Consider the following 72,089-nt stretch of genomic DNA (forward strand, 5'->3'; position numbering starts at 1 on the left):
AAAGCTAACGCCTTCCCAGAGCAGTTCTTAGCCATGTTATCCAATGGTAGGTGGATAACATGGCTAAGAGCATTAGCTCGGTAATGCATGAATATCGCTGACTTTTCAGCTGTATTCATGCATTTCGCACGATTTTCATCGCTTTTGAGATAAACCTTGATAATAGCAAGGTTTATCTGCAATAAAAATCGGCGGAGCTCGGCGATAATAATATTGCCGCTAACCGTGTTAAGCGATAATTATCGCTTAATCTTGGTAATATGCCCCTGAATTCATTATTGATGAGTTGACTGGGTGAGTTAGTGAGTGAGTGCTTGATGAGTGGATGACCGGGTGGTTGGATGAGTCAGTGGCTGAATTATTGAATGAGCAACTGATTTGCTTTGTAGCTGGCTTGAGAGAGTTACTGAGCGAGTGATATTTGAATAAAGAGGTGAGTGAGTGAGTGTGTGAACAGTGTATGTGTATTATTGGCTAGTTGATGGATGAGCAAATGTGTGTGTGGTGAGTGTATGACTGCATGGTTGGACGAATGAGTGGATGAATGGATGGATGAGCAACCTATGTGCTGAGGACATTGATTCAGAGACTGTCAGTGTTCTTTAGACTCTGGCAGGCAGTCAGCAGGCTCAACAGGTCTGCAGCAGCTTCACTGAAAGCACAACACTTTGCAGAGCAGGCGCCATGTTTGCTGCTCTTGCTCAAAAAAGTTTTTTGTCTTCAAGAAACAAACTCCCAAAGAGGGAGTTTGTCTCTTGAAAACAGAAAAAATGCACCACTTTTTTACAGCGAATTGCACCATTTGTAGTAAATGTAAATCGCAAATCTCGTATAAATACGCAAAGTGGCATATAGGAATACAATTGGGAATTTGCAATAACAAGCACAATTTGAAATTATGGGAACTAAGCCTGTGTAATTTACATTTCATCTAGGCCAATTAATATGTGTGTTTCCTTATGGTTCTCACTTTTTTCTTTGAATACACAACAGAGTACTTTTTACCAAACAAACCTGCTCATCGGCATGGTACCTCCAGCCTCACTCTGAGAGCCTCAAAGCCAGAAAAGCCACCTCTCCCATACTACAATGGGAGGGGCAGGGTAGGGGGTAGTAAACTATGGATTACAGCTGATTAGAGATAAGTAAACATATAAATACATTTTGTTGCACGCACTGTATCGCATTTGGCGATGCAGTGCGCACAATGAAATTTGTTTTATTTATATGTTTACTTACCTCTAATCGGCCGTAATCCATAGTTTACTAACCTCCACCCTGCCCTTCCCCCACCCCACGTCAGCGCCCAGCAGCAGTCCCACCACGGGCTGCTACTGTCCTGGCCCTGTTCCCCTCAGGAACAGTACTATGGGTAGATCGACTCCCAGGTCTATCATAGTGGTCCGTGGCTTATCATGACTGACATAGTCAAATGCAGAAGATAGGCCTATAAAAGCCAATAATATGTTTTCTCGTTTAGTCTGGGTATATTTCCCAATTACAAGATTAAGATTTTGTCCCTGCTTGATCATCCCCAAACCTGTATAAAATCCATATTGTAAATCTGAGAGGATTTCATTAGATTCTGATCATTCTTGTAGTCTGTTCAAAATAGTGTGACCAAGAACCTTAACTAGCAAATCCAATAATGAAATTGGTCGATAAAAGGCAGGGTTAAGACGCTCACCTTTCTTATAGATGGGGACAATAAGTGATTCTGACCAGGCTTTCAGGAGGCTTACACTGCAACAAGTTCTTAGGTCCAGGGTGAAAAGGGGGCCCCACAAGAGTAAATTAGCTTTAGAGAGGTCAATCAATCAATCAATCACGGCATTTATGAAGCGCGCTACTCACCCGGGAGGGTCTCAAGGCGCTGGGGGAGGGGGTATGTTACTGCTCGAACAGCCAGGTCTTGAGCTGCTTTCTGAAGGAGAGATGTCCTGGGTTCGCCAAAGGTGGTTGGGGAGGAAGTTCCAGGTCTTGGCTGCCAGGTAGGAGAAGGATCTTTCTCCGGCGGTGGCTCTGCGGATGTGTGGTACGGTAGCGAGGGCGTGGTTGGTCGATCGTAGCTGGTGGGTGGGCGTGTAGAAGGTCATGCGGTCATTGAGGTACTTGGGGCCCAGGTCGTGGAGAGCCTTGTGTGGGTGGGTGAGGAGTCTGAACGTGATTCTCTTGCTGATGGGGAGCCAGTGCAGGTCTCTCAGGTGTCCGGTGATGTGGCTGTGTCGGGGGATGTCCAGGATGAGTCGTGCGGAGGCGTTCTGGATGCGCTGGAGTCTTTTTTGAAGTTTGGCTGTGGTTCCGGCGTAGAGGGTGTTCCCGTAGTCCAGTCGGCTGGTGGCGAGTGCCTGGGTGACGGTCTTCCTGGTTTCAGTGGGGATCCATCTGAAGATCTTGCGGAGCATGTGCAGGGTGTTGAAGCACGAAGATGAGATGGCGTTGACTTGTCTGGTCATCGACTGGGAGGAGTCCAGGATGAATCCCAGGTTGCGTGCGTGGTCCGTTGGCATGGGAGTGGTGCCCAGGGCCAGGGGCCACCAGGAGTCGTCCCAGGCGGAGGGTGATGATCCCAGGATGAGGACTTCCGTCTTGTCTGAGTTCAGTTTAAGGCGGCTGTTCCTCATCCAGTCGGCGACGTCTTTCATCCCTTCGTGTAGGTTGGCTCTGGCGATGGTGGGGTCGTTGGTGAGGGAGAGGATCATTTGGGTGTCGTCGGCGTAGGAGATGATGTTGAGGTCATGTTGGCGTGCGATGGCTGCGAGGGGGCTCATGTAGACGTTGAAGAGTGTTGGACTGAGTGAAGATCCTTGTGGTACGCCGCAGATGACTTCGGTGGCCTCGGATCTGAACGGGGGGAGGCGGACTCTCTGTGTTCTTCCGGCGAGGAACGAGATGATCCACTCCAGTGCTTTCTCTCGGATTCCGATGTTGCTGAGGCGCTTCACTAGGGTGCGGTGGGAGACGGTGTCGAACGCCGCAGAGAGGTCCAAGAGGATGAGGGCCGCTGTTTCCCCGTTGTCGATCAGGGTTCTGATGTCGTCGGTGGCTGCGATTAGGGCGGTCCCGGTGCTGTGGTTGGCCCGAAATCCAGACTGCGAGGGGTCGAGGGATCCATTTGTCTTGAGGAAGGCGGCAAGCTGTCTGTTGACGGTCTTCTCAATGACTTTGGCCGGAAAGGGAAGGAGCGAGATGGGACGGTAGTTCTTGAGGTCGTGGGGTCCGCCATTGGTTTCTTCAGGAGGGCGGTAAGCTCGGCATGCTTCCAGCTCTCCGGGAAGGTGGCGGTGTGGAAGGAGGAGTTGATGATGTCCCGGAGATGGGGTGCGATGATGGCGTCGGCTTTGTTGAAGACGTGGTGTGGGCAGGGGTCGGTTGGGGATCCGGAGTGGATGGAGTTCATCGTGCGGGTGGTGTCTTCGGTGTTGATTGGGGTCCAGTTGCAGAGGGTGGTGGTGGCGGGCGTTGGTTCGGCGGTAGGGTGCGTGGTCTGTGCGTCGAAGCTGTTATGTATGTCGGCGGTCTTGTGGTGCAAGAACGTGGCGAGTGAGTTGCAGAGGTCTTGCGAGGGAGTGATGTTGTTGTTTCCGGCGCTGGGGTTGAAGAACTCTTTGACGATGCTGAAAAGTTCCTTGCTGTCCTGGGCGTTGTTGTCCAGTCGTTCTTTGAGTGCCGACTTCTTGGTGGCGCGGATCAGCTGGTGGTGTTTGCGGGTGGCGTGCTTGAGGGCGGTCCTGTTGTCTGTTGTCTGGTCGAGCCGCCAGGCTTTCTCGAGGGTGCAGCAGTTCTTCTTGGATTCCTTGAGTTCGTTGGTGAACCAGGGGGTTTTCTTGCTGCCGGGTATGCTGGGAGGGTTCTTTAGTGGTGCGAGGTCGTCGGCGCAGGCGGTCAGCCACTTGGTGAGGTTGCTGGCTGCTTCGTTTGGGTCCGTTGTGTTGGTGGGTGTGTTCTGGCTGAGGGAGGCGGTGAGCTGCTCGGCGGTGATCTTGCTCCAGCTCCGGTGGGGAACCTGTTTCGGGTGGTGGTGGGTCACAGTTTTTCTGAAGCTGAAGTGGACGCAGCTGTGGTCGGTCCAGTGGAGTCCGGTGGCGTGGCTGAAGGAGATGTGCTTGCTGGATGAGAAGACGGGGTCAAGCGTGTGGCCGGCGTAGTGGGTGGGAGTGTTCACCAGTTGCTTGAGTCCGAGGTTGGCGAGGTTGTCCAGCAGGGCGGTGGTGTTTCTGTCGTTGTTGTTCTCCAGGTGGAAGTTGAGTTCCCCTAGGAGGATGTAGTCGGCGGAGGGCAGGGCGTGCGGGCTGATGAAGTCTGCGATGTCTTCGCTGAATTGTGTGCGTGGTCCCGGGGGTCTGTAGATGAAGGTGCCTCGGAGGGTGGTCTTGGGGTCAGTGTGTATCTGGAAGTGCAGGTGTTTGGCGGCGGTGAAGGTATTGTCAGAGTTAGTCGAGATGCGGATGGTGTTCTTGTGTACGATGGCGATGCCTCCTCCCGTCTGGTTGACGCAGTCCTTCCGGGTGATCTTGTATCCGTCCGGGATGGCTATGGCGATGTCGGACACTGAGGAGGCGTTCATCCAGGTTTCGGTGAGGAAGGGGACGTCCGGTGCTGTCGCGTCGAGCAGGTCCCAGAGTTCCACGGCGTGCCTGTGGACGGAGCGGGTGTTCAGCAGGATGCACTTCAGGTGATTGCTGCTGGTGCTCGACTTGGCGGGGCTGGTGCAGGTCTGGGGGCAGGTGAATCGGCAGGCTTGGCAGGTGAAGGGTCCGTGGGGGCGTCTCGGGGTGGCTCGGTAGCAGGCAGGGTTCCGGCCGGCATTGAGTGCGTTGAGGGTGGCGGCGTTGTAGGTCCGTCGAGTAGTCTTGCATCGGCGGGAGCCAGGGGTCCTGGCGCTGGGCGCGGTCCAGGCACGGATGGGCGCAGACGGGCGCAGACGGGCGCAGACGGGCGCAGATGGGCTTGCCTTTGGCGCGCCTTCGGCGCACAATCAGCGCGCCCGCTGCGCGTCCGCGCGGTCCCCATTTAAGGCTAAGTGGGAGGGAGGAGCAACTCGGAGGCGGGAGCGGCGAGGACACGGAGCAAAGGGGGCGTGGCCGCGTGTGAACGGCGGAGGGAAGCGGGGCGGGCAGGCACAGGGGAAACAACAGTAACAAGATGGGCACAACTATACTAAATACAAATACAACAGCAGATACGGCGAACAGCTGGGGAAAGCAGGCACAGGGGAAACAACAGTAACAAGATGGGCACAACTATACTAAATATGAATACAACAGCAGATAGGGCGAACAGCTGGGGAAGGCAGGCAGGCAGACGGCACAACGAGGCTGCGAGCAGCAGCAAGGGGCACACACACAGCTGGTGGCCGTGCGGCGCGGGGGTGTCCTGAGAACCGGTCACACTCATCTGCGCCGCGCGGTCGCCATTTAAGGACAAGTGGGAGGGAGGAGCAGCTAGGAGGCGGGAGCGGGGAGGACACAGAGCAAAGGGGGCGTGGCCGCGTGTGAACGGCGGCGGGAAGCGGGGAGCGGGGCGGGCAGGCACAGGGGAAACAACAGTAACAAGATGGGCACAACTATACTAAATACAAATACAGCAGCAGATACGGCGAACAGCTGGGGAAGGCAGGCACAGGGGAAACAACAGTAACAAGATGGGCACAACTATACTAAATACGAATACAACAGCAGATACGGCGAACAGCTGGGGAAGGTAGGCAGGCAGACGGCACAACGAGGCTGCGAGCAGCAGCAAGGGGCACACACACAGCTGGTGGCCGTGCGGTGCGGGGGTGTCCTGAGAACAGGTCACCCCGAGGTCCACAGGAAGGCCATCAGACCTGGTGGAAACACCTAGCCTTTAAACTTCACATCAACAACAACACTATCATGGACTAAGCCCTCTTCAACCTACCACCAGGACCAAGGGGACATTTCAGAAACACCACCACAGAACTCATCCTCCAAGATCAGTTTAAGAAACTGGAGCAGAATCTCCAAAGAAGTCTGGATTTCAACTGCCCTCAACTCCTGCAACTTCAAGATGACTTCATAAAATCCGTCATGCAATTCAAAGCTTGGATTGTGTGTAGAATTCCTGGCCCCACTCAAAACCACTTCCACCCCCAGGACAAGACCACAACCAAGTTGATATACAGAAGATCTCAGACTCTCCACGTGCCACTGCAAGTGGTTCAACTGCCACTGGCGACACACATAATCTCTACGATAGAAGAACCTTCAAACCAGTTCTCGGACACTACCACAAGCACATCAAGGACACCAAGTGCTCAGCCCTGACTGAGCAGATCACAAACAATGCCAACAACACTATAGAAATCTTGGTAACTGTGAAAAACATTACCTTCTATTCTATCAGCTCTGCCACTATCACCCTCTCTCAGATCATCTGCAACCAGCTCTCCCACGTATTCCAAGATAAAATAAGCAATATCTGCAAAAACTTAGACAGCCAACCAGACCCATTAACTCTTATCACCCACAAATGCAATGAGACGATCCACGTAGGAACCACCTTGACGTGCTGGCCCATGATCTCCATGATCAAAACAGTCTCAACCATGCAACTGATCCACTCAGGAGTCCCTTCGGACTCCTGCTCCCCCTTCATCTTCCCCAAAAGTATTGAACTAGATCTGCTCTACCCTCACCCCTATCCTCAACATTCCCTCACCTTTGCTACCATCCCCATAGCCTCCAATCACATCACTATTCTTCTCCTCCTGAAGAAACTGTCAGCAGACCTAAAGATATTGGCTAACTACCGACCTATGACCCTGCTTCACCGCCCAAGCAAAAACCCAGGAAAAACTCAACAAGACTGTCAGTCAACCTCATAGACAACCATCTCCTCGAACCCTCTCAATCAGGCTTCAAGACTAATCATAGCACCAAAACGACCCTTGTAACTACCAGCAACCGAATTCGCATGATCATGGACGGAGAAGACATAGCAGCATCCTGCTTGACCTTTTCCATGCTTTCGACACTGTCTCCCACCCCATCCTCAAGCAGCGCTTCCCCGACTCTGGAATAAGAGGACCTGCACTCTGATCGATCTGCTCCTTCCTCACAGGATGATCACAGTTAGTTGACCTGCCACCTTACATCTCTATGGCCACCGCCCTTTTTGGAATTGTCTCTCTCTCTGCAGGGTAAAACCATAACATTTAGCTTTCACCACTCCTGTTTTCTGAATTTTGCGTTTGTTGACCTTAGGACTCTGCACATGTTAACACTGCTAACCAGTGCTAAAGTGTCTGTGCTCACTCCTTAACACATTGTAAAAGTGGTCTAAACCTGATTGGTACAATTAATGTACCTATTCATGCCTAGAAAAGTGGTACAATATGTACCCAGGGTCATGTAAATTCTTTACTACTAATAGCTTTGCAGCATTTATTGTTCCACAGACTTAAGTAGCCTTTAAAACCTGTTTCAGAAAAAATAGACTATAGCAACGCTCTACGAGGGCATCTCCATTCACCTCACTAAACATCTTCAGGTCTCCCAGAATGCAGCAGCCAGACTCTCCCCTTCAATTACATTACAAACCACCTCAAAAAACTCCATTGGCTCTAGTTTACAAACGTGTTCTCTTCAAACTTCTCACTCACACATACAAGGAGCTATTACATTTTGGCCCCACCTTCCTGACCAGCTGCCTCAGCCTACGCATGCCATCTAGAACCCTCTGCTCGCCGAGCCTCCTGCTTGCCTACACACCCACATCTGCAGATAACAGTCTGTGGTCAAGCCTCAAACATCAGAGGTGCTGGCTCTGCCCTTGAGTTTTGCAAGAAACTCAAAAGCTGGCTCTTTAACTGTTTCCAAGTCAGGACCCGGCATATCTCCTGGCATCAGGATACCCTCCTCAAGCACCCTTCAAATAAAATTAACATACAGCATAACAAAACAGAACATAACATAAGCAAGACCGATTGTATTGCCAATTTTTGTTTCCTCAGCCAGTAAAATTGCAATGTTTTTCTGCTGGGTTTATACTATTCAGTCATTCCAGTGGACATCTATGCATTGCTCAACAGAAACCACCTGTAATTATTTAATTTGAATATCTCCAGGCACATTGGATACGCCACGAGAAACTGCAGACAAGTTAAAATGAAGAATGACATTTAGCTCAGACTACATTATTATTTCAGTGGATTTATCCCCGCCAGCCTGTCTGAGAGCTTCGGTTTCCCCAGAAATAAGCCTTTAATGTGTAAAACGATTCCTGATTTGTGGTGGGTGAAATTTCAAACTTTTCCCTCAAAGATGTCCGAAGTTCACATATCCTCCAGGTTGTAATGTTTGACGAGAATTATATATTGTGGGAGAAATTTGTACAAAGAAGAGTTTTTTGCGAGACAATCTGCTCACAAAAATATTTTTTCTTGAAAATTCAAGGCCTTACTGTAGTAGCCTTGAAGTGTGCAAAGATTCAAAGTTATAAAAAATCCCTTTGGTACATCCTTCTAATAAACACACTTTTTGGACAAATTATATAACTTACGCCTTATTTAACTAACTTGCTCTGCCTAAGAAATGTTTTCCAGAAAGCAGTGATCTCAATTCACTTGTACAATGTGTGTGTGTATAAAAAGCTTTGTCAAAGGTAAACTGCCATATAAAAGAAACTTCCATATATTTTCCGTCATAGCTGGGTGTAATTAGAGTGAAAATGACCTCTCTATGTGAAGAAAAAATGTAAATTGCACAAATAGCAAAAATCATAACCAATGCCACAATAAAAGCTTTTGGTTAGTTTTCTAGTCGTGTCCCCAACGAATCTTTGTTGTCATAGGCAAACGGATCATGTGTGTGTTCCATGACATAGGCCTGTCTTACGGATTGTGGTTTTGTTGGAATAGGAGGCACTCCCAATGTGCTACTCTCATAGCGATGAAAGGCACCTACCTTTACCAGGTATTAGGCAGCATGAGCATGGTGGTGGCAGCAAACTGAGTAGTGATCAGGTCCTCTTTACCTGTGTAATTGCATTGAGGCCTACAGGCTCACTCATCTAAAGTCCCAGTGTCGTGTGTTTAACTCACCATTGTCCTACATCAGTTTTGTGTTTAGTGCCGCACGGCATTTGTGTGGTATCCATGTGCTGAGTGTATGTGTGCCTGTGACTGGTACAATGAAGGGACAAAGCTGTAGAGTATGGTGCGCCTATATTGTCTACATGGGGTGGGTGAATGTGTACCTGTGAGTTGTACAATACATAAAGGATGTAGCGCTGTATAGTCCATTTATATTAAGTGAATGCACTGGGTGTATATGTGCCTGCGAACGGTACAGTCCATGAAAGATACAATACAGTGCAGTAGGCATATGTTATATGCATGCGCTGGCTGTTTGTATGCCCGTGAAGAATATAATACATAGGAGGCTCTGTAATCCATTTTGGGAGACCCCGGGCTGAATGGAGAAACATGAGTAGAAGAAGTAGAGGTATCAAAGCAGACAGATTTGTTTATTGCTGCATTACTGTAAGCAGAGTGGGAACTCACTGGAGGAAGGGAGAGACAGGCTCTCCACTACACTTAAAGGGTGCTCTTTGATTCAGAGAGAGAGGTCACAATGAAGAGGCCTGGGCACATCTCAGGAAGGAGATGTGGCTGATTAGAGAATCATAAAGAGTAGGGCTTAGGCTCTGTGGTAATCCTTTGATACACATATTACTGTGGCTGACATCCAGGTGTGAACCTCTAGTCACCCCCATAGCCTGTGTTGTGGGGCTATCAGATTTGAAGCCACTCCTGCTGTGACAGGCTGCTTTCTGTTGGAAAGGAGAACAGAGTAGAGGGCACTTCAAAAGGAAGCAGAGCCCCAAAATACATTTCGAAGACTCCGACTTTTAATCACATCTGGGTTCTGGAAACAGACAATAAGAAGGGGAGAGAACCCATATGCCAGGTGGGAATCTATGTGCAGTATTAAGTCAGTGACCCTGTATGCGGGGGCGCCATGGAGACTGCTATTGTGCAGATTGGTCTGGAGAGGAGGGACAATGACTCAGTGTGCCAGAGGGGGCCACTGGGATCAAGCAAGACGTGTGGGATGGGTAGCATCATCTTTGGAGGAGAGAGGCTGTTAGGGGGACTGTAGCAGGACTTAGCTGCGACTGAAGATCAGCCCCCACATTGTTGTAGTTCGTCCCCCCACTACCAGTGGGAAAACCCAAAGAACTTTCCCAGCTTGGAGGAACCATGAAAACCCCCCTAGCCAAAGCCACCGCAGGACCTCATGTGGGGGAACCCTATGACAGCCGAGAGCAGCCTGCCAAGGCCATGTGAGAAAAACGTATCGGAGACAGCCGCTGCAGGTCCAGTGCCCATAGAGAGGGGTGCCTAGACACTCCGGTTGCACAGACCCTACAGGTGCTGGTAGAACTGAATTCTGGCCAGACGGTCCAGAGGGAACTAGCTTGCCAAATAGAGCTGCTGCACTTTAAAACCTTTGACTTTAATATGGAGTCGGAGTAGGACTCTTGAAAATCGGACTATTAATGGGGCTTAACCTGAATGTGACCTATAGTGAATGTGGAATAACCACTACCACTAGGTTGAGAGAAGTAGGGCTCAGGGACGGATGTACCATGTTACAACGCATACTATTACAACTACCTACCGTTACAACGCAACCATTACAACGCATACCATTACAACGCATAGCGCTTTGAGGTGCTGGATAGTGGTAAGTATAATTTACTATTCTAACTCCAGTCCCCGTGGACCCTAGGGAAGGTGTTGGATAGTAAATTATACTTATTCCCTATCCTAGAGCGCCCCCCAGCGCAATGCGTTGTAATGGTATGCGTTGTAAAAGTCGCGTTGTAATGGTAGTGCGGAGTAAAAGATGCGTTGTAACGGGTGTATACCTCAGGGACCCATCTGTGAAACAATAGAGCCCTGACCACAGGGCACTGTATGTATTGTTTGTAAATGTCATATTTTACCTTGTGGTCGTATATAAATACTCCTTTTTTCATAAAAAGCAAGACTGTGACTGCCTAACCATTTACTGCTGCTGCGCATATTTTAAATTGCGAGGCTGTGTTCACACTACTCTGTCTACCTCGCCCCTTCCCCCCCCTCTTGAGAGACCTTGGACAGCTCAATCCACGCTATCATTGAGCATTAAGTGCTGAAGTAGTACTGGGCGCAGTAACCTCTGCTTGCCCCACAGCACTTGAACCGGGTTCTCTCAAGGGAGATCAGTGATTCCATAAATGAGGAAATGCAAGGGAATGGGAATATCATACCTGGTTCCTGAAGTTATTTCCCATTTCTTCCCAGAGTTTCACACAGTCAATTGACCAAGTTTCAGTAGAGGAAGTCTCTGAAGGAAATCCTAAGGATCCATCGAGTTACTGCAAATATCGTAGTACAGATGGGGTCGGTAAATCCTGATATCTGCATCATCTTGATTACCCCAGAGCTCAGGAAGATGGTTGTCTTGATGTTAATTAAAAAACAGACTATATAGCATATAAAGTACTACATTTAAACACCCTTAGATATTTAACACAGTAATCCAAAGTATGTCAGTTCCACACTTTTTCACAGAAAAAAGAAATTTATTTTTAAAGCTAGGAACCAAGAATCTAGAATACACTCTGTAATGAAATCAGTACCTGTATTAAATAATACTCCAACATTTCTATGTTGAGAAATACCTGATCACACAATCTCAGTGTTAGCACTGACACATAACATTGAATTTTTGCATAGCTCTGTATTTTACACTGTAAATGTGCTGTGTATGTCCTTGAATCTCTGCTCTATCCAGTCTATGATATATCTCACTCATTGCACTGTTCATGCAAATACAGCACCAACGCATTGTAGACTATGGTATACCCACAAAAACCACGTTTTTAGTTTCATCGTGTTAATGTGCATAGTGTATCAAATCCCTATATAAGAGACCCACTTCTAGATGCCTTGCGGCTTATTTACAAGCCCATTATGCCGGCGGGGCGTCACTTTTTGGGGAGAACCGGAAGCCAATAGGCTTGCTCATATTTACAAAACCATGTAAAGTCACCCTGCATGACTTTTCATGGCCTTATAAATATGGGACCCTTTCGCACATTACTCTGTGTGGAAGGGTTGTTCCATGGGTGTTTCTGTGGGAGTTCCCACGCAACATCCATGCAACTCAACGCATTCCCCGATTTACAAAATTTTGTAAAACTAGGAATGTGTCAGAGTTGCACGCCTCTCCTGAGGACTTGTAGGAATGGCACAACGAGGAGAAATACTTTAATTTCTCCTATTTTTTTCCTCTTTCTGTGCATGCTGCATTCTGCAGCACGCATAGAATAAGAGGAAAATGCCATTACTGATTTTTTTTGTGCAGGAAGGTATTCCTTCCGGCACACAATCATCCCCGCATCACAGACACTCTTGCAAAATGACACAAGGGTACCTGCGCTGGTGCATGGCAGCCAAGGGGACACTAGTACAGTGCAAAGCACCAAAATGCGTTGGATTGTTGTTAATGCGATGTATCCATGTGCTTTGAAAATAACGCAGCACGGAGCAGCTAAATGGCTTGCAGCACTTTACTGCATCGTTTTCTTGTAGTTGAGGCCCCTAGTACTTGATCCAGTGCTCAATGTGGCCCCACGGCTGGAGCGGTCGACCTCCAAGCTGGTGAACCTAGTTCAAAACTCGGCAGGGACGCTCAACAGCCTGTGATTCTGTGCAAATCACTTTATCTCCCCATTCCGGCTACTGGAGCAGTACTAAGCTTAATTTCTAGAATGCAGCTCAGAGTAGTGTCAGTGGCTGAGACTATTTCAAGCATTTATTATTATTATTATTATTATTATTATTATTATTATTATTATTATTATTATTATCTATACTAATATAATAAAGAGAGAGCCCAAACCTTTGAGGCGAGTAATCTCAGGAACCACAGCACCAATCACAACACCCAATACAGCGTTGGAAAGGGCAGTTGCAGCAGAAGGACATAGGCTATGCAGACGCTCACCATATACATTTAAAAGGTAAAAGACCCGTGCCAGTAAAGTAGTCCCTTGTGGGCGTGTCTGCGTTGTGCTGTGGGCGTGTGCTGTGGGCGTGACAAACGTGGGGGCATGTGGTACGTTCCGCCCTTCATGCCATGTCTCATAATGTGTGGTAATCCCACCCGGCTCCCTTTAAATACCCCTGCACCCCATAATCACAACACACCCTTACTCCTTAAAATACCCCGACACCCTTAAACACTAACTCATCTTAACCCTATAAATATACCCAGTATTCCAAAACCCAAACCTATCCCTAAACCCTAAAAATACACCTGTACCTCAAAATCCAAACTTACCCCTGAACCCTAAAAATACCCCTGTACCCCAAAACCCAATCCTAGCCCTGAACCCTAAAAATAACCCTGTACCCCCAAACCGAAACCTAGCCCTGAACCCTAAAATACCCCTGTACCCCAAAACCAGAACCTATCCCTAAACCCTAATAATACCCCGTACCCCAAAACCCAAACCTAGCCCTGAACCCTAAAATACCCCTGTACCCCAAAACCCAAACCTACCCCTGAACCCTAAAAATACCACTGTACCCCAAAACCCAAACCTACCCCTGAACCCTAAAAATACCACTGTACCCCAAAACCCAAACCTACCCCTGAACCCTAAAATACCCCTGTACCCCAAAACCCAAACCTAGCCCTGAACCCTTAAAATACCCCTGTACCCCAAAACCCAAACCTACCCCTGAACCCTAAAATACCCCTGTACCCCAAATCCCAAACCTATCCCTAAACCCTAATAATACCCTGTACCCCAAAACCCAAGCCTAGCGCTGAACACTATAAATACCCCTGTACCTCAAAACCCAAACCTAGCCCTGAACCCTAAAAATACCACTGTACCACAAAACCTAAACCTACCCCTGAACCCTAAAATATCCCTGTACCCCAAAACCCAAACCTAGCCCTGAACCCTTAAAATACCCCTGTACCCCAAAACCCAAACCTACCCCTGAACCCTAAAATACCCCTGTACCCCAAAACCCAAACCTATCCCTAAACCCTAATAATACCCCTGTACCCCAAAACCCAAACCTAGCGCTGAACCCTATAAATACCCCTGTACCTCAAAACCCAAACCTACCCCTGAACCCTAAAAATACCACTATACCCCAAAACCCAAACCTTCGCTGAACCCTAAAATACCCCTGTACCCCAAAACCCAAACCTAGCCCTGAACCCTTAAAATACCCCTGTACCCCAAAACCCAAACCTACCCCTGAACCCTAAAATACCCCTGTACCCCAAAACCCAAACCTATCCCTAAACCCTAATAATACCCCTGTACCCCAAAACCCAAACCTGGCGCTGAACCCTATAAATACCCCTGTACCTCAAAACCCAAACCTAGCCCTGAACCCTAAAAATACCACTGTACCACAAAACCTAAACCTACCCCTGAACCCTAAAATACCCCTGTACCCCAAAACCCAAACCTAGCCCTGAACCCTTAAAATACCCCTGTACCCCAAAACCCAAACCTACCCCTGAACCCTAAAATACCCCTGTACCCCGAAACCCAAACCTACCCCTGAACCCTAAAATACCCCTGTACCCCAAAACCCAAACCTAGCCCTGGACCCTAAAAATACCCCAGTATCCCAAAACCCAACCTAGCCCTGAACCCTTAAATTACCCCTGTACCCCAAAACCCAAATCTACCCATGAACCCTAAAAATAACCCTGTATCCCAAAACCCAAACCTACCCCTGAACACTAAAATACCTCTGTACCCCAAAACCCAAACCTAGCCCTGAACCCTAAAAATACCCCAGTATCTCAAAATCCAACCTAGCCCGAACCCTTAAATTACCCCTGTACCCCAAAACCCAAATCTACCCCTGAACCCTAAAAATACCCCTGTACCCCAAAACCCAAACTTAGCCCTGAACCCTAAAAATAAGCCTGTACCCCAAAACCCATACCTATCCCTAAACCATAAACCTACCCCTGTACCCCATAACCCAAAACTATATCAGAACCCTTAAAATACCCAAACACCCCAAAACATATACCTCAGTACCCCTAAACATATACCCCTATACCCATACTTACCTTATCCAAACATTAAAAAAAACATGCTTTTATCATTCATGCATTTACAACGAATTTCATTGTAAATGTATGCGTGGTAAAAGCATATAAAATGTAATGCCATGCGTCATAATGGCATTACGGAGTCATGGTACTTTTGTAATGAAAGTATGCGGACTGATGGTATGCGGAAAGAAAGTTGCGGAATAATGGGTGTTTACTCTCCCCCGGTAAGTACATTGGTGGCAAGGCGACCCACATCTCCAGCAACATACTCATATTTTTTCACCACTCATTTGAAAAATGCACAGGTCTCTCTCATTGATGGCCAGCACCGACATACACTTTTAGACACACCTCCCGCCACAAGTTCTAGAATTGCAAACTTTAGAGCTGGGGAGCTACGTTCAATTATCGGCATCAGGTCAACATCCTGTGATTCCAGGCAAATCGCTTTGTCTCCCCGTGCCTACCACAAATGAATGCGTTCTTCTGTAATGTAAATTGTGCTCATGCCATGTTGTCGAGTTTGCGCTATATAATATTGCAAGGAAAAATGAAGTAGGGAAACTCGAGTTCACACACTACTGAACGCGCACTCTTAAGTGCATCAGCAGTGCAATGTGAATCGGAGGCAATATACTACTGGCCTGCAGCAATTCATACCCGGACAACGTCGGGACAGGCTGCTAGTTATTAATATCAGGCATTCCACACATCCCCAGAGTGACACCATAAGTGTGACGGGTATGCTCAGACCTGGGTCCCATGCCAATAGTCAGAAGCCTATCTGGGGTTGCATATTTCCCATCCAGGGGGACCCTGGACTGGCAGTTTAGACTTGACTGCTCTGATTGCAGCAGTACTAATCCTGATTTTCATACATTTAGTTCATGCCTGAGTGGCACACTGAGCAAATAATGATGGACTGGAATGCAGACCAGAGTAAATACCAGTTGCTAGGATTAATTCATACAGTCCAAGTATCACGTTTTTGGTTTGCCCCTAATTCATTGGATGAAACTGTTAAAGGGATCATGCTATGAAAGAACATAATCTATTTCTAGCAAGAACAACGCTAGTAACACTAACAATTGTATATGAATGTCACAGCCCTCTTCCCCAAGGAAACCCTCAATCTCTGTCAATCCATTAGGGTATTTTTAAAAGGTAATTTTCCACCTCTCTTGGTGCTGCAAGAATGGAACCTACGGCTATTCTGGTAAGTCACTGCAAGATATAGTACTAAATATCTTCACATTCTTCTGAGGCTAAGAAAGCTATCCTCTTTTTTTAGCATCATAGGTAAAAAATATCATAATGTACCACCATGCACTGTTAACGACCCGTCATTCCAACTGGTTGGTCAAGTTTCGGGCATAGGCAGGAGTGTGTCAGAAAAGAAGGGAAGTAATACAGAATGCGATTCATGAATTACAGGAAAGGGATGCTTCAATAACAAGAAGGAAATGCATCACAAGAAGGAAATGCATCAACAACAAGAAGGAAATGCATCAACAACATACATGAAATGCATCAACAACAAGAAGGATATGCATCAACAACAAGAAGGAAATGTATCAACAACTAAAAGGAAATGCATCAAAACAAGAAGTAAATGTATCAACAACAAAAAAGAAATGCATCACAAACAAGAAGGAAATGCAACAACAAGAAGGAAATGTATCAACAACAAGCATGAAATGCATCAATAACAAGAAGGAAAGGAACCAAAAACAAGAAAGAAATGCATCAACAACAAGGAGGAAATGTATCAACAACAAGCATGAAATACATCAACAACAAGAAGGAAATGAATCAAAAACAAGAAAGAAATGCATCAACAAGAAGAAGGAAATGCATCAAAAAACAAGAAAGAAATGCATCAACAACAAGAAAGAAATGCATCAACAACAAGAAGGAAATGTATCAACAACAAGCATTAAATACATCAACAACAAGAAGGAAATGCATTAAAAACAAGAAGGAAATGCATCAAATACAAGAAGGAAATACATAAAAAATAAGAAAACAATGCATCAACAACAAGAAGGAAATGCATCAACAACAAGCATGAAATCCATCAACAACAAGAAGGAAATGCAGCAACAACATGCATGAAATACATAAACAACAAGAAGGAAATGCATCAAAAAGAAGATTGAAATGTATCAGCAACAAGAAGGAAATGCATCAGAAAAGGTAAATGTATCAACAACAAAAAGGAAATGTATCAAAAACAAGAAGGAAGTACATCAACAAGAAGGAAATGTATCAACAACAAGCATGAAATGCATCAACAACAAGAAAGAAAGGTGCCAACAACAAGAAAAAAATGCATCAACAACAATAAGTAAATGTATCAACAACAAAAAGGAAGTGCATCAAAAACAAGATGGAAATGCATCAACAAGAAGGAAATGTCTCAACAACAAGCATGTAATGCATCAACAACAAGAAGAAAAGGTACCAAAAACAAGAAAGAAATGCATCAACAACAAGAAGTAAATGTATCAACAACAAGCATAAAATGCATCAACAACAAGAATGAAATGCATCAACAACAAAAAGGAAATGCATCAAAAACAAGAAGGAAATGCATCAACAAAAAGAAAGAAATGCATCAACAACAAGAAGGAAATGTATCAATAACAAGCATTAAATGCATCAACAACAAGAAGGAAATGCATCAAAAACAAGAAGGAAATGCATCGACGGCGATTAAAGCTTTGTCAAAGGTAAACTGCCATATAAAAGAAACTTGCATATATTTTCCGTCATAGCTGGGTGTAGAGTGAAAATGACCTCTCTATGTGAAGAAAAAATGTGAACTTCACAAATAGCAAAAATCATAACCAATGCCACAAAAAAAGCTTTTAGTTAGTTTTCTAGTTGTGTCCCCAACGAATCTTTGTTGTCATAGGCAAACGGATCATGTGTGTGTTCCATGACATAGGCCTCTCTTACGGATTGTGGTCTTGTTGGAATAGGAGGCACTCCCAAAGTGCTACCCTCATAGCAATGAAAGGCACCTGCCTTTACCAGGTATTAGGCACCATGAGCATGGTGGTGGCAGTATACTGAGTAGTGATCAGGTCCTTTTAGGTCTCGGCTAGAAGCGCGCGAAGCCCGTTCTCGCCAGAGAACTATAGTGATCGTTTCAGCTTCTAGCTGAGACCTAACGAGTGGAGACAAGAGGTGGCCGCGCGCACCATTAAGAAGCATGGCAGAGTCACATCCTGATGCGCGCCTTGGGATTGGGTCGCGCGCGTCGGAATCCGACTCTGCCATGCGCCTTGGAAACCGAAACCTAAGAGCCGCGTGACGTGAGCTGTCTACGGTAGAAGCTCAAGCGCGCGGCTCTTAGGTTTCGTTTTGACTTGTATTATTTTAGTTTCTGCTGCCTGGAAAGTTCTTTGTGTCGCCTGGATAACAATAGAAGCGCATAATGGGAGACGTTCAGAGGTCCTTCAAGGGCACCACCTCAACCTTAGAGAGCGGCGGTGACTCAGGGGTTGCAGAAATCAGAATCCGCCATCGAAACGCAGGGAGTTACAATTCAATCGGACGGTTAATGTTCTACACGATAAGGTACAACGTTCTATGTACACAACCCCACCTGGAGCATATATGTTGGCATTACTTAGTTCAGCCAAGGGCATAGCTTTGGGGGGTAGGGGTGGAGGGTGGGTGGATTGTTTGGGGTGTTAACGTCCCCCCAATACATGTAATTTCTGTTAAATAGTTGGCGCTGTACAAGTTGCTGAGTGCTGCTGTTGCCGCGCTTTCTCGGCACGCCTGGGGCGTGGTAATATGGCCCTCCTCTGGGTGGTGAGGGAGAACGCTCGGAATAGACTTTGGCTTTTGGGGGCACAGGCCCCAGCAGAAGCGAGTTTGCATTGGCTCTGTTGGAAACATGGAGCATCTGCGGCGGTTGGCTTGATTCTGGCTCCTTGGAGGAGCCAACACCGGTTTTGTATATGCAGGCCTCCGTAAATGTGACCGGTCTCTAGGGGCCGGTCCACGGGAGGCAGTTGTGCTCTGTCGGGACTTACAGTAAATTGCATTCTGGGTTTGCCGCTAGCTTGGGGGAAGAATTAGGATATATCTTTGGTTCTTGTGGCTTATTTTAATTTAACAAGAGCGGGTTGCTTAACACTCTTGTCTGTGATTTGAATGACTTGGTTTACTTACTGTAAGTTTTCCAGTGTTGCTGGTTGGCCTGCTTGTGGGTTTCATCTGGTGCTCTGGCTAGGTCCCTTAGGATCTAGGCAGGTTTCTATCATTGGTTTTATGTAATTTGGGAGACTCTGATTGGCTGTATTCTGGGTTACACACAGACAGCCACACAGAGACAGCCACACACAGACAGCCACACACAGACAGCCACACACAGACACAGCCACACACAGACACAGCCACACACAGACACAGCCACTTACAGACGCAGCCACACACAGACACAGCCACACACAGACAGCCACACACAGGCAGCACACACACAGATAGCCACACACAGACACAGACAACCATACACACACAGCCACAAAACCACACACACACAACCACACACACACACACAACCACACACACACACATAACCACACACAACCAGATACACACAACCACACATACAACCACACACACAACCACACCGTCAGGACACACTTTCACCAGGCACAGACACCATCAGTCGTCAGTGTACAGTTTCACCGGGCACAAACACCACCAGCCGTCATTGTACGCTTTTACCAGGCACACACCACTAGACGTCAGTGCACGCTTTCACCAGGCACGCACACCACCAGCCGGCAGTGCACACTTCCACCAGGCGCACACACACCACCAGCCATCAGTGCACACATCAATTGTTAACGCATCCACAATTAACTATTGTAGCAATCGCAGTATGGCGCACTTTACTTTTAAACATATTCATCTAAAGCGCAGCATGCCACCATTGCTACAAAAATAATGACACTTTTTTTGGGCCTACAATTTATAGACTTTTTTTTTAAAATGTTTTTTTGAATAAAACAATGGCAGTTATGAGAATAATCATATATTAATATCACTTTCAATCCGCAAAATTTAGGCAGTCGAACAATTCTCAAGACATTAGTCATATATTACACTTCTCAACTGACTGTTCAGGTCCATCTAAGCATTGCATCGCTAGATCTCTCCATCTTCGTCATCTGAACTATCCATGTCGTCCTCTGGCAGCAATTCGCATATATCTCCCCTGAAAGTATTTCACGGTGCCCAGATTTTATTCCATTTACGCGGGCTTCCCCTGGTTGCAATATATAGACTTTTGTTGCTGTTGGTGTTGCAATATTTAGCAGTGCCAATAGCTCAAACTTAATTAACCCGAGACCTATTGCATTGTAAATGCTTGTTACCAGTGTAATTGCATTGAGGCCTACAGGCTCACTCATCTAAAGTCCCACTGTTGTGTGTTTAACTCACCATTGTCCTACATTGGTTTTGTGTGTAGTGCCGCACGGCATATGTGTGATATCCATGTGCTGAGTGTATGTGTGCCTGTGACTGGTACAATGAAGGGACAAAGCTGTAGTGTATGGTGCGACTATATTGTCTACATGGGGTGGGTGAATGTGTACCTGTGAGTTGTACAATACATAAAGGATGTAGCGCTGTATAGTCCATTTATATTATGTGAATGCACTGGTATATGTGCCTGCAAATGGTACAGTCCATGAAAGATACAATACAGTGCAGTAGGCATATGTTATATGCATGCGCTGGATGTATGTATGCCTGTGAAGAATATAATACATAGGAGGCTCTGTAATCCATTTTAGGAGACCCCGGGCTGAATGGAGAAACATGAGGAGAATAGGTAGAGGTATCACAGCAGACAGATTTTGTTTATTGCTGCATTACTGTAAGCAGAGTGGGAACTCACTGGAGGAAGGGAGAGACAGGCTCTCCACTACACTTAAAGGGTGCTCTTAGATTCAGAGAGAGAGGTCATAATGAAGAGGCCTGGGCACATCTCAGGAAGGAGATGTGGCTAATTAGAGAATCATTAAGAGCAGGGCTTAGGCTCTGTGGTAATCCTTTGATACACATATTACTGTGGCTGACATCCAGGTGTGAACCTCTAGTCACCCCCATGACCTGTGTTGTGGGGCTATCAGATTTGAAGCCACTTCCGCTGTGACAGGCTGCTTTCTGGTGGAAAGGAGAGCAGAGTAGAGGGCACTTCAAAAGGAAGCAGAGCCCCAAAATACATTTCGAAGACTCCGACTTTTAATCACATCTGGGTTCTGGAAACAGACAATAAGAAGGGGAGAGAACCCATATGCCAGGTGGGAATCTATGTGCAGTATTAAGTCAGTGACCCTGCATGCCGGGGGCGCCATGGAGACTGCTATTGTGCAGATTGGTCTGGAGAGGAGGGACAATGACTCAGTGTGCCAGAGGGGGCCACTGGGATCAAGCAAGACGTGTGGGATGGGTAGCATCATCATTGGAGGAGAGAGGCTGTTAGGGGGACTGTAGCAGGACTTAGCTGCGACTGAAGATCAGCCCCCACATTGTTGTAGTCCGTCCCCCCACTACCAGTGGGAAAACCCAAAGAACTTTCCCAGCTTGGAGGAGCCATGAAAACCCCCCTAGCCAAAGCCACCGCAGGACCTCATGTGGGGGAACCCTATGACAGCCGAGAGCAGCGTGCCAAGGCCACGTGAGGAAAATGTATCGGAGACAGCCGCTGCAGGTCCAGTGCCCATAGAGAGGGGTGCCTAGACACTCCGGTTGCTCAGACCCTACTGGTGCTGGTAAAACTGAATTTCGGACAGACGGTCCAGAGGGAACTAGCTTGCAAATAGAGCTGCTGCACTTTAATACCTTTGACTTTAATATGGAGTCGGAGTAGGACTCTTGAAAATCGGACTATTAATGGGGCTTAACCTGAATGTGACCTATAGTGAATGTGGAATAACCACTACCACTAGGTTGAGAAAAGTAAGACTCAGGGACCCATCTGTGAAACAAAAGAGCCCTGACCACAGGGCACTGTATGTATTGTTTGTGAATGGCATATTTTACCTTGTGGTCATATATAAATACTCCTTTCTTCATAAAAAGCAAGAATGTGACTGCGTAACCATTTACTACTGCTGCGCATATTTTGAGTTGCGAGGCTGTGTTCACACTACTCTGTCTACCTCCCCCCTCCCCCCTCTTGAGAGACCTTGGACAGCTCAATCCATGCTATCATTGAGCGTCAAGTGTTAAAGTAGTACTGGGCGCAGTAACCTTTGCTTTTCCCACGGCACTTGAACCTGGTTCTGACAAGGGAGATCAGTGATTCCATAAATGAGGAAATGCAAGGGAATGGGAATATCATACCTGGTTCCTGAAGTTATTTCTTATTTCTTACCAGAGTTTCACACAGTCAATTTACCAAGTTTCAGTAGATGAAGTCTCTGAAGGAAATCCTAAGGATCCATCGAGTTACTGCAAATATCGTAGTCCAGATGGGGTCGGTAAATCCTGATATCTGCATCATCTTGATCACCCCAGTGCTCAGGAAGATGGTTGTCTTGATGTTAATTGAAAAACAGACTATATAGCATATAACGTACTACATTTAAACACCCTTAGATATTTAACTCAGTAATCCAAAGTATCAGTCAGTTCCACACTTTTTCACAGAAAAAAGAAATATCTTTCTAAAGCTAGGAACCAAGAATCTAGAATGCACTCTGTAATGAAATCAGTACCTGTATTAAATAATACTCCAACATTTCTATGTTGAGTAATACCTGATCACACAATCTCAGCATTAGCACTGACACATAACATTGAACTTGTGCATAGCTCTGTATTTTACACTGTAAATGTGCTGTGTATGTCCTTGAATCTCTGCTCTATCCAGTCTATGATATATCTCACTCATTGCACTGTTCATGCAAATACAGCACCAAAGCATTGTAGACTATGGTATACCCACAAAAACCACGTTTTTAGTTTCATCGTGTTAATGTGCATAGTGTATCAAATCCCTATATATGAGACCCACTTCTAGATGCCTTGCGGCTTATTTACAAGCCCATTATGCCGGCGGGGCATCACTTTTTGGGGAGAACCGGAAGCCAATAGGCTTGCTCATATTTACAAAACCATGTAAAGTCACCATGCATGACTTTTCATGGCCTTATAAATATGGGACCCTTTCGCACATTACTCTGTGTGGAAGGGGTGTTCCATGGGTGTTTCTGTGGGAGTTCCCACGCAACGTCCATGCAACTCAACGCATTCCCAGATTTACAACATTTTGTAAAACTAGGAATGTGTCAGAGTTGCACGCCTCTCCTGAGGACTTGTAGGAATGGCACAACAAGGAGAAATACTTTAATTTCTCCTCTTGTTTTCCTCTTTCTGTGCATGCTGCATTCTGCAGCAAGCATAGAAAAAGAGGAAAATGTCATTACTGATTGTTTTTGTGCAGGAAGGTATTCCTTCCGGCACACAATCATCCCCGCATCACAGACACTCTTGCAAAATGACACAAGGTACCTGCGCTGGTGCATGGCAGCCAATGGGACACTAGTACAGTGCAAAGCACCGGAATGCGTTGGATTGTTGTTAATGCGATGTATCCGTGTGCTTTGAAAATAACGCAGCACGGAGCAGCTAAATGGCTTGTAGCACCTTACTGCATCGTTTTCTTGTAGTTGAGGCCCCTAGTACTTGATCCAGTGCTCAATGTGGCCTCACGGCTGGAGCGGTCGACCTCCAAGCTGGTGAACCTGGTTCAAAACTTGGCAGGGACGCTCAACATCCAGTGATTCTGTGCAAATCACTTTATCTCCCCATTCAGGCTACTGGAGCACTACTAGGCTTAATTTCTAGAATGCAGCTCAGAGTAGTGTCAGTGGCTGAGACTATTTCAAGTATTTATTATTATTATTATTATTATTATTATTATTATTATTATTAATATCAGGCATTCCACACATCCCCAGAGTGACACCATAAGTGTGACGGGTATGCTCAGACCTGGGTCCCATGCCAATAGTCAGAAGCCTATCTGGGGTTGCCTATTTCCCATCCAGGGGGACCCTCGACTGGCAGTTTAGACTTGACTGCTCTGATTGCAGCAGTACTAATCCTGATTTTCATACATTTAGTTCATGCATGAGTGGCACACTGAGCAAATAATGATGGACTGGAAAGCAGACCAGAGTAACTACCAGTTGCTGGGATTAATTCAAACAGTCCAAGTACCACGTTTTTTGTTTGCCCCTAATTCTTTGGATGAAACTGTTAAAGGGATCATGCTATGAAAGAACATAATCTATTTCTAGCAAGAGCAACGCTAGTAACACTAACAATTGTATATGCATGTCACAGCCCTCTTCCCCAAGGAAGCCCTAAATCTCTGTCAATCCATTAGGGTATTTTTAAAAGGTAATTTGCCACCTCTCTTGGTGCTGCAAGAATGGAACCTATGGCTATTCTGGTAAGTCACTGCAAGATATAGTACTAAATATCTTCACATTCTTCTGAGGCTAAGAAAGCTATCCTTCTTTTTTAGCATCATAGGTAAAGACTATCATAATGTACCACCATGCACTGTTAACGACCCGTCATTCCAACTGGTTGGTCTAGTTTCGGGCATAGGCAGGAGTGTGCCAGAAAAGAAGGGAAGTAATACAGAATGCGATTCATGAATTACAGGAAAAGGATGCTTCAATAACAAGAACGAAATGCATCACAAGAAGGAAATGCATCAACAACAAGAAGGAAGTGCATCAACAACAAGCATGAAATTCATCAACAACAAGAGGGAAACGCATCAACAACATGATGAAATGCATCAACAACAAGAAGGATATGCATCAACAACAAGAAGGAAATGTATCAACAACAAAAAGGAAATGCATCAAAACAAGAAGTAAATGTATCAACAACAAAAAAGAAATGCATCATAAACAAGAAGGAAATGCAACAACAAGAAGGAAATGTATCAACAACAAGCATGAAATGCATCAATAACAAGATGGAAAGGTACAACAAACAAGAAAGAAATGCACCAACAAGGAGGAAATGTATCAACAACAAGCATGAAATACATCAACAACAAGAAGGAAATGCATCAACAACAAGAAGGAAATGCATTAAAAACAAGAAAGAAATGCATCAACAAGAAGAAGACAATGCATCAACAACAAGGAAATGTATCAACAACAAGCATTAAATGTATCAACCAAAAGGAAATGCATCAAAAACAAGAAGGAAATGCATCAAAAAACAAGAAAGAAATGCATCAACAACAAGAAGGAAATGTATCAACAACAAGCATTAAATACATCAACAAACAAGAAGGAAATGCATTAAAAACAAGAAGGAAATGCATCAAATACAAGAAGGAAATACATAAAAAATAAGAAATCAATGCATCAACAACAAGAAGGAAATGCTTCAACAACAAGCATGAAATGCATCAACAACAAGGAGGAAATGCATCAACAACATGCATGAAATGCATCAACAACAAGAAGGAAATGCATCAAAAAGAAGATTGAAATGTATCAGCAACAAGAAGGAAATGCATCAGAAAAGGTAAATGTATTAATAACAAAAAGGAAGTGCATCAAAAACAAGATGGAAATGCATCAACAAGAAGGAAATGTCTCAACAACAAGCATGAAATGCATCAATAACAAGAAAGAAAGGTACCAACAACAAGAAAGAAATGCATCAACAACAAGAAGGAAATACATCAACAAGAAGGAAATGTATCAACAACAAGCATGAAATGCATCAACAACAAGAAAGAAAGATACCAACAACAAGAAAGAAATGCATCAACAACAATAAGTAAATGTATTAATAACAAAAAGGAAGTGCATCAAAAACAAGATGGAAATGCATCAACAAGAAGGAAATGTCTCACCAACAAGCATGTAATGCATCAACAACAAGAAGAAAAGGTACCAAAAACAAAAAAGAAATGCATCAACAACAAGAAGTAAATGTATCAACAACAAGCATAAAATGCATCAACAACAAGAATGATATGCATCAACAACAAAAAGGAAATGCATCAAAAACAAGAAGGAAATGCATCAACAAAAAGAAAGAAATGCAACAACAAGAAGAAGGAAACGTATCAATAACAAGCATTAAATGCATCAACAACAAGAAGGAAATGCATCAAAACCAAGAAGGAAATGCATCAATAACAAGAAAGGAATGCATCAACAACAAGAAGGAAATGTATCAACAACAAGCATTAACTGGCACATGCATCAAGCATAAATTTCCTCGCAAACATTCGGCCACATGCATCAAAGATAGCATTTGCGATTTCTTAATTGCGAAAATTAAGGATTCGCAATTAAGAAATCGCAAATTGCTATGCATCACAAAATCGCATTTTAATTTGCGATTTCTAACAATTCCTTAATTGCGATTCACAATTTGCGAATTGCAACTAATGAATCCCTTCCCATTCATTCCTATGGGCCAAGAGGCCCATAGGAATGAATGGGAAGGCATTCACAAATTGCGATTAGTATTTTGCGAATCGCAATCTGTGAATGCATTTTCTAGGGTGCAGAGGGGGGTCCCTGCACCCCTGAAATGTAACTTTAAGTGCAAGTTTCACACACACATGTCCCAAGGACATGTGTGTGTGTAACATGAAACTTTCAAAAATGCATTTTCGTGCATTTTTGAAAGTTTTCGCAAATTAGCATGAAGGTCAACTTCATGCTAATTTACCCATTCCTATTTGCGAATTCGCAAATTAAATATGTTCATGCATTGCATTTAAGAAATCTTAAATTGCGATTTCTTAAATGCAATCGCAATTTTAGAAATCGCAACATGGTTGCGATTCCTAAAATTGCGAAAAGCATGATGCATCCCAAATTTGAGAATTCCATTCGCAAACGGCCGAAAATTGCGATTCGCACCGTTTGCGAATGCAATTCTCAATGATGCATGTGGGCAATTGTGATTGGGTAAAATAGACCGTTAGCGACCGCAAAACAGCACTTCCCAATGCAGCAACCAAAATACCGAAAATGCAAAAAAATCGCAAACAATTCTCCTGCCAAATTAGTGCCTAGCAACATTGCGAATCCTGAACAGCGAAACATACAACAGCAACCTCAAATAGCGATTAGCAATAAAAGAATCACAATGATATGTAAGGAAAATTAGCGAATATCAAGAAAATCGCTATTAGCAAGTGGAGAATAAGGGGAATCACAATCAGGTGGTAAAGTTAAAAAAAAGAATTTGCACAGGTGCCACTAATCTGAAACCCTTTAAAATGCCTCAGGAGACCCAGGAAACCTTTCACAATGGCTGACCTCTACGTGCTGGCAAGGAGGATGAGGATCAATGCAGCAGCTCAGTGCAGAAGGAGGATACTGGAGAGGATTTTCCAAGTGCGCATTACATTGCTGGGCCAAACTGAGGATGAAATCTACAATAAGTACAGGTTGAAACGTGCAATGATCATGCACCAAATTGCAGAATTGGAACCCCTATTGCAGTACCAGACCCGGGGGACCCATGCTATCCCCACACATGTACAGGTCCTATGTTGCCTGCACCTACTAGCGTCAGGCAGTTTCCGGGGGGTAGTAGCCGTAGCTGGAGGGGTATCACAAAGCTCACTCTCACGCTTCTTCAAAAACTTCCTTGATGCCATGATGACAAGGATCCACACCCACATCACCTTCCCCACAAACCCACAGGAGTTAAATAAGACAAAACTTGACTTCTAACAGGTAGCACAATTCCCCCATGTGATCGGATCCATAGACTGTTTACATGTCCCTATCTGTCCCCCAGCAGCCAACGAATACATCTTCAGGAACAGGAAGTAAATAAATTAACCTATGCATTTTTCCGTATAATTATCAATACAAGACAGCTCATTCAAATGAGAGGCAGAGTCCGTGGTATCTGAGTCATACGGGCTTTAATGGACAATGATCCTCGAGGATGGGATATCATGTTCCATCACCTCTAAGGTTCAGGAAGGGACATTCAACGTTTTATTAGCATTACACATTATAAATAGTAAAATGACACAATTGAATCCAATACAGTAGGCGTAGCAGGTGAAAAGAGAGAGATAAGAACACATGTGTGTAATAGGAGGCGTGAAAAAGGGCGTACACATGGGCGTGCACTGTACATGTCAGAGAAACGTCACAAGAATCGTCACATGTGGGTGGATGCATAGGGAAAGTTGCAGAATCAGCAGAAACCCTTGACCTGCATGCGCGCGCAACTAGCATGACGTGTAACTGGGGGCTTTGACTTTAGCACTAGTGGAGGAGACTGGTGTCTGGAGTGTCAGGGCAACCTGTACCTATAGCATATCTAGTATCTTATGTTTGGAGAATGTAGTGTCTGAAGTAAAAGGTCTCTCGGGCAGGGGCCATCCAATACTGAATGCTGGTGCGTGCATACGTGTCTTGGTGCAACGTGCGGAGCCATGGGCCTACCATGGTAACGGATTCAGTAAATCACTTGCAAGGAGGACAGAAAAGGCCGGGCCCTTTGCTCTGCAGCCGGGAATATGTTTACCTATTTCACTAGACTGGAATGTGTTTTCGAGGAGGCTGAGCAGATAACTGTAGGCAAAACATGAATTTGGCAGGTAGTCCAGGCCGAGCCGGGCACCGCTGCGCTGGCAGGAAGTAAGGCAGGGGTCAGGGATGCGTACAGCTTTCGGAGACAGGAGAGATGAGGCAGAGAGGCCTCGTTTAAGGGCCTAGCTCGTCTGGGCCAGGAAACATGGAGAAAAACGTGTGCGAATTTCAGAAGTGCACCATGTAAAGACGTTGGCACCGTATGCCTAGAAGCCTAATTAACGGGATTTCTTTGCATGACTGGATAGCTAACATGTTAAGGATGGACGCAAATGTATTTGCGTCTATCTAGCATGTACAGAACGGAAGTTACACGACATACATGGAACATGGGTGCATGGATAGGGTGCGAGTGGGGGACACATTAGCTACCTGAAAATTTCTATTACCTCATTCCCTCCTTGGACCCTACTACACCCCTTAGGATATATCTATATTCATGAGACCATCTATCTGTTCATAAAGCATCATTTGTTCTTCTTTCTTTATGCGGGAACGGGAACGTGTACTTGGACGGGGAATACAAGCTGTGGCGCACAAGCCGCAAATCGCTGGCCCACATTGCAGACAGAGACAACAACTGAATACTATGACCAATATTACTCCTAGGAATGACAACAATTTCCATCCCCAGGCGGATATTACACTCCAGAACCAACCGAACCAAGTCCAGGAGCCTGGATTCTGGTGTATCAGGTTAGCTATTTCATGAAGCCGAGTAATGGCCTTATACACAGATGGCGCGTTATTTGGAATAAACACGCAACAACTGGATCCGATGACTCTACAAGCCCCGCCCCTATCTGCCAGGATGACGTCAAGGACAAGGCGATTCTGAAGAACAACAAGTCTCATAGCAGACTGTTCCTCGGTCAGGTTATCTAAAGCAGAAGTAGTCTCGTTCACTACTGCTTCTAAAGTTCTGGTCAATTTGCGTATCAATTTACTATTCTGGACAGGACCTACAAAGAAAAAGAACCCTTTATTAAAATCTGTATATTGCTCCCATGTGGTTTCAGTTTGGTCGACAATCGGGGTCTTGATCTCCCTTCTTTGTCTTACATGCACGAGATTTGGATTTCTGTGATAATCAGGCGGAGCTAGAAAAACAGGTGGCAATAGGAACGCAATATAGCACGTCCCATCCCAATCCAATGGCAGACGTACATAGGCTGTCTGACCACATATGAAATAAGAATGGCGGGAAGCTTTGAAAGTAGACTTTCCTTTATCACTGAATTCGACAACAGTATTACAATCACTGTGTCCTAGATGTACTGAACCATTCTTTCTGACACATAATTCACCTTTCACTGGCAAAACTGTAATAAACGGCAAGTCCGAATTAGTCTCAGACTGCACGTTCAGGATCATGAGGTTAAGTGTAAAATTACCTAATCCATACACTTCATTTTCTAGATCGGTCCCTGTCCTCTGGGGAAGACCTTCTTGGTCTGGGAAACATATTTTATTCATGACTGTATTCAGGTTCCCCCATATCCAATTGCCTTGGGAAACCGTGGACTTACTATCTAGGGAAGACATTAAAGTAAACCATGCACCACACGAACCATTATGTGTGAACGGATAAGGAAAGAGGGGCAGAGCTCCCTTGTACTTCTGATAGGGAGGGAGTCGGCCACATACCCAGCAATTAGTGGCATTGCTGGTCTGGTGTGAATGATGTAACATACGGATGAATGTATTGTTGCGCATGGCTAAACGATAGGATAGTTCATGTGGGGGCAGATCACTAAAAGTGTGCTCCACAGTGCCATTAGAGGAAGCATGTACATGTGAATCAAGAGGGAAAAAAACGTGTAACATTAGACTAATGCACATAATCGTAAGACTCAGAAGAAACATCGAGATCAAGGCAATTATGCATCTGCTGTGCAAAACTTTACAGTACATTTTTCTTTTCTCGATACGCCTATCTCTCTGACTACTTGGGTCTATTCTATACATGTCAGAAACCTGTCTAACCGCTTCACCCGAGGGGGACTTAAACAATTAAACGCTGTCTGACTTACTAGACCTTAGCTAAGCACGGTACTCCTCTTGGGGAGTTTTCTCTAGCAGGGGGAGTTTAGAATCAGTCTCTGAAAGTGGGCAGTCCTTAATCGGAGAGTCTGGACACAGTCCGTGAACTTTTTTCACATGGCTCGAATGCAGCCATCCCTTCCTTCCTTCCAATTTGACTGCGGTCCTTGTTGACAATAAAACCAATTTCGGCTGTTTCCATCTGGGTTCCAGCGGACTCTTCCGGTCGAAGTTCCTCACGAGGACCAGATCACCAGGGCGGACTTCATGCGGTTTTACTTGGGTGTTGTCCGGAAAGGCAGCCGCGACCTGTGAACGACAAGATTGTAGTGCAGACATCAAGGAGGCCAGGTAATCTGTCAGCATACAACTGTCAACATCAGTAATTTTACGGGGCATAGGCGTCCCCCACATATTCGGAGGCCTACCGAAGACCACCTCATATGGGGATAGCCCTGTCCTAGAATGAGCTACCATTCGCATGTAAAAGAGTGCAACTGGCAAGGCAACTATCCAATCTACACCTTTCTCGGCACATATTTTGGCTAGGCGTGTTATCAGGGTCTGATTATGTCTCTCTACGAGACCTGCGGCTTCAGGATGTCTGACACAATGGAACTTCCACTGGTAACCTAACAGGATTGATACCTGCTTCATAAGCTCGGACGAGAATGGCTGTCCATTATCAGAGTACACGACACGGGGTAAACCGTACCGCGGGAAAAACTCACGTATCAGCTGTTTGGCAGTGGTTACAGCAGTGTAATCGGGGACTGAATATGCTTCTGTCCATCGGGAAAGAGCACATACAACTACGAGGACATACTTGAATCCTCGACATCGGTCCATCTGGATATAATCCATCTGGAGGACTTCAAAAGGATGGTTAGGAGGATGAAATCCACCCTGTTCCACGGGGACACCTTTTCCTGGATTAAACTGACAACAGATCATGCAAGTACGCACTTTCTGTTTTGCGGCTGCTCGTAAATGTTTGTTGTACCAGAGATTCTGTAAACTGTCTAACATGGCTTTCTCTCCTAAGTGTGCTGGACTATGTGCTGTGTTAATTATGACTTGAACCATAGAGTCGGGGAGGAACCATGTGGCCCTTCCCTTCGTCATCCATCCCTGATCTGTTTGGATCCCTCCTTGTTCAGTCCATTTCTTGATCTCATCTGGTGTGGCATGTGTCTGTATGTCGAGTACATCTAGAGTGGGATCCTTAACTGTCAGGCAATGTGTCAGTGTAGTCGGATCAGTCTTTGTCATGTCAGTCGGAATGTCTGTCTGAGCTGTGAATTTGGCTGTACGATCTGCCAGGTCGTTACCCTGGGAAACAGTGTCGGTGACTTTGGTATGTGCTTTGCATTTCATAATGGCTATGGCTGTAGGCAAGTGTATTGCTTCTAACAGGGCTTGAATAACGGGACCATGCTGGATCTTGGTACCGTGAGAAGTTAAGAAACCTCTCTCTTCCCAAAGGACTCCGAAGTCGTGAACGACTCCGAATGCATACTGTGAGTCTGTGTATATGTTTACTTTCTTGTTCTTTGCTAATATACAGGCTTGAGTCAGAGCAATGAGCTCTGCAGCTTGAGCAGATAGTGTGTCAATACGGTGTGTTTCTATGACTTCAGTTTCAGTGGTCACTGCATATGCGGCCACTAATTCTCCTGTACTTGTTCTCATACATGAAACATCCACATACAGGGTCAGGTCTGGATCGGTCAATGCAATATCTGTCAAGTCTTGTCGGGGCTTCGTCACTGTATTAATGACTTCTACACAGTCATGTGGTGCTGGATCGGTTGTACTCGAGGGTAACAATGTGGCAGGATTAAGTATGTTGCAGCGTCTGATATCTATGTGTGGCTGGAACAGTTCAATTCATAACCTGTCAGTCGTGCTATGGTCAAGTGCTGAGTCTGGGTGCGGTTCAGAAGTACTTCCACGGAATGTGGAACCTGTACTGTCAAGGGATGTCCTAACACTATTGAATCGCTTTGTCTAATAGCTAGAGCTGTTGCTGCAACTGATTTCAAGCACGCAGGCAGAGCCTGGGCTACTGGATCCAATGTGCTAGAGAAATAAGCACAAGGCTTATGGTGTCCTGCTTGATCTTGTGTGAGAACAGATAATGCTGTGCCATCACGTTCTGTGACGAAAAGTGTAAAAGGTTTACTGTAACATGGTGTCGCTAAAACTGGTGCTTGACATAATGCTTTCTTCAAGTCATTAAAAGCTTGTGTATGTTCCTGAGTCCAAGGGAGGACAGTCGAAGTCGCTGCCTCCTGTGTTGTCAACTGTATGAGTGGCTTGGCTAAAAATGCATACTGGGGAATCCATTGTCTGCAGTACGAAGTGAGGCCAATAAAGGCCCGTACTTCCTTTTGTGTCTTGGGTTGTGGCAGATGTGCAATTAACTGGATACGATCTGGTGTCAACTGTCTATCCCTCTTGGACAGCAAGTGCCCAAGGTACACCACTTGCTGGGCACAGAATTGGAGCTTCGAAGGGGACACTTTGTGTCCCTTTTCGGCCAGAAAATACAAGACTGTCAGTGACGCACGTTCGCAGTCACGTTCGGTCCGTGCTGTGATCAGTAGATCATCAACATACTGTAGTAGAGCAGTGTCAGTAGGCATGTGAATACTGTCTAGTTGTCTTTTCAATGCTTGGCTGTAAATACTCGGACTTTCCGTGAACCCTTGAGGTGCACGTGCAAATTTAAAGCTTCGGCCATTTAAACAGAATCCGAAAAGGTATTGGCTATCAGGATGAATGGGGACGCTAAAGAAGGCATTCTTAAGATCAATTACAGTAAAGAACGCAGCTTCGGAATCAATGGCAGTCAATAGTGACGAAATATCTGGGACTACTGGGTACTGTGGTACTATACATTTATTGAGTTCTCGAAGATCGATCACCAGTCGATAGACCGGAGGTGCATTTGGGTCAGTTCGTTTAAGAATCGGAATGATAGGAGAATTACATACATTGGAATCAGTTTCTACAACTACTCCTTGGGCAATGAGTTCATCAATAATTTTCAGTAAGGCTGCTACAGCCTCGGGGGGCAATTTGTATTGTCGGATTCGGGGCAGTACAACACCTTGCTTGAGTGTAACACGATAAGGAGTAATATGCATACAACCTACATCAGTTGGACCTTGCGCCCATAAATGCTGTGGAACATTTTTCAATCTTACATCAAAATCTCTCAACACATAATGACCCTTAAAATCACGAAGGAATAATCTCACTCCTTCCGGGGAACAACATATAACAGCTCCTAGAGCTTTTAGTGTTTTAATACCAAGCAGGTTTTCAGGACATGATTTCGTAAGCAATAAATCTGTAGTACGGGACAATGGACCAACTGCAAGGGGAACTGGCTGTGATACTTCGTTAACAATAGGCTTTCCTGAAAATCCAAGGGAAACATTCTGTGAGCCTGAGAGGGGTGCCCCTGGGACCTCGTCATGACTAATGGTAGTTCTGCTCGCCCCTGTGTCAATCAAAAATTTTCTGTCTTTCCCTAATACCTGACTATGTACATAGGGACCATCTTGATCTACAGGAACCTCGATAAGGGGCAAGCCAACCTCCCTCTCTAGGCTGTTTCATGTGTACTGCTGATAATCGGGGTAATTTGACTGTGCATACTGGTACATTTGCTGTGTGACGTGTTGTGTTGCGGCAATGGGTTGGGGTTGGGGTACAGCTACTGTCTGTTGCTGTGCATTCTGTGGAGGTTGCGGATTCTGTGGAATTTTCTGTTGAACGTGTTCTGGTCTAGGCGGACGTGGTCTTTCTTTCGTTTTGCCTGTAGCAATATTATGTCTGAGAACGGCACATTCATTTATAAAGTGATCTGGCTGTTTGCAGTAATTGCAATTCCCTTTAACAGGAGCTGCAGAATGACTAGTCTGTGAGTTCTGCGTGTTACCCCTCTTCTGACCATCTGCTGGAACAGACTGGGCAACTAGTACTTTCATTTTCGTGTCTTTCATACGTCTCTGCTCATGATCGTGTTCCTCTCTAATTCTGTTCTGGTGGTACTGTAACATTTGTAACATTTGGGAAGGCGTATTAGCTTGCCATGTACTTTCGACTTTCAATACTCTGTTCTTAACCTGGGGTAAGGAATTCTCGACTAATTTGGTCACAAAAAGATGTGGGAATGACTCGCTACTTGTTTTCAGGCCACTATTAATAATGAAACATTTCTCGAATCTTGAATAAAAATCACTAGTGTCTTCGTCTTGTTTCTGTTTGCAGGCTGAGATCGCATCCCAGTCTTCCTTTTTAACTGTCAAAAATCTAGGCAAAACCTGTACTAATAATCCTGGTAATGCTTTAGTCTTCTCCCCAAGACCTAAACCTGGGGTACGTCTATTTTCCTCGTCTTCTAATTCAGTCCAAATAATCTTTTTATCTCCCACCTCCCATTCCTTTTCTTTCAGTTTTTCGTAAATCCCTGCTGGCAACAATACTTTTAACATTTTAAGAATGTCGGAATACGTGTAATCTCCCATAAGTAACATGTCTTTTAATTCACGGTGGAATCCTGCAGGATCTTTATCGTGACAAGGTACAATTTTCTTCATTTCCAATAATTCCATTTTAGTCAAAGGAGTGTATACGAATACGCGTTCAAGCGTACCTCCTGTACCCAGAACTGGGTGAACTTCTCGTAAGGGATTCTGTCTGTCTAGGTGATATGGCTGTCTTACTGGGGGTGGAACGGAAACAAGATGTGGAGTTAGGAAAGTTCTGTATTTGTGACGTTGTTCTAGAATGATATCAATTAAATCGGTACCTAGGCCTCTCCATCTTCTCAGGAGTAAGTCTTGCAATAAATTATACAATGGACCTGGATCGGATTGCTGATTTTCATATAGTGTAATGAGATGTTGGATCATGTATATACCAGCTAGTCGCTGTTCTTCTGGAGTAAGGCTCAAAAATGTTTGCACCACCAAATCATCTTTATATATACTGTCATCCCCGGCCCATTGGACTGCTGACCGGGCTAGTTCCTGATCACGTAAGGTATTAAGTTCATGATAACCTATTCTTTCTTTTAGTATTTTATCAGTAACTTGGAATATATGTTCAAGAGAACATTGCTCTGGTATCGGGGAAAGGAAACGTTTCTTGTTTTCTAGACGAATGGGTCTGTCAAAAGGTCTATCAAAAGAATACTGTTTAGGGAGTTTCACTCTACCTACGTACGCTATTTTATCCTCAATCTCTACTGGAGTTTCTGTTTCTTCCTCCTCCTCCGAGGAGTCATTCTTGTCTGACTCGGCTTCCTTTTCAGCCTTCTGTCTGTTATGTATTGCTACTATTTCTTTACGGATCTTTCTGGACATGGCATCTATACAATTCTGTTTATCATGTTTACAATCTGCAATATTCTGACTCCATTTTGTAAGTACATCCATTTCTTCTTGAACAAAACCTGGCTGATCTTGTTCCCTTATCAAACAATTGATTATGAATCGTAATAGTAAACCTTGCGTCTCAACTTTCTGATATGCCATGGCTTCACGAATACATTCTGGCCTCTCCCCCGTTCTAATAAAATGATATATTTTGTCTAGATGTTCTGGCATTTCTGGTAATATCATCAAATAATCTGTAACACGTCGTAGACGTAACAAGGCTAACATCATGTCTCCTCTCTTGCCAGGTACTGGATCATATCTACAATCCGTAAGATACTGTCTAAGTTTTTCATGTGTCATCGCTTTCGGAGTATGCTGCGATGCTAATTCTCTGATTGTCATTCGTTGTAACTGTGGCTGGGTGCGAAGGTGGCCTCCTACGGCACCTCCTGAAGCAGAAGCGTGGGCATGACCTGACGTCATGGCGGGTAGAAGAGATACGTGTAATGGGGACGGTCTCTGAATTGTATCTGTCGCAAAAGGATTGAGAGGACCAATAATAGGGGGACCAGTAGCAGCAGCAGCAGAAGGGGAAGTGACAGCAGGTGCGGGAAGCGAATCTTGGCGTGGAGGGGTCGTGGCTTGATCAGCCGGAACATGCTACTGTACATTATTAATGGGTGGTACGGGTACATTGGTATATGCTGGAGCTACGTCATCTAAATAGGAAGAAAGGAAAATGTCTCCTGCGGTCTGTTTGTGACGGAGTTTAGTCGGAACCAATGGTGGTGGCAAGTTACGGGGTACTTCCGGGGTCGCCTTGGGCAGGCCCTCGGCAAGAACTGGATACATGCCTTTAATGAGTGCATTTCTTTGGCGGTCTAATTGTTCTAATCTGACCTGTTCTCCTTCTTCTAGTAACTCTTTTTCTCTGGCTTTTTCGGATTCTTCTCTACTTTTCTCTGTTTTTCTGATTGCTTTTTCTGTTCTTCTATGCGATTCTTTACGCCACAATTCCATGGCATCTTTCTGAGATTGTCTGGCTTTCTTTTTCCACAACGCTTCTTCTACTCTCATGATGCAATCAGCATCCCATGTCCCTGAGACAGGCCATCTAAATTTATCTTCCAGATTCTTGGTGTAATCCACCCATAAGTCTAAATACAACACAGCATCTAAGCCATGTTTGTGGTACATAAAATATCCTGGAGTGTCCCTAGGCGGGACAGGAACTGCTTCTTCAAGTATCCCTTTCTTAGTACCTATCTGACGTAATTTTGAAAACAGCGGCATGACTGGAGTGATTCGGACGTGAACACAATAAACACAGTAATAAACAGTAAACAATCATTCATACCACAACATTGAAATACGTTAAAACATGTCGAACTGAAATTACCTGGAACACAGAAAACACATATTCTGAAAAATCTCTAGATGGAACTGAATAACTAGATGCACTGCTAAAACAGTACAGACCGGTCTCATAAGAGACACGTCGGCCCGTATCCACCTAAGTGAACACGTCAGGACCAGATCTGTGTACCCAAATCTGTCTTTACCGGGCACAGATTAATGAACCCGTCTAGATGCATTCCCAACAACGGTACTCACCGGGAAGCAAGAAACTGAAGGCCTCGGAAACTGGACTGGACTGGACTGCTACGACATCTGACTGGCACGCATCACGCTACCACGCATGCGCTTCGGAACAGGTGGGCCTCCGGACACCTCGGACCTTGCTCTCTCGACTAGGGCTCTGGTCGGGATCCTCCGCATTCCTCACCGCCTCGTCTGGACGCCGGACTGCAGTCTCCGTCTCCCTCGTGGACCCGAGGGAAGATAGCAGGAAAACCCGCAAACGTGCACGGTTTCCGTCGGGGCTGTAGAAGGGGTCAAAGGCCGCGTGACTTCACCGGCGAGTGGGGAAGGGGGGGTCCCTATTCGGGTGCCAAATTATGTGGTAAATAAATTTACCTATGCATTTTTCCGTATAATTATCAATACAAGACAGCTCATTCAAATGAGAGGCAGAGTCCGTGGTATCTGAGTCATACGGGCTTTAATGGACAATGATCCTCGAGGATGGGATATCATGTTCCATCACCTCTAAGGTTCAGGAAGGGACATTCAACGTTTTATTAGCATTACACATTATATATAGTAAAATGACACAATTGAATCCAATACAGTAGGCGTAGCAGGTGAAAAGAGAGAGATAAGAACACATGTGCGTAATAGGAGGTGTGAAAAAGGGCGTACACATGTGCGTGCACTGTACATGTCAGAGAAACGTCACAAGAATCATCACATGTGGGTGGATGCATAGGGAAAGTTGCAGAATCAGCAGAAACCCTTGACCTGCATGCGCGCGCAACTAGCATGACGTGTAACTGGGGGCTTTGACTTTAGCACTAGTGGAGGAGACTGGTGTCTGGAGTGTCAGGGCAACCTGTACCTATAGCATATCTAGTATCTTATGTTTGGAGAATGTAGTGTCTGAAGTAAAAGGTCTCTCGGGCAGGGGCCATCCAATACTGAATGCTGGTGCGTGCATACGTGTCTTGGTGCAACGTGCGGAGCCATGGGCCTACCATGGTAACGGATTCAGTAAATCACTTGCAAGGAGGACAGAAAAGGCCGGGCCCTTTGCTCTGCAGCCGGGAATATGTTTACCTATTTCACTAGACTGGAATGTGTTTTCGAGGAGGCTGAGCAGATAACTGTAGGCAAAACATGAATTTGGCAGGTAGTCCAGGCCGAGCCGGGCACCGCTGCGCTGGCAGGAAGTAAGGCAGGGGTCAGGGATGCGTACAGCTTTCGGAGACAGGAGAGATGAGGCAGAGAGGCCTCGTTTAAGGGCCTAGCTCGACTGGGCCAGGAAACATGGAGAAAAACGTGTGCGAATTTCAGAAGTGCACCATGTAAAGACGTTGGCATCGTATGCCTAGAAGCCTAATTAACGGGATTTCTTTGCATGACTGGATAGCTAACATGTTAAGGATGGACGCAAATGTATTTGCGTCTATCTAGCATGTACAGAACGGAAGTTACACGACATACATGGAACATGGGTGCATGGATAGGGTGCGAGTGGGGGACACATTAGCTACCTGAAAATTTCTATTACCTCACTAGCACTCAATTAATGTGCACATTGTGTGCAATGCTAAGCATATCATAACGGACATCGTGGCACAAATTCCAGGAAGCACTCATGATTCCTATATATTCCAGCACAGTGGCATCCACAGGCGTCTGCTCAGGGGTGAATTTGGCGAAGGACATCTACTTGGTACACACATATACCTATTTTTTACATCAATCAAATAAATGTAATTGCATAATGTGGCTAACCCTTTGCTTTCCACCCAGTAGATGACAGTGCATACGCCGTGCGGGACTACATCTTGACACTGTACCGCAACCTAGCCACACCACATGAGCACAGGTACAATGCGGCACACATCAGAACACGGAATATGATAGAACGCACCTTTGGACTACTGAAAAGTTGTTTTCGCACTCTTCACAAAACTGGTGGAGTTCTTGCAGTACAGCCCTGAGACCTGTTGCAGGATTGTGGCTGCATGTGCCATGTTGCACAACATTGCCACCAGAAGAAGCATACACATTGAGATGCCCTACAGTGAGTCTGATGGGTACGACCAACCACCCGCACAACACCGAGAGGCGCATGTGGCAAACTCAACAGAAAGGCAGAGGAGACATGCACACATCACCCAACATTATTTCCGAGGTAGGTAATGATGAGCCATAACAACTAAATGGTGAACACAAAATTATTTATTGACATGAGCCCATGTCTAGCAAAAATCATATGAGTGCAAAATATGACTGTGATTGCATTAAGGTCCAAAGTCAAATTAACTGTTCCACGCACTGGATAGCCATCACTACTTTGTAATTGACCATGGTTACCCCACCAAGGTAAAAAAAAGGAGGACATGTCTGGCTAGCGCCTCCTTCAACGCACCCCTAGCCTCCTTTCACTTTCACTTGCCTCTGCTACATCACCCTGATGTGTGACTGATGATGCCTCCTGGCAGTGGTCACTGGCACCGACAGGCACCTGATGCTCGATGCCTTCTCATTTCCCTCCTCCCCTGTCAAGTTGAGGCCACCCACAGTTCCGGCCTGGAGATGTTCCACAGCAGTGGTCACTTGTCATAGGGTCCTGGCAACATCCCCACAGAAATGTCCAAGATAAATTTGCATTGCCACAAAGTGCCGTGCTATCAGTGCAGTGATTTTGCTGATCTTGTTGGTGGCCCTTGTGTTAGCTGACATGCAGATCATGCTCTGGCGTTGCCTCCTCCGCTTAGTGCTTTGTCCTGCAAGCATCGCTCGGGTGAGCTCCTTTAGGTTTGAATTTGTCTGCTTGTTACCCTCTGCAACCACTTTTGTCAGCTCACAAACACTGTCTGCCATTGTGCTGATGTTCTTTGCCAGCTTTGAGATCTGGAGATTAATTGATCCCATGTGTCTTCCCTGTAGGCGCTGCATGCGTAACATTTGGGACTCTACACCTCCATACACATTCGGAGCCTGCTCTTCACATGCAGCAATACGGGCCCTGGACCTGCGCCGTCGTCCCCGTTGGACCTGTGCTGGTGGTAGAGGTGGTGATGCAACACCAGGCTTGCTGGACCCTGTAGTGCCCGCAGGAGTCAGCTCGGCTTCCATTGCCTGCAGTGAGGGGACATGTGCCCTGCGTTTTGGTGGTGAAGGTGGTGTGTTTGCTGGGGTCACTGGAGTCTCAACATCGGTCTCGGCAGGTGTCTCTGAGATGTGGAGGCGGTCACTATCTTCAGGGTCTACCTCATCTGCATCTGTGACATGAAACAGTGCAATGTTAATTCTTGTGAATCCTACAATTGTTTTACATTTGGCATACTTTGCTCATAATAAATCACTGACTAAAAACACTGGCTGTCATGCAGTGATGGTGTGTTTTGCTTGCCATTGTTACTTTTGAATGCCCACTTGTATGACATGACTACAACTCTCATGATGCATCTGGTGCATGAGGGGAAAAGTAGACTGGAGTTTGAGCTGTACACTGTGATTTGCCTGGGTGTATGTGCACGAATATACATTACGCAAAGGATTATGCTTGCATGCATCTTACCTTGTGGGGTACTTGCTGAGCCGGATGTGTCCAGCTGTGTGACTCAAACAACTGCCTCAGGCTGGATTGTCGCCTCCACAACGTCCTCCAGGGCTGTATTGTTGGTGCAGTCGATGGTCCCACTCCTGTGGCACCTGCTACCTTCAGCCTTTTGGCTATGCACTCTTTAGCTCGTATCTGTTGTAATTTACTTCTCATTCAATAATAGAGCTTGTAGAATATTTGATGTCATGTGCTAGGAATTAGAATGTGATGACATGGTGATTGTGGTGCTGGCATTTCTGCTCTAGAGAAGCTGCTGAAGAGACCTGTTTCCGTTGATGGTTGCTTCAATAAAGCTAAACTGTTTCTTATTCAGCATATTGGCTTTTATTACTGGCAACGAGGACGAGCGCTTGATTGGGGACAAGCTACAACCATCAACTCCCCTTTGAACCCTGGATTTGCTTTGAATATTACTGGATCGCTTTGGGTTCGAAACCCATTATTTGGATTTACTCGTTTTGGATTTGGCTTTTGATTTGGAATTGCCTTTTTCCTTCATTGGAACATTGTTTTGTTCGACTTTTAAAAAGGGTCCACGTAGTGTTCGTGATTTCGGTGTGCTGTTAACCTGTTTGCCTTAAGTTTTCTGACAGCACTGTGAATTCCCCCCACCAAAAAGAAGAAGAAAAGAAGTCTCCAAGCGTTTTTGGCACTGACGCTTGTTTTATCTTTTGAGCGTTATTGCTGCCAAAGCACTGTGGGTGATTTGGGAGTCAAATACATTGGTGTTTTGTATTGAAACTTACTGCATCATCCTCGCAGTAAGAAACGCCGTTGTGTGCACGCTCCTGACTTCGTGTCCTGCATGATGAAACTTCTTTTCCAAGCTGTGGCGCATTGATCTGCTGACATCACCAGTCTGCCAACGTCATCACGCTCACATTGCTGCGCCTCTTATTTTACACGCATTACGCGTTGCACGTTACACAGCGGTCATTTTGGATTGGGCTCATATCGCGATTGCGATAACGCTGCTATTTTTACCTCGTTTGTTTAAAAAACGACTCAATTTCAGCAGATTTCATTTCTACAAGCTTTTTCATCGTTGGTGATCTTATTTAGGGTGAGAATCTTTATTTTGTGACTTATTGATTTTTGCTCCATTGTCAACATTTTGATCAACATTACCTTGTGACATTACTATTTTAAAGTAAAGGAATATTTATTTTCATAATGGCCACCTCCACCAGCATGTCTCAACCTCCAGCATTTTTATCAGAGAAGGAAGAACCGATTCTTCCTTGGAAAAGATGGAGGAATCTGTTTGACTCATACATTGTGGCAATTGGAGGAGAAACATTTTCTGCATTCAGGAAACAAGCTATTTTATTACACAACTTGGGTGTAGAGGGCAGAAACATATATGACAGTATGGTTCTTATTCCTATTGGGAATGGTGATGGTGAGCCTGTGGATCTTTAAGAGATGTCCATGACTATGTTGGAGCGATATTTTGGACCTCGAATAAATGTTGTTTTGGAACGTCATAGATTTTTCACGAGAGTCCAGGGCCCTAATGAACATTTTGGGTCATATGTTGCGTCTCTTAAGACCTTGGTGCGCACTTGTGAATTTGAAGATCTATCCAACTCTCTTGTCTGAGATCAACTTGTTAGATGTACCAACAGTCTAAGAGTTCAAGAGAAACTCTTGTCTTAAAACCCTTCTTTATCTGAAGCTATCGCTATTGATGAGGGAGTAGAGAATACTTCCTCTTGGGTAAAGGAGATGAGGATGATTCGGGAAGATGGTAAAGCTGTGCATGACAATGATAGCACTAAGAAGCATTCTGATGGAGTGCATACTCTGTCGGAATTTGATGTGACTGATGAAGACTCTGATAGCATTGCTAATGTTACTCTAGGTGCTAAAAAAAGAATGTTTTTAAAGATAGTTTCCCTAATTCTGTAAACAAATTCAACCACGCAATGATCGTTCACGCTCCTTTGATCAACAGAAGACTAATTCTGAGAGTAAAAGAGTGCGTTGTTACAGATGTGGGAGTTTTTCTCATTCTTCTGCTTTTCCAAATTGTTTTGCGAGAGAGTCTGTTTGTAATAATTGTGGGATTAAGGGACATAATGCCTGTGTCTGTAAATCCTCCAACAAAGGCCGCACTGTGGAAGAGAACTCTGATGTTATTCGTAATGTTGTTATTTCTAGTGTAACTGATAAGAGTGTTAAGGGGGATTTTGAGAATATTACAAGCATTACAAAGGATGGTGATGACATTGACACTGGAAGAATTACTATGCCCTCCTGCAAAATCTCTGTTGATGCTTACGAATTTAGTGCTATGGCTGATTCGGGTTCACCATTTACATTAATTGGGAACAGGATATGGGATGAAGTAGTGGGTTTGGAGAATGTAAAGCTTTTACCCCCTGATATTTCTCCATTTAGCTACGATGGTTCTCGTTCAGAGGGAGGAAAACAGTTGGAAAAGTTTATGTAGCAGTAAGAGGAGATAATCTTTTGGCATGGAGACATCAGCGGGATTTGGGTATTATACTGAATCCCAATGCAAAGAATCCTGAAAATCAGGTCATATTGATGGAGGATGTGTGTATGGATACGAGTAATGTTTTGTCTGTTGATGTAGTGGGTGTTGGAGAAAAATATTTCAATGACTTCCCTGAAGTGTTTTCGGATGAACTTGGATATTTGAAGGGGTTTGAGCATAAGATCATATTAAAGAACTCAGCCAAACCATGTGTACATTAAGTGAGGAGAGTGCCAAACTTATTGGTTGAGCCTCTTAAATGTGAGCTTGACAAATTAATTAAGCTAGGAGTGATAGAAGAGATTGAGGCTTCTGAGTGGTTGAGTCCGGTGGTTTTGGCACCCAAGGATGGTGGGGCTGCTATAAGGATGTGTGTGGATTTACGTGGACTGAATGAATGGATCTGGGTAGATCGTCAACCCCTTCCAAACATCTCATAGTCCATAAGTGTGTTGAAAGGTGCAAAATTTTTTCGTGTTTTGGACCTTTCGTCTGCATATCCTCAGATTAAGCTTCACAAAGATTCAAGACATTTGACGTCATTTGTTACTCCCTTGGGGGCGTATCAATTTTTAAGAATGCCATTCGGCCTAGCCTCGGCTGCGGCTTGTTTTCAAACGTTGATGAAGAATGTCCTAGGAAATGTACCCAATGTCTTATTCTTCCAAGATGACATTTTGGTTTATGGAAAGGATGATGGAGAGCATGAAAGAGTTTTGAGGTTGGTATTGGGTAGGTTGAGAGAAAAAGGTCTTACTGTTAAAAAGGAGAAGTGTCGAATTGCATTGAAATCTGTCATATATCTTGCCAACATTATCTCTGGAGAAGGGATTCAGCCAAAGATTAAGCTTGCGGGAAGTATAGTCAAAGCGCCAATGCCTGAAGATAAGGAGCAACTTAGGTCATTTTTAGGAATGGCGGAGTTTTACTCCAAATTTGTGAAGAATTTTGCAGCTGTTGTTGATCCCATTAGAGCCTTGTTGAAGAAGGGAGTACGATTTGTTTGGACACCGGAATGTGAGAAAGCTTTTGAGTTGATCAAGGAGGAAATTGGGAAGATGCCAACTTTGGGACATTCTGATGCTAAATTGAAAACTTTGCTTACAACTGATGCCAGTCTAAAGGGGCTTGGAGCAGTGCTTTCCCATGTGGTAGATGGTGAGGAGAAGGTTGTAGCCTCTAGGACCCTTAGAGATGCAGAAGTTAATTATTCATGTATTGAAAGGGAGGCTTTGAGTGTGTTTTGGGCAATACGTCACTTCAGGTGTTACTTGTGGGGCATTCCTTTTGTGGTCAGATCAGATCATCGACCTTTAGTTCAAATTTTCTCATGCAATCACTCTGATCACATGACTCCCAGACTCAAGAGGTGGAGCGAAGGTTTGGAAGAGTTCATTTTTAAAGTGCAGTACATTTCAGGTCTCAATATTAAGACTGCGGATTGTTTGTCGAGATTGCCTGTGGTTTGTGAGCATGTTTATGGCAAGAAGGAAAGTGTAAATTGGGTGATGGAGAGTTCGTTACTGAAGGAGGAATGGGTATCCTGTTCTGCTAAAGATAAGTTATTTTGTCTTTAAATTAATTTGTTTCCAAAGGTTGTCCGAGTTATAAAGATTTGAGTTCTGAGTTGAAGTCTTTTTGAACAGTAAGGGATGAATTGTCTTTTTATGATGAGAATTTAATGAGAGGAGATAGGTTGATTCCTCCTGAAGATCTTAAGGATAAGGTAGTCAATTTGGCTCATGAAGGGCATTTAGGCAGAAGTCTTACGAAAGCACGAGTTAGAGAGAGATTTTGGTGGCCAAGTATGGATCGGATGGTAGAGAGTGTTGTCAAAGATTGTCATTTGTGTGCCATTAATGATACGTCTCGTGTAGCCAACCATGTACCTCTTTCTCCTGTGGAAGTGCCTGACATTGTTTGGACTAAACTGGAATTGGATATTCTGGGTTCATTTGAATTAATGCCTTTGCAAGAAAGATTTGTAGTTCTTTGGTGGGTTATACTTCAAAGTGGGTTGTCTCTAAGTGTATGAGTACTGTTAATTCTAAGTCGGTGATTGGATTTTTGAAGGATGTTTTTGCTTCTAAAGGTATTCCCAAATATTTAATTACTGATAATGGAGTTCAGTTCACTTCTGGCGAAATGCATGATTTTCTAATGGATCTTGGTATCATTCATCAAAAGACTGCCCTCTATTCATCTCAGGCTAATGGTCTCACAGACAGAATGAATAGAGTTGTCAAGAGTTGTACTCAACGTGCATTAGATTCTGGTGTTTCTTTTTGTAAAGTGCTGAGAGAGACCTGGTGGGTGCATCGCACTGCTCCCAATGCCATTTCTCAAGGGTCACCTTTTGAAGCACTCAGGGGGAGAAAGGCTAGTTCTAAATTAAATCCTTGTTGGATTCCTCAAGGAAGGAATGAGGGTATGACAGAAGAGTTAAGGAAAAGCAAACTTTCTGAGTATCAACAAAGATACAAATTGCGTTATGATGGAAAAATGTCAGTGAAAGGGAAGAAGTGGAATGTTGGTGATCGTGTTCTGGTCAAAAAGAACAAACCTGTTCCTAAAGGGTTCTCAAAGTACCTTGGTCCATTTGTGCTGACAGCCATTAAGAAAAATGTTGTCACCTTGGATAATGCTTGTATTTGGAGCATGTCTAGGCTGGTCAAATATATTGAAACCAACCATAGTGCTACTGATGGCCAAAGCTGTGTCTCAATGGATGGTACTGTGGGTAGAAATGCTCCTAGTAGAACCAGGAATATTCCTAGGACATTTAATGACTTTGGGACATATGCATCAAAATTCGGTATTCCATGTCCTTAATTGCGAAAAATAAGGAATCGTTATTAAGGACATGCAAACCGCGATGCATTAATGAAATCGGTATTAATTACCAAATCGGTAAAGTTTGGTATCATATAGCGAAAGTACGTTAGCGAGATCAGCAAATACCGAATTAGCAAATACCGATTCGGTATCAGTGAATCCGGTAATTGCGAATTCGGTAATAGCAAAATCAGTATGCCAAAACCGAATTAGCAAATACCGATTCGGTATCAGTGAATCCGGTAATTGCGAATTCGGTAATAGCAAAATCAGTAAAAATATGTGACGCATCGGAAGCAGGCTGATGACATCACAACCAGGAAGTAGGACATCCCATGCTCCATTCAGTGCCCGAGGAGCTCTGAGGAGGAGGCAGAGCACAGGAGCTGAGGAGCCAGACTGAACGAGCAGCAACCAGGACGAGACAAGCAGGTCAAGATGGAGAAGGAGGCCCCCCAGCAGGGAAAGGACACACACAGAAAGAGAAAGCGCAAGTTCTCAGATAAGGAACTCGAAATCCTGATTGAGTGTGTAACCAGCAAATAATGACAACATTTTTGGGAAGCTGTCGCTGAAGGTGCCAGAGGTGGAAAAAAGAAAGATGTGGCTGTGCATCAAGGACAAGGCCAATGCTTGCGGAGTCACCCACTGCAGCATTGACAATTTTAAAAAACGCTGGTATGACCTGCGTAAAAGGGCCAAGGAAACGATCGCTCAGAAGGTCAAGGATGCTGCAGGCACAGGTGGGGGCACATCCAATGTGACACCGAACACAGCCCTGGAGGACCTAGTGGAGTCTACTATAGAACCGGAAGCTGTTGTGGGGGTCACACAACTGGACACCTCTGGTGCTGCGGAAGGAGGACAAGGTAAGAAGCATGGCAGCGTAGCAATGCAGCGTGCAGTCAATCCCTGCCCACTCCCCCATGCCAGACACAGTGCACATGTAGCCGTGCCTAAAACACATACACTCACCACAGTGTTGCGCCATGGGAGTTGTAGTCAATACATGATTGAGTGCATGTCTGACCCCAGAGGTGAATGAAATGAAAACAGCAGCAAAGGGCCAAATGTCTGTCCAAAAATGTACTTTATATAGAGACAATAATGCAATATCCACATACAATAACTAAATATTAACTATGCACTGTTTCACACACAGATGCATCCCCCATGGAATCAGACGACAGTGGCCGCCTCGTCTTCTCTGAGACACCAGTGGTGACCGCTGCGGAGTGCTCACAGGGACATGAAGCCATGTCCACCCCTTCACCACCACCACGGACACCACCTCCACCACCGCCATCCATGCAGACAAAGACACCACCACCACCGCCATCCATGCGGGCAAAGACACCACCACCGCCATCCATGCGGGCAAAGACACCACCACCACCACCAGTGCGGACAACTCCTCAGAGCCGCAGGGCAGATGATCCCTCCCTGCACGAGATGGAGCCGGAGCAGAGTACAGCAGCCCAAAATGTCCCACGCCAGGCTGTCGTCACTCCAACCACCCAAACAGCAGCATGTCACCGTGTCAGACAGAGGGCTGTGCCCCTGGGTAGGGCAGCAGCAAGACCAGTGGATCCATCCGAAGGGTACGGAGTAGTCGAGACCCGGATGCTGCGAGTCCAGCAGCTGCAGAGGAGACACATGGGTGCAATGAAACTCCCCATGACAAAACTGTGTAACAAATTAGGAAGCATGACTGACGCTGTGCATGAGCACACCACAGCCGTAGCTGTGGGCAACAATGAGATCAAGCTTTGCCTGCAGGAACTGACACGTGCTGTAGTCACAGCCCAACAAAGTGAGCGCCGGAGGCACAGGCTGATCATGCTCGCTGTAAATTCCACCAATAGGGCCATCACTAAGCTGTGCAACAGCCCAGCTGTGCTGTCCCGCAGGTCCGTGTCCCTGCAAGTGGACCTAGGGCATTATTGTGGGGATGTGGCAAGGGCCCTTGAGAGAGTGACCACTGCAGTGGAGCATCTGCAGTTTGGAACAGCCATTGTCAGCAGTGTGGGAGTGGATGAGGGGAGTGAGGCAGCCTCCAGTGTGAGCAGCATCTCCCTGCCGGAGACCAGCGGGAGGAGGCGCAGTGTGCGCAGCGCAACAGCCACTGACACCTGTCGTGGAGATGCGGAGGAGTCACAGGACAGGAGACTGGGGGTACGTGGCAAATGCAAGTAGACATGTGGCAAAGTCTCACTATCCATGGTGACGTAACCATGGGCCAACTATAGTGCCACAAGCATCACCCGTGTTGACAAGGGACAATTTTAGTTTAACTTCTGCTGCAGCTGCTTCATGTTTGAGTTTCATATTTCTGCACCAGTCAGGTGTTCATGACCATGAAACCCTTCCAAACCAGATCATGTTGTCAAGGCACTCTCTTACCTGTCTCAGAAATGATGCCGTGTGATGTATGTCCGCCTCCGTTGCCCTTTTGCTGTGTTGGGCATATGCGCCTGTTGGTGTTGGGGGAGGTTGCTGTGCAGGTAGTTTATCCTCTCCGTCCACCTCTATGGGTATCCCCCTGCGGGTGGCGATGCTGTGCAGGATGGCACAGACAGCTATGATCTGGCAGCAGGTCACTGGGTCGTACTGCAAGGCACCTCCAGTCTTTGCAGTATTCGGAAGCGACTCTTGAGGATGCCGAATGTACGCTCCACCACATTCCTTGTGCTGATTTGTGCTCTGTTGTAGCGCTGCTCTTGCGATGTTGCTGGGTTGAGGTAGGGAGTGAGTAGATACTCACGCAATGTGTAAGTGCTGTCACCTGCAGGATGGGGGGAGAATGGTCATCAGCATGAATGCAATGATACATGTGGGGATGGAGTGAACGATGATGCATCAATATGTACCTAGTAGGTGTCCCTCTCCAAATTCACCGTTGATCAGGCGCCTGTGGATGCCACAGTGATGGAATATGTAAGCGTTGTGTGTGCTCCCGGGGAATTGGGCTACAAGGTCCGTAATGATGTACTTAGCCTTGCACACAACCTGCACATTAATAGAATGATATGACTTCCGGTTGCGGAATATGTATTCGGTGGCTGACGGAGGACAGATGGGGACATGCGTGCAGTCAACACACCCTATCACATGGGGTAATTGTGCCACCTGGTAGAACTCCCGTTTAGTGCGGGTCCGCTGCTGGGGGGTTGTGGGGAAGGTGATGTGGCGATTTATGAATGTCAGCATGGCCTCTAGGAACCGGTGGAAGAAGCGTGATAATGCGCTTTGCGACACGCCTCCAGTCTGAGCTATTATCCCTTGGAAGCTTCCAGACGCCAGCAGGTGCAGGCAGCATAGGACCTGGACATGGGCTGGTATGGCGTTGGTCCTACGGGTCTCGTGCTGCAGTAATGGTTCCAGATCTGCTATTAGGCGCATGATCATGGCACGGTTGAGTCTGTACTTATCGTACACCTGTTCCTCGGTCTGCCCCAGCAAAGTGATGTGCACCCTGAAGACCCTGTCCTGGATCATCCTCCTGCGCTGAGGCTGGGATTTGATCCTCCTCCTCCTAGCAAGCACGTAGTGGGCAGCCATTTTGGAAGACTTGTGGGGTTTCCCAGGGCATTTGTGAAGGGTTACTGATTGTCAGCACCTGCAGTGATTTTACATTTTTTTTCTTCCTATGCTCATGCTAAATAGCGATTTTAGCATTTTTCGGTACTAGCGATTTTTCATGCATTCCATTGCGATTCTTTATTAGCGATTCGGTATGTCCGAGGTCAGCTTTGGTGTTCGTTATTTCCGATTGTCTGATTTGCGATTCGGTAATTTACCGAGGGGATATTTTTAGCGATTCTTTATTTTTTACCGATTTGGGGTAATTACATTGCATTTTCTGGTTTTGCGTTCGGTATCGGCCTGTTTTACCGATTCGGTATTTTAACGGGAGGTATTTTGCTTAATGCATCTGCCAGTATGTGTTGTATTAATTTCATCGATACACCGTTTCTTCATGTTTTTCTTTCCTTTTTAAGTTACTGCTATTGTTATTCATGCTTTTGTTATCATTTTCATTCATTCTCTGAGTAAAGGGGATGTGTTGTAATTTGCTTCTCATTCAATAATAGAGCTTGTAGAATATTTGTAGAATATTTGATGTCATGTGCTAGGAATTAGAATGTGATGACATTGTGATTGTGGCGCTGGCATTCCTGCTCTAGAGAAGCTGCTGAAGAGACCTGTTTCCGTTGATGGTTGCTTCAATAAAGCTAAACTGTTTCTCATTCAGCATATTGGCTTTTATTAGTATCCTTTTTTTTTTCAAACTCCTCAGGTCGTATCACCTTTTTTTTAAGTCATTAATGCTGCGGTGTGTGAAACCCACAGCATTCACTTTTGTCTTGATGCACAGCCATATCTTTCTTTTTTCTGCCTCTGGCAATTTCAGAGACATTTTGCCAAAGAGTTTGTCATGGCGTCTGCTCAATGAGATATTCCAGTTCACGCTCACTGAACTTCATCTTCCTCTTCCTGGGCATGGCACTCTCCACTAATGCTGTTTTCTCCATCCTGTGTCAGACAAAGTTGCTGTATACAGATTAGGAAGTGTTTCAGGTCAGCTCCAGTACTCTGCCTCCTCCTCCTCAGAACTCCTTTGGGCACTAAATGAAGCATGGTCTGGATGACTTCTTGGTTGTGATGTTTTTGCGCCTCGCATTGGTGTCCTCGTAAATCGTTATTGTGATTTTTTGCTAATCGCTATTTCTTCACAAGTAGCTTCATGCCAGATAGCGATTTTTTAATTGCGAATCCTTATTTTTTGCAATTAAAAAATCTCTATTTGAGATTTTGATGCATGTGCCTGTAAATGCATCAACTACAAGAAGGAAATGCATCAAAAACAAGAAGGAAATGCATCAAAAACAAGAAGGAAATGCATCAATAAAAAGAAGGGGATATATCAACAACATGGGGATGCATCAACAACATTCACTAACAATAGAGATTCTATATTACCCCTTTGTGTGATGAGGTCTAGTGGAATTGTCCCAGATTCCTGCATGAGCATCTATGTAGCTTTCTATAGAACATAGGGGCACATGCATCAACGAAAATGGTCCGATTTGCAGAATCGGACGCTTTGCAACTGGTAATTTTACATTTGGGATGCATCAGCCCAAATGCAAATTCGCAATTTAGGTAATTTTGCAATTATCTAAACTGTGAATACATTAAGGAAATCGCAAATTGCATTTCCCTATTTGGAATACAACAAGCATTTCCTAAATACGACTTTGCATTTAGGAAAAGCAAATTACCATCAACTACAAGTTGATGGTTGTTAGAAATGGGGGTCTCTAGTTGGACCTGGCTGGTGCCACTGTCCAAATAGGGAACCTTCTTCCTAATTCAGGGCAAGAGGGCCACCATTTTTGATATCCACTGCTCAACCGCGTGGTAACGTAGCATGAGCAGTTAGGCCTATCTCAGAGGCAGTGTGTGAAGCGTTTATGACCACGTACAATAAGGCAGTAATGACACCACTCAGGTCGGTATAAAAAAATTATATCTTTATCTAACAGTTTAACTTAAAACTCTCAAAGCGTTTCAACAACTACAATTCACGTCAACCCGTAGGGACTCCAAAAAGAAAAACATATTCACCAAAGCGTGACTGAGTTCAGGGCCGGGGCCTAGGCAACCCGTTGCACACCCCCAGCGACCACAGCCGAGTCTTGGGGGCTGAGGTCCGCTTTGTGCACCCACAATGATTTGGGCACTCATGGACAGGGGGGTGCTCAGCGGCAGCAGCACGTGGCTGAAGCGGCACGGCTGGTGGTGGTACACAGCAGCAGCAGCTCTCCCTCAGCTGCGGCGGCCCACCGCCGATAAATCCCAAGTATGCAAAGTTGCCTAAGGTGCAGGCGCTCAGCGGCCGCAGCTCTCTCTTAGCTGTGGCGGCCCACGGGACAACTTACAATGATGCAAAGTAGCAAAGGGTGTGGGCACTCAGCAGTGACAGCTCTCTCTTGGCTGCGGTGGCCCATGTTGCAATTCATGATGAGACAAAGTAGCAATGGGTGCGGGCGCTCAGCGGCTACAGCCCTCTCTTTGGCCCCAGCGGCCCACGGGGCAAATCACAACGATGCAAGTAACAATGGGTGCGGGCACTCACCGTAACAGCTGTCACATGGCTGCAGTAGCCCACGGAACAAGTCACAAGGATGCAGATTAGGTAAGGGTGCGGGCACTCAGTGGCAGCAACTCTCTCTCAGCTGCGGTGGCGCACATGACAGAGGATGGTTTCGGCCGGGCTAGCACAATGGTGGACGCTCAGTGGCTGCAGCTCTCTCTTAGTTGCAGGAGTCCACACAAGTTGAGCGAAGGGCTCGAAGGTGCAGATTTCGGTAGGCTCCCAGCGGCGGCAGCTTTCTCTCAGCAGCAGCGGCCCACACAGATCCAGCGGAAGAGTTGATGGTGCAGATTTAGGCGGGCTCTCAGCGGTGGCAGCTCTCTCTCAGCGGCAGCAGCTGACACAGGTTTAGCAAAAGGTTCAAAGGTTCAGAGTTAGGCGGGCTCTCTGCGGCGGCAGGTCTCTCTTAGCTGCAGCGGCCCACACAGGTTTAACTAAAGGTGCAAAGGTTCAGAGTTAGGCGGGCTCTCAGCGGCGGCAGCATTCTCTTAGCTACAGCGGCCCACACAGGTTTTGCAAAAGATTCAAGGGTTCCCTGTCCACAGTCGTCACATTAGAACTAGAGGCTCCAGATTACTCGACGGAGGCCTAACCTGCAAGTAGAATTCCTCGCACAGGAATTCTAACGGCTGACGGGGTGAAGTCTAATGTCCCTAAGACTTCTGCAGGAGTTTCTACCGTTTTTAGGCCCTTGGGTAGTTTCTTCGACAAGCTTGGTGAAAGTTTCAAAGTTCCAGCGTAGCATTTTATACCTTAAAAGTCTTTGTTCTCTAAGGTCGCAAATCACTGACTCCAGTCAGAACCAGTGGCGTGGGGTCAGGGAGCATCCTGCCCTTTCAGAATGAGGGGGTCTGGCATCAGACACCCAGTGGGAGGTGGAGCCATCATTCGCCTTGCCAGGCCCGGCCCTGCTCAGATCAAAGAGTCACCCCTCCCCAAGCTCTGAGTACCGATCTCTCTCTCCAGCCAGGTCTGACCCAGCTGAGCCTGCTGCTCCAACACCAGACGGCCAATACACATACTCGCAACAGCCCGTAGTAAAGCTTTAGGCCAGGCAGAAACTACCACGTTTTCAGGAAAGGCATTTCACAACATGTGATATATAAACAGTCCTTGCTAAAAGGTGGCGCTCAATGTCCTGAGCATAAACATATCAAACTTGAAGTTCCTATTGGATTCCTAGGGCCGGATAGGGTGATAGAAAGTAATCCTTAATGAACAGGCTACACAGATGTAGGCATTAGGGTTATCCTTATTCCCACAGTCATTTATATGCAGGGAGGAAACAGTCATTTATATACAGGGAGCATTTGCGCTGTGGCACTGATTAGCAGTGGCACGGCCCCCAGAACATCTACATCCAGCCAACATACAAAACAGGAAGAGTAGAGAGGAAGAAAGACCCACACCAATGATGCCAGGTCTAACAATGGTAATTTGGAAAAACTTTGAAAAATGCACAGAAGTGCATTAGGGTAGCCTTTTGGCCCCCTTACATCCTTGACATTGCACATTCAATTCCCATTCATTTCTATGGGCCTGTAGGCCCATGGGAATGAATTAGTAAGCTATTCCTTAATTGGGAATAGCAAATAGGTACTCACAAATTGCGCATGCAATTCCCATTCATTCCTATGGGCCTCTAGACCCATAGGAATTAATTAGCAAGCTATTCCTTAATTGCAAATCACAATTTGCTATTTGCAATTAAATAATATGTAGGAATCGCTGATATTATAGCGAAATCTACATGCATAAGGAATTGCGGTTCCATAATTGCGATTCCTTAATAATCGCAATTATGGAATCACATTGCCTACAATGATGCATGTACCCCACAGTTGTTTATGGCCATAAACCTATGTTGCAGCCAACATTTGAATCAATTTACGCTTGTAAATGACCTTATTCACAGAAAATATTTAGTGGGGTTAAATGGGTTTAGTCCGGTGTAACTGCACCTCAGAACTGCATACACAATAGTAAACCACTCAAGGGTTTGGGAAGGATCTAGACAAGGTTTACCATGAGGGTTTATGAATGTCTTCAAATCTGTTTGCCTCTCACAAACTTTTCTACAATTCTTTCCCATCCTGGAAATTGTCAAAGATTAACTGCAATACAGTGCTGCTCTCTCGTCCCTACTAAGCTATGCAAGAGGATGAGAACATGCCAAAACGTTGGAGGTGTTTAGGAGAAGGTGACAAATATTTTCCCTGTTAAGTTGTGCGGTGGCATACAATGGCATTGAGGAAATTGTAAATGGTACATGAAGTTCCTGGTAGTACATCTGGAAAGCTGCGACTGATATAGTTTTTAAATTATGTATGTGAATTTATAAACTTCTAAATCTGCACCATGCATGGGATTAGCTGTATAGGTGAAGGTTTAGTGCAGTTTTTTGTGAAAATTGTCTAATATTTATTAGCCCCAATCAGCAGAGCAAAGCAACAGGCACATGCATCAATCGATTAAGAAATTGCAAAACGTGCGAATCGCTAAAAAAGAGCATTTGCGATCGCAAACAAGTGTTCCAATGCATTAACCTTTTTTTTTGCGAAAATCTGTAATATTTCGCAAAAATAAGGAATCGCAAAATAATTCTGCGAAAACACTTGCGATTCCTTATTTGCGATTCTCAAATACAGAATCGCAAATAAGGAATCGCAATTGAAATGCATAAAAAATCGCAACTAGCGATTTCCATAGAAATCGCAAAATTGCTATCGCAATTTAAGAAGGGACACAACCAGGTGGTAATCATGAGTGCAAATCTGAAAGAGCTGAAAAGCAACAGAAACTGATTAAAACACACCCACAATGAGGTCCCAGAAGTCAAAATGACAGGCTGTACCTGATGGCGAGGAGGATGAGGCTGCAAGCTGCTCGACAGAGAGGGAGGCGGATCAATGAGCGCATCTTCAGAGTCCGCATAACTTTGCTAGGACAGCAGGAGGACGAGATATATGATAAGTATAGGCTGAATGCCCAAATGATACATGATCTAATCAATGAATTGGACCCTATCCTGCAACGACAGACTCATAGGAGCAAGGCAATCCCAACGCATGTACAGATTTTATGTTGCCTACATCTACTGGCGTCAAGCAGTTTTCAGGGAGTAATTGCAGTAGCAGGAGGTGTGTCGCAAAGTGCATTGTTCCGAATATTCAAAGCGTTCCTTGATGCCATGATGGTCCGGATACACTCAAACATACGTTTCCCTACCACAGCCCATGACATTGCTAAGACCAGGCAGGAGTTTTACCAAATTGCAGGCTTCCCCCAAGTACTGGGTTGTATTGATTGCACCCATGTGGCAATATGTCCCCCTGCAGCACAGGAATATTTGTATAGGAATAGGAAATGTTATCATTCCCTCAATATTCAGGTTGTGTGCAATGTCAAAAAACATCATAACAGACATTGTTTCGCAATTTCCTGGCAGTGCACATGATTCATATATCTTCAGGCAAAGTGGCATTCAGACCCGTCTAGCAAGGGGAGATTTTGGAGAGGGAAATTTCCTAGGAAAATATGTGCAATACAGCATTCCATTCATTGTACAAATGTTAATGTCAAACAACTGACAGCCTTTGATCCCTCACATGTAGTTGACAGCGCATACACCTTGCGAAATTACCTGATGACACCTTATCTCAATCCTACGACTGCCGCCCAAAGGAGATACAATGCAGCACATATCTCAACAAGGAACATGATAGAGCGAACATTTGGCCTGCTGAAGAGCCGATTTAGACGCCTTCATAAGACCGGGGGAGCAATGAAATACAACCCTGAACAATACTGCAAGATAGTGGCAGCATGTGCCATGCTGCACAACATTGCGACAAAGGGAGGTTTGGAAATGGAGCTGTCTGACAGTGACTCTGAGGATGCGAGCCAGCAAGTGCAACACCACCCAGCCCTACAAGGATCAGGCGCAGCAGAAGGGCGCAGGCGCAGTTTGCAGATTACACAGAATTACTTCTACGGTGAGTAAGGATGACACAAACACAGTACAGGAAATGAAAAGTAAGCTTTATGTAAACAAATTGTGACCAAGGAACTGAAGCACACTTCCAAAGTGACTAGTGGCACAAGAGTCTTGCCAAAAAACATCTGAAAATTTAAAATAACTATTACTTGAAAGTCAGTGATTAGGTCACATCGTAACAATGGTTAATTCACCATCTCAGGCAAATATTGTGCATGGGAGCCTAGCGCTTTTTCCCGCGAACACCCAGACCTTTGTCAGCGGCAGCATCTTCTTGCCTTATGTTGGTAGTAGATGGGGTGGCGCTGCGTGTATTGCGTCTCACTGCACTTGCAACTGGCATTGTTGTACTGCTCATGCTTGAGGCACACTCACTACTTTCTTCCTGTGCAGACATGTTGCCTCCACTAGTAGATGCATTCATCATCTCAACCACCTTTTTTACTTGATCTAGTGCTTTGGCAACATCTCCGCTCCAATGACACATTTGGGTCTGCATTGTCACAGATCTACACGCCAGCAGGGCTGTTGCTGTGGCCAGCCTATTGTTAGACTTTACTTGTAGTTTGAGCTGCTGCATGAGTTGGCGATGCTGTCTACTGTGCGATGCATGCCCCTCCTGCATGACCTTTGTCAGTTCCTGCACACTACTGGCCAGTACTACTATGTTGCCTGACATCTTTGCTATTTCCTCCTTGATTAATCGAGTGTTCTTTCCCTGCAGGCGATGTGAACGGAGAATCTGCCCCTCCAAGCCACCCCAGACCTGATTGGTCTGCTCCACCTGTTGTGGTCTGCGTGCCCCCGCGTCTTCTCCGTTGCACTCTGCGATTGCCTCTCCTGATCTGTGTTGGTGTAGTTGTGCCGCTAATACTTTGACGAATGCTGACGTCAGGTGCTGCATTGGCCTCATCATCTGACGCCATGGGACCCAGTGTTGGGACAGGTGACCTACGGGAATGTGGTACACGTGACTGTGTAGTTGGCAGAGCTGGTGTGTACTCAGGTTCTGAAGCGCGGCTGTGCTGCATTTCCAGCACCTCACTATCCCCAGCCTCACCACGTTCTGCATCTGTGAGATTAAACAGTGCAAAACAGCATTAATGTATGCTTGTGAGGTTATGTCACAGTTGACAAATATTAAATTTCAATTTATTTTGAACATCTGCTTCACTATTTAAAATCGTTTTATACATATGTGTGTGTTTGTCATTGTAACTGCTTGCCCTGACTACATCTCCCATGATGCACTTCCCATAGTGATGTAACTGTATTAAATGCTTTACAGTGTGCACTTACGCTGTGCTGAGCTGACATTCTGACTAAAGTAATTGGGACAATGTAAACATGCATTCCTCTTACCTTCAGACGTGTGTGCAGCTCCTGAGGTGTCAAGCTGCGTCACACTAACAACAGCTTCAGGCTGGATTGTTGATTTCACCAAATCCTCCATGGGAGTGTTTCCAGTTTCTGGTGTTGTACCCCCTCCTGTTTTATGTGCCTCCTTCAACCGTTCTGCAATGTGCACCTTGGCCCGACTGCGCAGATCGTGCCATCTTTTTTTAAGTTCTTCATTGGTACGGTGCATTGACTCTGTTCTGGATCCGGAACCATATCTTCCTTTTCTCCTGCTCTGGTACCTTCAGAGAAGCTTTTCCAAACAGCTTATCGTGGCTGTGCACTACTCCCTCTATCAGAGTTTCAATTTCTTTTTCAGAGAATTTCACTTTTCTTTTTCTGGCACTTTGGTTGCCCTCTGCTGTTTGTGCAGGTTCCATGTTCTGTTGTTTGCAGGTGTTCTCAATCTCTCTCTCTCTCAAACTCCTCTACTGTTCCCAGAGCCAGCTCCCTCCTCTCCCTGAGCCTCAGAACTGAAAATGAGGCTTGGAGTGCACACTTCCTGGTTCTGATGTCATCAAAATACATGCATCAATGTGCGGCCCCGGAAATTGCGAAATCGCAATTTGTAAAATCACAATATGTGAAATCGCAATTTGCGAGTTTGCAGAAACAAGAAATCGCAATATTTTCTGAGATTTTTACTGATTCCTTATTTTTTTGCAGATTTTGTGATGCATCGCGTTTTGCGATTCCTTATTTGCGATTCCTTAAAAATCGCAAATAAGGAATCACAAACTCATTTCTTGATGCATGTGCCTGGAACGGTTATGATTTGTGTTAAGAAAACAAACGTGTGATGTACTTCCAACTATAGGCTTATGGTGATTAGATTGGAAGCTTTTATATGTGCAAAGCGTATTCATTTTAAACTGCTGCTAACCTCGGTTTCTTGGTGTACATTGTGGAAATGCAATTGCAGGGCGCATCGGGGGCAGATGATGTGGGTGGAAGGACATTGAAACTTCACATCTGCCCGTCCTTGTTTTATAGGCCTGTGTCATCTCAGTTTTGTCTCTCTCTATGGCCACTACTCTTAAAAAAGTCCCTTTGATCTAGAACTTTACACTCAATGTGCCCTTCTGGTTTGTTTCAGAAGGGATTTATGCTTAAATTGAAGTGCCATGAAAATGTTAAGGCAGAAATGTTAAAGCAGAAAAGTTAAATGCTGCAAATCAAAGTAAAATTAAGATATCTGGGAATAATGGAACTATGAAAACTAAATGGCATTCTCCACAATGCTTCGACTACTCTAAGCATTTCACAGAGAAAAAAGTATTGCCTTTGCTAAACCTTAAAAATGAATAACAGGTAGAGTGGATAACATAAAAAGTAATCAATATAAGACAGAAAAGCATTAGGTGCTTATCTCTTTAATGGTAGAAGGAATGTGCTGATGGGATTGGCGCCAATCTGATGTAACTGCCACCATCACTTATACTTCAGAGATAATACATGACATTGTTTACTACGGGTGATGTCATGAAACTAATTGAAAACATCGAGAGTGATTGGTGGTTAACAGGGTCTTTAACATTAACAACTTCACAGCAACCTCCATCAGAGATGCTCAGGGATGCATTCACAAAATAAACATGCAGGTCGCCATCTATTATTCACGTAAAATGTAGCATTTCTGGAGGTCATGAATGACATTGAAATATTTTTTAAGATGGACTAAAAAAGCTACTTAAAATGATGTGGGTGCTTTGGGCTTTCACAACCATAAAGTTACAACTTCATCATGCTCCTTGTGGCAATTCTGCTACACCATGGAGCTCATTAGAAGTGTGAGAGGCGAACTATACTTACAAATGCAATCATATAAGAAGATCAATTTCTAGTTTTAAATACCCATAGGTATTTGTCAGAACTCCTTTTAGTGGGCCATGGGGCAAGCAGGGGTTATTTGTGAATCCCTGAGGGTTGAGGCATTTTACTCCTCACATCCAGGGGCCCGACCGACCATGAGTTCTGAGCAACTGGACCAAGTACCGCTTCAGCATTTGACTCTCAGGAATAGCGTGGTCCGAGCAGTCCAAGGCTCCCTCAGGGGGAGGTGGATACAGGGGGTTGAACATAGGCTAACAACTCAAAATGCACGCATCCGCGAGAAATCAATGCCCAGCCAAATGTTCACTTTTTTGAAAAAAGAGAAGTATTTATTTCTAATGCTAACAACACAAAGGAAGAATATGACATTCACAAACTACTTGGGGGCATATTAGCAAAGGCAATATCACCGCTTTAGCTGGACTTTTTCCCGCTAAAGCGGCGATATTTTTATCGCCTTATTAGCAAGCTGTCGCTAACAGCAGTTAGCTACAGCTTTTAGGCGATAGCTACAGGTTTGAGGCCCGCTTTGCATGTCAGCGATATTTATCGCTAATGACTTGCAAAGTGGGCGAACCCAAACTGTTAGCGACTGAAAACAGTTGCTAACATAGCTATCGCCTATAAGCAAGGCAGACGAAACGATAAAAAAATCATGCTAAGCACGATTATCGCTATAAACTAACGCCTGCTAAAAAGATGACTTACCTGTATAGTCAATGGGGGGTGGATTATCAGATTAAGCCTCCATTGGCGTTAATGCGAGAATATCACTGGATTTCCAGCGATATTCTTGCATTTCGCCGCTATCGCTGGATATTTTAGCACAATGGAGAAAAAGGTTGCTAATAGCATGTTTTCTTCGCTAAAATATCCAGCAATAGCCAGCGATAAAAAAAAGTTGTGAACCACGTTCAGTGATAAATATTGCTATTTCTTGCTAATAGGCCCCTTAATTTCCTTGAGGTTAGGGGTCTAGTGTTTCTTTAAGTGATCCCCATGTCCCAATCCCTCCTGGCCTTTGTGGTTATTAATCATTCACTATAGGCAACATCTAGGGCGAGCCCCACTTATCCGAGTCTCAAGAGTCTACACTGACTATTTAAAATCAACAAACAGTGTTCCAACTCTGCAGTGCTAACTACCAAGTAAGTTCCCCTTGGGGCCGAAGCCTGGAGGCTTGGAGCGTCCGGAGTTCTTGAGCTTATCCCGTACATGGGCACTTGGAGTGGCAGCAGCGGAATCAGGTGAGTTTCACTCCACACAGCCCCAGCGGGTTGCTCTCAATGGGCACAGACTGGCAGATGCATCAACGTAGCCTTTTGCTATTCCTAAATAGCGATTTTTAAGGAATCGCAATTTAGGAATAGCAAAAGCCTATGCATGTAGGAATCGCTATTAAAATAGCGATTTCTAAACATTCCTTAATTGCTACTCGCAAATTGCTAATCGTAATTAAGGAATGCTGTCCCATTCATTCCTATGGGCCTACAGGTCCATAGGAATGAATTGGAGATTGCATGAGCAATTTGCGAGTACCAGTAGGTACCGCAAATTGCTCATGCAATTTCAAGGGTGCAAGGGTGTTAAAATGACACCCTGTTGCACCCATGAAATTGATCTCTGCACATATGTTGCACACACACATGCCCTAAGGGCATGTGTGTGCGCAACATGAAATTTTGAAAATTGCACAAAAGTGCTTTTTTCAAAGTTTTAGCAAATTACCATGAAGTTTAACTTCATGGTAATTTGCTACTCCTATTAGCGAATTCACAATTTTTTTTACTTTCATGTATTGCATTTAAGGAATCTCAATTTAGGATTCCTTAAATGCAATCACAATTTAAGGAATCTCAATTTAGAGATTCCTTAAATTGCGATTTTTGCATTTGGGATGATGCATCCCAAATGCAAAAATACCGGGAGCAAAGGGGCAGATTCTGAGAATCTGCCCATTTGCGACCGGTATTTACTTTGATGCATATGCCTGAGAGTTCTTCACACAGGTTGCTCCACTGAAGTGACCTGATGCTCGTTGCGGCTCCTCTTTGCAGAGTAAGTGTCTGATCATACTCACGGTGTGGCGAGGGAGTGGGTTACGTGATGATCTCAAAGCAGGTACCTTACCTTAGTGACAGTGATGGCGCCTCACTTCTCTAGTCAATCAATCAATCAATCAGGTCCCTGTTAAGCGTGACTACTCACATGTAAGGGTTTCAAGGTTCGGGGTAGGAGGGCGGGGTGCCGGTTCCAGTTAATCAAGGAGGAGGTCTATCGAAGAGCCAAGTTTTGAGGTTTCTCGTGAAGATGGGGATTGATGGAGTCTGTCTTAGGTGGAGTGGTAGGGCGTTACTGGCTCTGACCGCCAGGAAGGAGAAGTAGTCGCCTCCCAATCTGGTCTTCCTGGCATGGGGGAACATGGCGTAGGAGAGCTGGGCTGATCGTAGGGTCCTTTGGGGTGCGTGGAAAGCGAGTCGGCTGTTCAGGTATGCTGTCCCAGTGTTGTGGAGGGCTTTGTGTGCGTGGGTGAGGGTCTTGAAGGTGATTCTAGCCTCGATGGGGAACCAGTGGAGGGTGCGCAGGTGCTGGGAGATATGGCAGTGTCTTGGCAGGTTGATGACCAGCCTTGCGGTGGCGTTCTGGATGTTTTGTAGCTTGCAGGTGAGGTTTTTGTTTATTCCGGCGTAGAGTACATCGCCATAGTCAAGTCTGCTGGTGATGACGGCGTGAGTGACGGTCTTTCTGTGCTCGAGGGGGATCCATTTAAAGGTTTTACGTAGGAGGTGCAGGGTGCTGAAGCAGGAGGATGCAACATAGTTGATCTGGATGTCCATTTTGAGCTCGGAGTCCAGAATGATTCTGAGGTTGCATGCGTGGTCTGTGGGGGTTGGAGGTTTTCCGGGGCGGGGGCCACCAGGTGTCATCCCAGGCATCAGGGTGTGGGCCTATGATGAGTACCTCTGCTTTGTCCATGTTGAGTTGTAGGCAGCTGTTTTTCATCCATTGTGGGGTTGTAGATAAGGTCACACGTTTTGTTGCTCCCGATGACCCCCTTTTGCATACAAGGTCACTATATCCTTCGTATGCACGGGCCTCAGCATATTCAGGACAGCAAAGTCCTCAGTAGTGGCCCTCCCTGGCATATACCAGGACTCAAGGGCTGTGGCTCTTAGAGCACTGCAATCTTCAAACGACAGCTACTTCTGGCATATGGGGTCATGACTCCTCACAATGCATGGGCTCCAGGCCGATAGGTGCAGTGATGCACATGGCTTAGTTCATGACAGACCTTCTCTGGCATACAGGGTTTGTTGACTTCATCATGCACAGGGGCAACAACCCGATTGGGGCAGCAACTGTTTCCTCACACCTCGCATAGGGAGTCCACTTGACAGGGTTTCCCACTGGACATCGCTCCTTCCAATGTTCTCCTCTTCCTCACAGGTCTCACTGGTCTTGGGCAAGCAGGCAGTCATTTGTGCTCCAGGCTCCAGGGCAGGTGGTCCTGGTATCCCCTCACCCATCAAGAAGACTAGCAGGTCTTCATCCCCAGTCCTGGTCACAGGCAGAAACCTTGCAGAGTTTTCCCTACTCACACAGCCTGTCTGGCTACTTGGCAGGTGACAATTTTTGGGCTCACAAACTCCCCTTCTTATAGTCCGTTTCCTGACATCAGATGAGGGTCTGAGTATTTGAGGTTTATTTTGGGGGTCTGCCTCTTTTGAAGTGCTCACTCCTCTGCTCTTTGTTTCTCTTGAAAGCAGTCTGTCACAGCAGGAATGACTCCAAATAGCCCCACAATGCAGTCCATGGGACTAGAGTTCACACCTGAATGTCAGCCACAGTGATATGTGTATCAAAAGGTTAGCCCAGGGCCCCAGCTCTGCCTCTTTATAATGCTCGTATTAGCCCCATCTCTGTTTTTTCCAGTTTACAAGAATGCAGCAATGCACACATCTTTCAGGGGGATTCTACTACCTCCTTGTTATGTTTCACCAAGCACTTCTGTGTCTCTCAAAATGGAGCTCAATGTCTGCCATGTATTGTACTGTTTACCGACACACAGACACCCAGCACATCAATTAACATACATGCACTGCACCGCACTGCATCCTTCATGTCCTGTATCACTCACAGGCACATATAGACACGGGACAGTTTTGAAAAGTGGTAAGTGTGTTTTCAACATAAAATTACATCAGTTTTCCAAGATTAATATCCATTCTTTCCAGATCGTGATATGGAGGACAGAGACATTTTTGTTTGTAGTGAATTTTCTTTATTTTTATTCATAGAACAAGGACAGCCAACACGTGTTTCGCCCCCTCTTGGCGATTTGCGCCGGGGCTTTCTCAAGGCTAGGTTGGTTAAATCACGTAGACAGTTGTCGTTTCCAAATATTTACAGTGTCCCACATACGAAAATATAATTCTTCAAAGGTAAAATATTTTTTGTTAGGCTAATGCCCCTGATCCTAAAGTCCTTCCGACATGGTGGTTCTTGGGTTGAATCCCCGTGTCGGAAGGACTTTAGGATCAGGGGCATTAGCCTAACAAAAAATATTTTACCTTTGAAGAATTATATTTTCGTATGTGGGACACTGTAAATATTTGGAAACGACAACTGTCTACGTGATTTAACCAACCTAGCCTTGAGAAAGCCCCGGCGCAAATCGCCAAGAGGGGGCGAAACACGTGTCGGCTGTCCTTGTTCTATGAATAAAAATAAAGAAAATTCACTACAAACAAAAATGTCTCTGTCCTCCATATCACGATCTGGAAAGAATGGATATTAATCTTGGAAAACTGATGTAATTTTATGTGGAGAACACACTTACCACTTTTCAAAACTGTCTCCTTATTTGAAGCCCAAGAGGTCCAGAGCTTCGAGTGTGTCTCCACCCACCCATCAATACTACCTATTCAAGTGTTGTTCAAAGCCTTAAATTCCCTGGACCTTTGCTACCCCATCCACATATAGACACGGGACATGTATTTAGCATGCATGCATTGCACAGCACTATATCCTTCATGTAGTGTACCACTCACATGCATACATATACCAAGTACATGCTTTTAACATGCAAACACTGCACAGCACTACATCTTCATGAATTTTACCAATCATAGGCACACATACATCCCGCACCTGTATTTACCAGGCTCACACTGCACAGTACTGCTTTATCTCTGCATTGTTCTGTTCCGAGGCACACATACACCCAGGGCAGATACACCACTCATGTGCTGCACAGCACTACACACCAAACCAAGGTAGCCAAGGACGAGTTAAGCACACCACAGCAGAACTTTAAGATGAGTAACCCAGTGTGCCTCACATTGGGGACACAGGTTAAGTAGGACCTTTTTGCTCCTACTCACTGCACAGTATGCTGCCACTACCACACTCTTGCAGCTTAACTACAGATGAAGGCAGTTGCCTATCACCACTATGAGGGCAGTGCTTTGGGCACTCCTCCAGGTCCAAGACTGCAATTCATGAGATCGGCCTATGTCATGGCACACACTCATGATCTGCATTTGCCCATGACATCAGTTCAGTTGGGCACTCAGGGCAGGGGTGCACATCTATTACCTAGCAGAGGACTTTTCTGTCCCAACATCATTTCTTCATCTAAGAACTTATTTAATGCACCCAAGACATACAGTAAATCATTTTTTTCACAGATTCACATCACAATGGTTGGGACCCGAGTGAAAGAAAAAGTTAATAATACGGACGAAGGTTCAAGAAGAAATTAGCGAATAAAAGAAAAACTGTATATAAATATCAAATATAATTTCTATGAGTCAGGAAATATCACACAAAATACAGAAAGACCTACAACTAGAGTTTTTCACTTTCTATAAAAGTGAAAAAATTAAACCATATACTTGAAAGCTCCAGAAATACATTTCTCGTGGGAAATGCAAAATATTTAGGACCCTGGACAGTGGAATGCACTATTCTCATTCCTCAGAGCTATGTCAAAATATTTTCCGTTCAGAAAAGGCCTGAAAGCAGAACTGTTCCAAACCAACTTTAACTGAAATCTTACTCAAAAGAAATTGGGTTATTGATTGACGGGGTGGGAGCCCAACGCAGGCACCAACCACAATCCTTAACACCATGAATCACACACGTCTCTAAATTAAACAGTGCCCAACCCTCTGGTAGCATGTACAAAGTAGTCAGGCTTAACGTAACTGCAATGTGTCAAGTATTTATGCAGCACACAACGTATAATAATCTGAAAACACAACACAAGAAAAATCCGAAACCAATTTAGAAAAATACAGTAAACTTTAATAAAAAAAAGAAAACGATACCAGGACAACAAAAATCCAATCAATAGAACTAGAAATATAACAATTTTAAGATTTAAGTTAAAATAGTGGCAAGAATCAGAAAGCACCACTCACAGTTATTTGCAACACAGCAGTCAGGGGAAAGTCTCAAGTTCAGGCTGACAGTGATGGACCATGGGCCGGGTACCAGGACCAGGTTAGTCACAATGAAGAGGTACCTTCTCAAGTCCAGCATGAAGAGTTTGGTTTGCATTGGAGGAGGCCACAAGGCGGCAGCTTTCGGCATGTGTGCAGTTTTCAGGTGCATTTCTTTACTGGTGGTGTTAAGGGCGCGTGCTTGAGCTCGGTGCAGAATGTCATTCCAATCCTTGTCATTAAAGGGCTGCCCACATTCCCCTTCCCATCTGGTGAGCGCGGGTGATTGTAGGGGGGTCTGCGGCATAACTAAGAAAGCATAGAGATCGAACAGTAGTTTCTTGCCGGTGGAACGGGTGAGAAGTCATTCTTCCAAAGGTGTCAGTACTTTACTGGCGTGTGGTCGAATCCAAGGCTGTGTCACTCAGTCGGCCACTGTCAGGTATTGCCAGTGTGCTGTGTCAGGAAGACCATAAGAGGCCTGCAAGGTAGGGAAGTCCATAAGCCTTTCAGTATTAAATACGTCTCTCACCCCTTTGCAGTTGGCTTTCATAGCTGGAGGGAAGTCTGAGTTGCTTATCAGTGTCTTATGGGGGATAATGGTGTAATGAGGCTATGTCACAACTAGACCCTGTACCAAACCCATAGTGGTTCAAATCACCAGCAAAATGTGGATGCCAGCAAACGCCTGGTCTACAAAACACCAGTGCTTCTCAGTTTGGGTACAAGAGCACTCAACCATGTAGTGCAATTGTGCCGCCTGGTAGTAGCAGCGCAAATTCGGAAACCCCAGTCCTCCTGCTTTCAGAGGCAGATAGGCACGGCTCTGACCAAATTAGCTAATTTACCTTCCCAGACAAAGTCCTAGATAAGGGATTTCAATTTGTCAAAAATCTTTGGGGAAGGTTAGAGGTGTGGGGTCTGCATAGCATTAAAATGTTTAGCCAGTAATGTAATTTTGATGGCAGCTATTTGCCCATGCCAGGACAGGCCGTGAGCTCTCCATTTAGCAAGAATAGACCGAGTGTTGGTGAGGAGGAGTCCATAGTTCTGGGCCACCATGCCATGAGTGTTGAGTGTATCTGTATTCTATTCTCGACCCACTGGAAGGGCAAGAGGGCCGCCAGCTGGGCTGTCATCATCTCAGCGACAGTTATGCCTCGGATTGAGGACTTCTGCAGATTGGTATGGAACCCAAAGGCAGCACTGAACTCTCATTCAGGGTCAGTGACGGTTAAAAGAACATCATCCGCATACAGCATAATCTTATATTCTCTCCCACCCATCTGGATGCCCATTATGCTGGGTTTATTCTGTATGCGTTCGGCAAAGGACTCCATATAGAGCGAAAAGCAGGGGAGATAAGGGGCAGCCCTGCGGTGTTCCAGGCATGATAGGGAACGGGGTGGACTTCACACCATTCATACACACACTAGCCCAAGAAGTGAGGCAGCACAAATGTATTCAAATAAAGAACCGGGGACCGAAACCCACTTTTTGTAGAACGCACTGCAAGTAGGGCCAGTGCATCCAATCAAAGGGTTTTTCAGCGTTACTCGAGAGCAAGAAAGCCAGTGTCAGGGTGCGCCGCACTTGTTCAGAGGGTGACACAATCATTTCATGTTGTCGCTACATCCTTGCTCAGGAATGAAACTGGCTTGGTCTGGCTCTACCAGACACTGAACATAGGAGGCCAATCTGTGGGCTAGAACACTGGTAAAAAAAGGTTGCATCGACATTAAAGTGCGATACAAGGCTATAGGAAGAGCAGAACCTGGAACTCTTGCCTGCCTTGGGGATCACCGTAATTATGGCCAAGCACATGGATTATGGTAGCGTGCCGGTCTCACTGAAGGAATTAAACAGCAGTGCTGATATTGGAGTGAGCTGCAGTGCAAAAGCCTTATAGAATTCAGCGCTATAACCATCTGGGCCTGGTGCCTTTTTAGGCTGCAGCTTTTGTATGGCTACTAGGACCTCCTGTGGAGTGATGTCTACATCAAGAGCACTGAATGTAGTTGCACCGGCAGTGGGATGAGGTATCTGAGATAGGTACTAAAAGAACTACACTTACATTAATTCATATTATTTTTAATGTAAATGGTACGCAGCACAGCAACATACAGTGAGCCTGTACAAAGTTTCTAGTCAAACTACCTAAGATGCAGTTTTGTATTCTACAAGAACATTCCTTAAGAATCAGAACACAGAGTGAAAGGAAACACTCTTAACAAACAAGCACAAGTAAATGTAACATATCTCCCTTATTAACATGAAAAGCATTTCCTACATGAATACTGATCCATAAGCAACCTGGATTCTAACACTGAAGTGTTATCTAACATAATCTACAAATTTTGCAGGTAACAATCTTGAACGTACAGAATCTTTAACCCTATTAGCAATAGAAACAAATTGAACCTCAGAATCATTATAACCAGAAGTTTGGAAACCATTTAACTTAATGGAAGTGTCATTGTTGGAAAATGTATTGACCCTGAAAGTATTAGGACACTTTGAAACATGTCTAACATTCCATTGTTTTCCATCTTGGGTTATAACTGAATTTTCAAATACCCTAGTAATTTTGATGGGTTTGTAGAATTTACTTGCACATTTACCTACTAAACCAGGTTTCTTAATTCTTACCCATTCTCCAACACTAAAACTGTGTTGTTTGACATTCCATTTTTTATCATACCAGTTTTTATACTTATCTTGTTTTTCTCTTACTCTCAAAGCTGTGTCTTCTTTGTTCACAGTAGTTCTAATGTTATTATCTGACCTCTCTTTTAGCCACCATGGACAAATAGTTGAGGCAGGATCTCGGCCTTTCAAGAGCCGGAAAGCACTAACCTCAGTAATCGAATGCGGCGTAATACGGTATATCCACAATCTTTCTCTCAAAAGATCTTTCCATGATTCTCCTTCTTTCCTGACCTCAGTGATATAACCCTTCAAACCCTATTGAACCGTTCCACCTGGCCATTTTCATGTGGCGAATACAAAGATGTGGTGATATGTTTTATATTCATTCCTCTGAGATACTCTCCCATTTTATACGAAGTTAGTTGCACCCCATTATCAGTAACAATTAAAGAAGGCGATCCTGCTCTGGCAAAAACTTCCTTGAAAAGCTCTATCACCCTATTGGTGATAGCCATTGGAACCATCTTCACTTCTGGCCATTTTGAGTGATAGTCCACTAAAACTAATGCAAAACGTGAGTCCACCAGTAAATCCAGAAAGGACCAGAAATGTCAAATGCTAGTTTCATCCATGGTTCATGTGGCCAGTCTACACTCTTGAGGGGAGGAACATTGACCTTACACATTTTATCAGTAGAATTGCAAACGACACAATCTCTAACAACCCTGTCTGCCATCCGATCCATTCCTGGCCACCAAAAGTAACTTCTGAATAAACGTTTCATTGCAGACATACCTGGAGGAGACTTATGCGATATTTCCAAAATCATCTCCCTAACACCAAGAGGAGGAACACATTTTCCATCTTTGTAAATAAAATTACCAACCAACTCTAACTCATCAGATATTTTAAACCAAGGCATGATTTCCTCAGGTACCTTATATCTTTTTGGCCAAAAAAATACAATCAGCAGTCTGTTTACTCACCCATTGGGGGATCGGGGGGACGCCTGCACGAACGGCGCCATGAAGCCAAGCAAGTCCTGGCTGGGCCCCGAGCACCAGTGCTCCTCCGCCAGCTCCCTCGAGATCCCACCTATTCTGAGCCTCGGAACTCCTGTCTTCCAGAGGTCGCCCCCACACTCCTGGGAATGCAGCACACGTGTTCTGCAGTAGTTCGAGGTCAGACACAGCCGTCCGGATCCTTGTCAGCAGGGCCTGCCACACAGGGCCTGGGAAATCCATGGGGAACTCTGAGGTGGTCCCTATCTTGGACACGCCCAGAGGATTTTAAATTGCAATTCATTTGTATACATCATATCTCTATCTGCTCCCAATCCAAAGTTATTACTTATTTAATGTAATAAAATTACAGTCTTAGTCAATGCAAGAGATAAGCTTGCAACAGTGAAAAACGACTTTAGGAGTGCATACTTTTCATATCTTTTGGGTGAGTTCAGTTTAGTCTCTCATAAGGCTCCTAGAACCTCAGGGATGAGGACTCACTTAAACAGAGACCATCAGCAGGATCCAGTCCAGGTCCAGTTGCTACTGGTCAGCTTGCCAGGAAAAATGCCTCTTGCTGTTCCTGTTTCTGTTTAGCCACAACCTCCTCTCCTGTTCCTCCACAAGTCCAAATCTGTTATGATAAGCTGTGGGTGAGGGGCCACTTTCATAAGATTCATTAGCCAGTGACTCCTGAACACTCTCTAACCAAAGCGAAAAAGTCCACAGGGCAAAGCACATCCTGTTGGAAACTATCCGACACTATTCTGATGATAATCCAGTACTGGACAGCTCATTTCCACTTGGCAGTCCAGTAGAAACTCCAGTTCCATGTCCTCTTCGGTTGTAAACAATCAGGTCAGCAAAGGGAAGCCCGGTTTTTTCCCTTGTGGGGCCCTAGGGCAAGAAGTGGTCGCAAGCACCTCCCCAACATGGTAGTCTGTCTCATGGGAACCTGCCAGTTTTCCCCATAAACATCACCCCAGGACTGGGAAGTGTCTCTCTTATATGTCAAAGTGCAATTGTGGCTAAATAACTCCGGGGGTGAGACTTGGTTTGCATGTGACACACCTCTATGCAAATATGTCGCGTGCATGAACCAGCCAATGAGCCCAGATGGGTGCCCACCTGTCAGCTGCAGTTGTTGATGTCAGCTTCCACTCATTTTCAGATGATTGTCCCGCCTCTCCCACTTGCCTTGCCGCATGCACAATCTATAAATCACACTGAGGCATAACTGATTCACTTGATTTCCCTTTCCTCGCTCATAGCTCATTATGCAGCTCGTTTGGCTTGACGAACGTTTGCATAAACACATGAATTCGATCAATTATTTGTTATCATTTTCGCTCGCACAAACAAGCTTGGGTAGTTGTAAGCCCTGCTTCAAACATCCATTTACAAAGCCCTCACAGCAGAGCCAGACAAAGCTAGATTAGGAAGTGTGGATAATGAGATTTGCATAATTGGTCAGACGTGTGCCTGCCACAGAGGCATCTATTTATTTGTTTTATACAGCCAGAGACTACGGCCTGAGGGACGCTTTATATCAGATTGCTTTTGGAATTAAAAGCACTCAGGCAGCAGTGCAAAGCTCTTGAAAATAAATCCACATTGAGAACTGAGACCCCACAACCAGCTCTGCAGCACTTTACAACACAACACGCTGAATGCTTCTGTGAAAAGTCTGCACGGTGCAAATGTGGCACTCTTTGTCCAGTTGCTCACACATACCCCTAATGTGTAAAGAACTTGGGGGGTTAATGTACAAGGTCCTTCTGAGCTCACAGACCTTGCCAAATCACAAGCAGCGGCGGCTCTTCGCTGTGGCGGAGCAGCGCCGCCCCCTCTGCCTGT

This window comes from Lissotriton vulgaris, chromosome 3_1, assembly GCF_964263255.1.
Source record: "Lissotriton vulgaris chromosome 3_1, aLisVul1.2, whole genome shotgun sequence".
Lineage (NCBI taxonomy): Eukaryota > Metazoa > Chordata > Amphibia > Caudata > Salamandridae > Lissotriton > Lissotriton vulgaris.